Source organism: Macaca fascicularis, chromosome 4, assembly GCF_037993035.2.
Source record: "Macaca fascicularis isolate 582-1 chromosome 4, T2T-MFA8v1.1".
Taxonomy (NCBI): Eukaryota; Metazoa; Chordata; class Mammalia; order Primates; family Cercopithecidae; genus Macaca; species Macaca fascicularis.
In genome coordinates, this window is record NC_088378.1 from 142131708 (window position 1) to 142201822 (window position 70115).

The window sequence follows — 70115 nt, forward strand, 5'->3', positions numbered from 1 at the left end:
TAGGGAAGATGCTTTTTTTTATTTTTTATTTTATTTTATTTTACTTTAAGTTCTAAGGTACATGTGCACAACATGCATGTTTGTTACATAGGTATACCTGTACCACGGTGGCTTGCTGCACTCATCAACTCGTCACTTATATTAGGTATTTCTCCTAATGCTATCCCTTCCCTAACCTCCAACCCCCCACGTGCCCTGGTGTGTGATGTTCCCTGCCCTGTGTCCATGTGTTCTCATTGTTCAACTCCCACTTACGAGTGAGAACATGTGGTATTTGGTTTTCTGTCCTTGTGATAGTTTGCTGAGAATTATGGTTTCCAGCTTCATCTGTGGCCCTGCAAAGGACCTGAATTCATCCCTTTTTATGGCTGCATAGTATTCCATGGTGTATATGTGCCGCATTTTCTTAATCCAGTCTATCATTGATGGACATCTGGGTTGGTTCCAAGTCTTTGCTATTGTGAATAGTGCCACAATAAACGTACGTCTGCATGTGTCTTTATAGTAGCATGACTTATAATCCTTTGGGTTATACCCAGTAATTGAACTGCTGGGTTAAATGGTATTTCTAGTTCTAGATCCTTGAGGAATCGCCACACTGTCTTCCACAATGATTGAACTGATTTACACTCCCACTAACAGTGTAAAAGTGTTCCTATTTCTCCACATCCTCTCCAGCATCTGTTGTTTCCTGACTTTTTAACAATCACCATTCTAACTGGTGTGAGATGGTATCTCATTGTGGTTTTGATTTGTATTTCTCTGATGACCAGTGATGATGGGCATTTTTTCATGTGTCTGTTGGCTGCATAAATGTCTTCTTTTGAGAAGTATCTGTTCATATCCTTTGCCCACTTTTTGATGGGGTTGTTTGATTTTTTTCTTGTAAATTTGTTTAAGTTATTTGTAGCTTCTGGATATTAGCCCTTTGCCAGATGGGTAGATTACAAAATTTTTTCCCATTCTGTAGGTTGCCTGTACACTCTGATGATAATTTCTTTTGCTGTGCAGAAGCACTTTAGTTTAATTAGATCCCATTTGTCTATTTTGGCTTTTGTTGCCATTGCTTTTGGAGTTTTAGTCATGAAGCCTTTGACCATGCCTATGTCCTGAATGGTATTGCCTAGGTTTTCTTTTTTTTCTTTTTTTTTTTTGAGACGGAGTCTCGCTCAGTCGCCCAGGCCGGAGTGCAGTGGTGCAATCTTGGCTCACTGCGAGCTCTGCCTCCCGGGTTCGTGCCATTCTCCTGCCTCAGCCTCCCAAGTAGCTGGGACTACAGGCGCCCACTGCCATGCCCGGCTAATATTTTGCATTTTTAGTAGAGACGGGGTTTCATCGTGTCAGCCAGGATGGTGTCGATCTCCTGACCTTGTGATCCGTCTGCCTCGGCCTCCCAAAGTGCTGGGATTACAGGTGTGAACCACTGCGCCCGGCCTTGCCTAGGTTTTCTTTTAGGGTTTTTATGGTTTTAGGTCTTACATTTGAGTCTTTAATCCATCTTGAGCTAATTTTTGTATCAGGTGTAAGGAAGGGATGCAGTTTCAGCTTTCTACATATGGCTAGCCAGTTTTCCCAGCACCATTTATTAAATAGGAAATCCTTTCCCCATTGCTTGTTTTTGTCAGGTTTGTCAAAGATCAGATGGTTGTAGATGTGTGGTGTTATTTCTGAGGCCTCTGTTCTCTTCCATTGGTCTATATATCTGTTTTGGTACCACTACCATGCTGTTTTGGTTACTGTAGCCTCATAGTATAGTTTGAAGTCAGGTAGGGTGATGCCTCCAGCTTTGTTCTTTTTGCTTAGGATTGTTTTGGCAATGCAAGCTCTTTTTTTGTTCCATATGAACTTTAAAGTAGTTTTTTCCAATTCTGTGAAGAAAGTCCTTGGTAGCTTGATGGAGATGACACTGAATCTATAAATTACCTTGGGCAGTATGGCCATTTTCACGATATTGATTCTTCTTATACATGAGCATGGAATGTTCTTCCATTTGTTTGTCCTCTTTTATTTTGTTGAGCAGTGGTTTGTAGTTCTCCTTGAAGAGGTCCTTCACCCCTTGTAAGTTGGATTCCTAGGTATTTTATTTTCTTTGTAGTAATTGTGAATGGGAGTCCACTCATGATTTGGCTCTCTGTTTGTCTGTTATTGGTGTATAGGAATGCTTGTGATTTTTGCGCAATGATTTTGTATCCTGAGACTGCTGAAGTTGCTTATCAGCTTAAGGAGATTTTGGGCTGAGACGATGGGGTTTTCTAAATACACAGTCATGTCATCTGCAAACAGAGACAATTTGACTTCCTCTTTTCCTAATTGAGTACCCTTTATTTCTTTCTCTTGCCTGATTGCCCTGGCCGGAACTTCCACCACTATGTTGAATAGGAGTGGTGAGAGAGGGCATCCTTGTCTCATGCCGGTTTTCAAAGGGAATGCTTCCAGTTTTTGCCCATTCAGTATGATATTGGCTGTGGGTTTGTGATAAACAGCTCTTATTATTTTGAAATATGTCAACAATACGTAGTTTATTGAGAGTTTTTAGCATGAAGGGCTGTTGAATTTTTGTCGAAGGCCTTTTCTGCATCTATTGAGATAATCATGTGGTTTTTGTCGTTGGTTCTGTTTATGTGATGGATTACATTTATTGATTTGCATATGTTGAAGCAGCCTTGAATCCCAGGGATGAAGCTGACTTGATCGTGGTGAATGAGCTTTTTGATGTGCTGCTGGATTTGGTTTGCCAGCATTTTATTAAGGATTTTCACATCAATGTTCATCAGGAATACTGGCCTAACATTATTTTTTTTTGTTGTGTCTCTGCCAAGCTTTGGTATCAGGATGATACCACTGCTCTCTTCAGAACTGTCAGACAAGGATGTTTAGGTCGGCCGAAGCTGTCTGCTGCCTTTTGTTCTGATATGCCCTGACCACAGAGGTGAACTCTAGAGAGGCAGTAGGCCTTGCTGAGCTGCAGTGGGCTCCACCCAGTTCCAGCTTCCTGGTCTCTTTGTTTACATTGTGAGCATAAACCTGCCTACTCAAGCCTAAGGAAGGGCGGACGCCCCTCCCCCTGCCGAGCTGCAGTACCGCAGGTTGATCTTAGACTGCTGTGCTATCAGTAAGCAAGGTTCCATGGGCGTAAGACCCACCAAGCCAGGCACGGGAGGGAATCCCCTGGTCTGCCGGTTGCGAAGACCATGGGAAAAGCCCAGTATTTGGGCAGAAGTGTACTGTTTCTCCAGGTACAGTCTGTCACGGCTTCCCTTGGCTAGGAAAGGGAAATTCCCTGACCCCTTGCACTTCCCAGGTGAGGCAACGCCCCACCCTGCTTCGGCTCGCCCTCCATGGGCTGCACTCTAGCCTGGGCATCCAGGGTGCGACTTCATCTCAAAAAAAAATAAAGAAATAAATAAAATAAAACCTCCAATTAAAAGGAGAAGTTCAGCCAGGTGCAGTGGCTCACGCCTGTATCCAAGCACTTTGGGAGGTCAAGGCGGGTGGATCGCTTGAGGTCGGGAGTTCGAGACCAGCCTGACCAACATGGTGAAACCCCGTATCTACTAAAAATACAAAAAATTAGCTGAACATGGTGGTGCACGCCTGTAGTCCCAGCTACTCGGGAGGCTGAGGCAGGAGAATTGCTTAAACCCAGGGCATGCAGGTTGCAGTAAGCCGAGATCACGCCATTGCATTCCAGCTTGGGTGACAGAGTGAGACTCTGTCTCAAATAAATAAATAGGCCGGGCGTGGTGGCTGATGCCTGTAATCCCAGCACTTTGGGAGGCTGAGGCGGGCAGACCACCTGAGGTCAGGAGTTCAAGACCAGCCTGACCAACATGGTGAAACCCCATGTCTACTAAAAATACAAAAAAAAAAAAAAATTAGCCAGGTGTTGTGGCTTGTGCCTGTAATCCCAGCTACTCAGGAGGCTGAGGCAGGAGAATCGTTTGAACCTGGGAGGTGGAGGTTGCCGTGAGCCGAGATCACGCCACTGCACTCCAGCCTGGGTGACAAAGTGAAACTCCGTCTCTAAATAAATAAATAAATAAATAAATAAATAAATAAATAAATGAAATAAAAAGAGAAGTTCCACACTCGGGAGACTTGAGGCAGGAGACTCGCTTGAACCCAGGAGGTGGAGGCTGCAATGAGCCGAGACCGCGCCACTACACTCCAGCCTGGGCCACAGAGTGAGACTGTCTCAAAAAAAGAAAAAGAAAAAAATTTTCAGCAGAAGCATTGCCTGAGTAACACTGAAACTCAGAACCAGGAAACTGAAGGCGGTTACGCCACATACATCTGGGGCAATAAGTAAGCTGTTCCAGCGAGGCTTACACTGTGGGTGGAGGCCGGCAGGAAATTCACTTGCAAGTTTCTGCACAGCTGTACGGCCAGCAAGCAGGAAGAAGGTGCCTCCTGTGATACAAGATACAGACGTAGTCTCCTATCCAGGAAACAGGGACAGAGCCGCAGACCAGATAAAGATACGGCCAACATTTCTCATTAAATTTTCTCAAAGGGGCCGGGCGCGGTGGCTCAAGCCTGTAATCCCAGCACTTTGGGAGGCCGAGACGGGCGGATCACGAGGTCAAGAGATCGTGACCATCCTGGCTAACGCGGTGAAACCCCGTCTCTACTAAACAAAATACAAAAAACTAGCCGGGCGAGGTGGCGGGCGCCTGTAGTCCCAGCTACTCGAGAGGCTGAGGCAGGAGAACGGCGCAAACCCGGGAGGTGGAGCTTGCAGTGAGCTGAGATCCGGCCACTGCACTCCAGCCTGGGCGACAGAGCGAGACTCCGTCTCAAAAAAAAAAAAAAAAAAAAATTTTCTCAAAGGATTATTTACATTTTTTTCTACAAAAGTAAAATTTAAACCTGAATACATTTGATAACTATGGAATCTGAACAGTCCCGTATGCTTGTGACCTGGTTACTCTACGCTCCAGGGGTCGCCCTGATCCCAAAGCGCTTCCCGCCGCTCCCACTTCCTCTGTTTTCACCGGAAGGGCAGCCACAGTTCTCCGCTGAGAGAAGCTCGGTTGTTCTGTTTACCTCGTGAACGATTGGCTGCAGATTCCAGAGAGGAAATAGGGATCCACCCCTCAGTTGTTATGCAATCCGGGGCGGAGTCCAGGGTCCACAGCCTTTCTAAGGGTAACCTGAGCGGGAGTTGTAGCGCCTGATCTCAAATTGCCTTTCGCAAGGAAAAGGATTCCTAAAAGAGGGGTTACTCCTCCAAAGCAATAGCGTCCTTAAAATAGGGGCGCCCGGCCACCTGTAATCCCAGTACTTTGGGAGGCCGAGGCGGGGGATCACTTGAGGTCGGGAGTTCGAGACCAGCCTGACCAAAATGGAGAAACCCCGTCTCTACTAAAAATACAAAATTAGCCAGGCGTGGTGGCGCATGCTTGTAACCCCAGCTACTGTAATCCCAGCTACTGTAATCCCAGCTACTTGGGAGGCTGAGGCAGGAGAATTGCTTGAACCTGGGAGGCGGAGGTTGCGGTGAGCCGAGATGGCGCCATTGCACACTAGCCGGGGCAGCAGCAAGAGCGAAACTCTGTCTCAAAAAGAAAAATGTGTATATATATATGTATATACACACACACACATATATAATATATAAATATATAAATATATATGTATGTATCGCTTGAGCTTTCTAGGCTCAAGAGATCCTTCCAACTCAGCCTCCTGAGTAACTGGGATTACAGGTGAGCAACACCATGCCCAAATATTATATATATTTGTATTATAAATATATATAAATATATGTCATTTATTATATAAATATATATTATATTATATTATATTATATTAATATAGGCTGCCAGTGAGGACGTGAGGCACGCGACACTGAGCCACTGAGAATTTCCCCCCCGGGCAAGTCTGCGAGGCCAGGGCCCCTAGGGAAAAGAGCCTTTCCCAGATTTTAGGACTCAGAAGCCTGCAGTGGGTTGGTAGGGATCGGGGAGGATGATGAGGTTGGGATGAGGAAGTGGTACCAATAGAAAGACGAACAAAACAAAACCAAATCAAACTTTCCCCTTTCCATCCCTGTCCTCCTGTTTGCAATCCCATCTGGGTGGCTGAAGGCAGACCCCGACCAGAGCCATCCTTGCCAGCTTCTTTTGTCCTGCTCTGTGGGGAAACGAGTGAAGAAAGAAGCAGAAGGAAAGGCAAGTGAAATGGAGCCCTCTGTGAACAACCACGACTAGGGTCACACACGGCAAAATTCCTAGCCTTACTTTGGGGAGTAGCCATATTTCCATTCATAAAGGACCCACTTTATGCAAGATTCGGAGCTGGGAAATGGTCCTTCCTGCCTCAAGAATTTCAAAGACTTCCAGAGGAGGGTGTACAAAGACAGACAAGAAAGTGGCCAGTGCCCTGAAGATAGTCAGGGGATCCAGGGGATTGTGAACCCCGAATATCTGAGACAGGTCTTGGTTAATTTAGAAAGTTTATGTTGTCGAGGTTGAGGATGTTCGCGGGTGACACAGCCTCAGGAGGTTCTGATGACATGCGCCCAAGGTGGTCAGAGCACAGCTTGGTTTTATACATTTTAGGGAGACATGAGACATCAGTCAACATATGTAAGATTAACATCAGTTTGGTCTGGAAAGGCGGGACAACTTGAAGCAAAGGTTGGACAACTGCAAGTGGCGAGGGGGCTTCCAGGTCATAGGTAGATAAGAGACAAATGGTTGCTTTCTTTTGAGTTTCTTTTTTTTTTTTTTTGAGATGGAGGCTCGCTCCTGTAGCGCAGGCTGGAGTGCAGTGGTGTGATCTCAGCTCATTGCAACCTCCATCTCCCAGGTTCAAGCGATTCTCATTCCTCAGCCTCCCGAGTAGCTGGGATTACAGGAATGCACCACCATGCCTGGCTAATTTTTTGTATTTTAGTAGAGATGGTGTTTCACCATGTTGGTCAGGCTGGTCTCAAACTCCTGACCTCAGATGAGCCACCTACCTCGGCCTCCCAAAGTGCTGGGATTATAGGCATTAGCCACCGCAGCCAGCCAATTTTTGTGTTTTTAGTAGAGCTGGGGTTTCGTCATGTTGGCCAGGCTGGTTTCAAACTCCTGACCTCAGGTGATCCATCAGCTTTGGCCTCCCAAAGTGCTGGGATTACAGGCATGAGCCACAGTACCAGGCCTACATACATTTTAAGCCCTGCTTTTAGATACTATAAACATGACTCTTCTTAATCCGAGACAGATCATGAAACTAATGATATTAATATTGAATCACAGCCTGGAACAACTGATACGCAAAAATTATGGCAGGTGGGAATGCTTTCAGTATTGTGTAAGATTCAGTTCAAAGGAAACAATAATTCACATTTCTAAAATTTAATTAAAAACTTGATAATTGGCCAGGTGTAGTGGCTCACACCTGTAATCCCAGCACTTTGGGAGGTCAAGGTGGGTGGATCACCTGAGGTCGGGAGTTCGAGACCAGACTGACCAACGTGGAGAAACTCTGTCTCTACTAAAAATACAAAATTAGCCAGGCGTGGTGGTGCACGCCTGTAATCCTAGCTACTGGGGAGGCTGAGGCAGGAGAATCATTTGAACCCAGGAGGCAGAGGTTGCAGTGAGCTGAGATGGCACCATTGTACTCCAGCCTGGGCAATGAGAGCAAAACTCCATGTCAAAAAACAAACAAACAAACAAACAAACAAAACCCTGATAATTTTGACAAAACTCACAGGTAACTGATTATTGCTTGAAATGTAAATATTAAATGAAAATGATTTGCAAAGCACACATCTTGTGGATGTGTGAAAAGGTGAATGTTCTAGCATATTGTCGGTGCTCAGAATTCAGTGAAAAACTAGTAATAATCAAGAAGAATTTGAAGAACATTATGAATGAGCTTCACATAATGAAGTCTTTGAAATAATAAATCCCTGAAGTACTTTTTATCATAAAAAGAACAAAACATTGAAAAAGTGCCATTAGAATGCTAATATTACCTACTGTGTAATTAGAGTAGTCTACTGCTCAATAGAGTCTTTTTTTTTTTTTTTTTTTTTTTGAGACGGAGTCTCGCTGTGTCTCCCAGGCTGGAGTGCAGTGGCGTGATCTCGGCTCACTGCAAGCTCCGCCTCCCGGGTTCACGCCATTCTTCCACCTCAGCCTCCCAAGTAGCTGAGACTACAGGCGCCCGCCACCACGCCCGGCTAGTTTTTTTTTTTTTTTTTGTATTTTTAGTAGAGACGGGGTTTCACCATGTTAGCCAGGATAGTCTCGATCTCCTGACCTCCTGATCCACCCGCCTCGGCCTCCCAAAGTGCTGGGATTACAGGCTTGAGCCACCGCGCCCGGCCAATAGAGTCTTAAAAAAGGTTGTAAATAGTGCATATCATTGCAGTCTACATTAATGGTTACAATGGTAGGCAAATGTGTATCTACCATGATGAGACAACTTTTTTGGAAATTTATAAATCTAGGCAATCAGTCATTACCAAGAAAGCTTCAATTACGTAACAAAAATGTGTTTTTATCAGTGACTTAAATACTGAATTGCAGACTTACAAAACTGATGATTTTTGCTCATCTGAGGAACTCAAATGATATCAAGCTTACTTACTCATCAGTGCTCAAGAAAAATGGTTTTGATGTGAAACGGTTATACAATGCTACAGATGGTTCTAGTATATGTCACAGAGAAAGTTCAGGGTGCCAAAGTTTTAGAGAAGTCTCTGTATGGCCAGGCATGGTGGCTCATGCCTGTAATCCCAGCACTTTGGGAGGCCAACGCAGGCAGATCACGAGGTCAAGAGATCGAGACCATCCTGGCCAACATGGTGAAACCCCATCTCTACTAAAAATACAAAAATTAGCTGGGCGTGGTGGCATGCGCCTATAGTCCTAGCTGCTTGTGAGGCTGAGGCAGGAGAATTGCTTGAACCCGGGAGGCAGAGTTTGCAGTGAGCAGAGATTATGCCACTGCACTCCAGCCTGGTGACAGAGCGAGACTCTGTCTCAAAAAAATAAAATAAAAAATAAAAAGTCTCTGTATATTTTAAATTGGTACTATATAAGTTACTGTATTCAATGATGTCAGGATGATGCAGTAAAATGTTTAAATGAAAAATTACTTTAAATATTTGCTTCACTAACCTTTATATTACAACTACACATGAAATAAGCATTTGGAAAAATTAAAAATATTTCTAAAGATACTGGGATTGAAGTCACGAAACTAGAAAGCATATTTGGGCACTCTTTAATAGTGGAATGTCAAGAACATTAGGAAATTGTACCAAACCTTTTATATTCACTTTTTAAAATTTTTTTTGAGACGGAGTTTCGCTCTGTCGCCCAGGCTGGAGTGCAGTGGCCAGATCTCAGCTCACTGCAAGCTCCGCCTCCCGGGTTTACGCCATTCTCCTGCCTCAGGCTTCCGAGTAGCTGGGACTACAGGCGCTCGCCACCTCGCCTGGCTAGTTTTTTGTATTTTTTAGTAGAGACGGGGTTTCACCGTGTTAGCCAGGATGGTCTCGATCTCCTGACCTCGTGATCCGCCCGTCTCGGCCTCCCAAAGTGCTGGGATTACAGGCTTGAGCCACCGCGCCCGGCCTATATTCACTTTAATAGAAGTTGTGAAATGGGAGTGGTAAGTGTTTGGGACATAACCTTTTTTTCCCAGAAATTTGACATTAATAACTTACTTTTTTTTTTTTTTTTCTTTTTTCTTTTTTTTTTTTTTTTTTTGAGACGGAGTCTCACGCTGTCGCCCAGGCTGGAGTGCAGTGGCGCGATCTCGGCTCACTGCAAGCTCCGCCTCCTGGGTTCACGCCATTCTCCTGCCTCAGCCTCCTGAGTAGCTGGGACTACAGGCGCCCGCCACCGCGCCCGGCTAATTTTTTTTTGTATTTTTAGTAGAGACGGGGTTTCACTGTGGTCTCGATCTCCTGACCTTGTGATCCGCCCGCCTCGGCCTCCCAAAGTGCTGGGATTACAGGCTTGAGCCACCGCGCCCGGCCTTTTTTTTTTTTTTTTTCTTTTTGAGACAGAGTCTCGCTCTGTCGCCCAGGCTGGAGTGCAGTGGCCGGATCTCAGCTCACTGCAAGCTCCGCCTCCCGGGTTTACGCCATTCTCCTGCCTCAGCCTCCCGAGTAGCTGGCACTACAGTTGCCCGCCACCTCGCCCGGCTAGTTTTTTGTATTTTTTAGTAGAGATGGGGTTTCACCGTGTTAGTCAGGATGGTCTTGATCTCCTGACCTCGTGATCCACCCGTCTCGGCCTCCCAAAGTGCTGGGATTACAGGCTTGAGCCACCGCGCCCGGCCTAATAACTTACATTTTAACAGAGATGTCAATATTATCTTTATCCTTTCCAGAGGGAAATATTTAAAATTGCAGAAGCTGGATTAGTTGTAGAAAAATAAGAATCAGTTAATATATAAAATTAAATACATAAAGCAAAGGGGAAAATGTAGACAGTATTGTTTAAAAATATGATATACTATTTGAAAGAAAAATGTCAACTTCAAAAGAAAAAGTCAATTAGATTATCTGATAATTTATGTGATTGCAACTGTAGTTTGATGACAAAAGTAAAATATATTAAGAACTTAAAAATTTTAAATTCAGTCAACCATGAAGTATGTGTACAAAGCTTCATAGATGTAACCCATTAAATCAACACAATTTTTAAATTAATCAATACAATTAAGCCTACTTATTAAAGATGGCTTATATTAATTGATTTTTGTGGTGGAGTGAACAGAGATATTAAATAAATAAGAATTTCTAGGCCGGGCACGGTGGCTCACGCCTGTAATCCCAGCACTTTGGGAGGCCGAGGCTGGCAGATCATGAGGTCAGGAGATCGAGAACATCCTGGATAACATGGTGAAACCCCGTCTCTACTAAAAATACAAAAAATTAGCCAGGCGTGGTGGCGGGAGCGTGTAGTCCCAGCTACTCAGGAGGCTGAGGCAGGAGAATTGCTTGAACCCGGGAGACAGAGTTTGCAGTGAGCCAAGACTGCGCCACTGCACTCCAGCCTGGGTGACACAGTGAGACTGTCTCAAAAAAAAAAAAAAAAAAAAAGAATTTCAGACAGCAGTTCAAGGGCTTAAAAAATCTTTAACATAGCTGCTAAAGTGAGAGGATTTGGCACCATGAACAATATAGTTGATGTTACATACCTCATAATATACAAACAATTTAATGGGGAAATTATCAGAAGCTTATACAAGACTCTTTTGTCAAATCATGGCTAACATAGGCATATATCACTTAACCAATAATTACTACCTAAGAAATGCAAAAAAAGTTTAAAAACTCATAAATAATTTGGAAATTGTTATAACAATTTAAGAAATTATTTATACTACAACTGTGTCACTTGGTAAATAGTTTTATAATTATTTAGTTAGAAAAGAAAAATAGCATAATTGGGAAATTTTTATTTATATATTAATTTCCATTACCATACCAGTTGTCAACTATTTTGAATAGCACTCTTGATCTCACATATAGTTTGCTTGTAGCAAGTATTAATTGAATGATGTTTGACATAAATGAATGAAGATGACAGCCAGGACACCCAGGACAAGTGAAAACAGAGCTGAAGGAGTGTAAGGGTTGCAGTACTTACTGTCTTTTAGCTAAAGTATTTAGAAACAGAAAGGATAAGCGCACAGAGGAATAGCATAGCAGAAATCATGTGACTTTCTTATGTTAACCCTTCCCCTTGTCTAGACCCTATTTGTCCATATGGGCATCTCCATATAAAGACAAGACTCAGGCCGGGCGCGGTGGCTCAAGCCTGTAATCCCAGCACTTTGGGAGGCCGAGGCGGGCGGATCACAAGGTCAGGAGATCGAGACCACAGTGAAACCCCGTCTCTACTAAAAATACAAAAAATTAGCCGGGCGCGGTGGCGGGCGCCTGTAGTCCCAGCTACTCAGGAGGCTGAGGCAGGAGAATGGCGGGAACCCGGGAGGCGGAGCTTGCAGTGAGCCGAGATCGCGCCACTGCACTCCAGCCTGGGCGACAGAGCGAGACTCCGTCTCAAAAAAAAAAAAAAAAAAAAAAAAAAAAAGACAAGACTCAGAAGTTTGAATAGCTATACTTCTTTGCCTCTGTTTTCATGAAGCCGAGTCCTCTGTTCGCTGTGGTTGCCGCCACTAGCTCTACAGCTGGGCTGCCCATGTGTACGCAGATGTCATGAAAATATCAAGTTCCCTAAGCAGCTTGAACTGCGGGGAGGCTCAGAGAAGGGAGATTCCTGAGCTGCTGACTTACCGCGGGACTGACTCAGTAAGATTCCAGGCACTAGACAGAGCTAGTTAGGAAAGGAAACATTTCCTGTTTGCCTCTGCGGGGAAAAAGAAACTACTCTTCGGACAGTCGCCTGGCTCTAGCACCGGAAAGGAAAGCGAGGCGGTGCATCCCCCAGAAGAGCAGCAGGCAGGGCCACTGAGCATCCTACGGCCACCAGCGGAGCTGTCCTGCTGTCCTTGCAGGAGTGCCCTGTCTCCCAGAATCTCCTCCTGGTTCTATCCCCACCCTGCCTGAAAGAAGTGAGGAGGATGATGGGGAGAGAGCCAGACGGGCTGGGGTTGGGAGGAGTGAGTGCCCTTGATTTTTCTCTTACCCAAATTCAACTTTCATTTTAGATTTCCCTCCAACTGTTCAAAGCAAGCATCGATACTCTTAATTTCTCATACAGGACTACTTAGGGGCGGCAAAAGTCTCGTGGGACTGGTGGGGTTTCCTGTGCTTTTAATTGAAATGATTTCTTTGTGGATTCCCAAAGCTAAACTGTCCTTGGTCACACTGGAAGGATATAAAGAAAAATAAGTATGATTATTGTACCAAGTAGTGGGATTGCAGGTGAGGTTTTTCTTGTTTATTAGAAAATTCTTGGCCAGGCGCGGTGGCTCATTACTGTAATCCCAGCACTTTGGGTGGCCGAGGCGGGCAGATCACGAGGTCAGGAGATTGAGACCATCCTGGCTAACACGGTGAAACCCCGTCTCTACTAAAAATACAAAAAATTAGCCGGGCGTGGTGGTGGGCACCTGTAGTCCCAGCTACTCAGGAGGCTGAGGCAGGAGAATGGCACGAACCCCGGAGGCGGAGCTTGCAGTGAGCCAAAGTTGTGCCACTGCACTCCAGCCTGGACGACAGTGCGAGACTCTGTCTCAAGAAAAAAAAAAGAAAAGAAAATTATTTTCTTGTTTTTACAGTGATGTGCAATAAAAACAATTGGGAGAATAAAGAAGAGTTGACCTGGATTTTCATAATGCAAAGAAAATGGCACCCAAATTCCCACTACAAAGATTTACATGTATTATCCAATTCAATTCATTCAGAATTCCATGAAGTCAGTCAGTTATCCCAGCTTAACTAACAGATGTTAGGAACCAGACTTGAAAGTGCTCAGCCAGGCTCGGCGCGGTCACCCACTCCTGTAATCCCAGCACTTCGGGAGGCCAAGGTGGGTGGATCACCTGAGGTCGTGAGTTGGAGACCAGCCCGACCAACATGGATAAACCCCATCTTTACTAAAGATACAAAATCAGCCGGGGCGTGATGGCGCATGCCTTTAATCCCAGCTACTTGGGAGACTGAGGCAGGAGAATCGCTTGAACCCAGGAGGCGGAGGTTGCAGTGAGCCAAGATCACCCCATTGCACTCCAGCCTGGGAAACAAGAGCGAAACTCTGTCTCAAAAAAAAAAAAAAAAAAAAAAAAGGAAAAAAGAAAAAAGAAAGTGCTCAGCCAGGATGTCATACCAAGTCTGTGGTGGAGTGCCAAGATGTCCTCTGCGGAAAGAATTACGTGTGCTGGCTGAAACAACACCAATAAACACTTTAGGCTTTGAGTTGGACACAGTTTGGTAAATACATGTTCCACAATGTTCCAGTCTTTCAGTGTCCCATGGGATATTTGCTTCCCCATACACAGCGTAGGTAGAGGTCCTTTACATACCCTGCAGGGACGCTGATTTGCATGGGGAGGGCTGGCACACAGCCTCTACTGGGTATGAACAGTACAAGCCTCTGGAGGCTGTGCTCTGTTCAGAACTTGGAGCTGGTTGGGGCCCTCCAAGGCCCTGTGCTGACAGCTGGCCTGGGGGCTTCTCCTCACTAGGGTCTTCTCTCAGTATCTCAAGGTGGGCACAGTCTCTCCTGGGCACGCAGGCAATGGGCTGGACAAGTATCTCTTTCCTCTAAGGGCCAGTCACCAAGTATTCCCTCCAGGGGGCCGGGTTTGGAAATTCTCACTACATATAACAGCCCTTCTGTTGTCTCATATTTTCTAACTCTGGAGTGGTGGTTCCCAGTCTCTTTATCACTAAGGAAGCATAGGTGATTTCTTCCCTCCCTGTTTCAACATGGTTTAACTACCAAACAAAATCCTCTAAGTGATCGTTTGCCTTCCTTTCCTTTTCTTTTCTTTTCTTTTCTTTCTCTTTCTCTTTTTCTTTCTTTCTTTCGCGGAGTTTCGCTCTTGTTGCCCTGGCTGGAGTGCAATGGTGTGATCTCGGCTCACTGCGCAACCTCCGCCTCCTGGATTCAAGCGATTCTCCTGCCTCGGCCTCCTGAGTAGCTAGGATTACAGGCATGTGCTACCACACCCAGCTAATTTTGTATTTTTGGTAGAGACGGGGTTTCTCCATGTTGGTCAGGCTGATCTCGAACTCCCGACCTCAGGTGATCCACCCACCTTGGCTTCCCAAAGTGCTGGGATTACAGGCGTGAGCCACCGCGCCAAGCCTTCATTTGCTTCCTTATACTGTTCATCAAGATATATTTAAGATCAGCATGAAGACAAGGTTACATCATTTACAATATATGGAAGTAAGTCCCAGTCCCCATTAAGATCCTAGTCTGGGCTAGCTGACTGAGAGAGGCTGTTAAAATGTAGTAATAGGAGTAGCTGTCTCCCTTTCATTCTGCTGCTATGGCAGATTGCTTTTTTCCTCTAGGAACACTGACATCTAGAGATCTATGATTCATAGTCTTGTGGCTAGAAATGAGATGTCAAAAGAGGACAAGATCACTCAGGTTCCTCCTTTCCCTGAGTTCCCTCTCCTGGGCCAATTAAGAACAGGCACATGGAGAAAGAAACCCAGGATTATCCCATAATCACACAAAGATCTGTTCACATACGATGGCCCAAGGAGGCAGGGCCTGCCCATGAGTCACCTTTATCTACATAATGCAGCCTAACTATCCTGTTTTGCTTTTAGCTATTCAAGACTTTTCCAACCATGGAGAAGTCCTGTGGCATGGGCTGTTTTCCCAACAGTATCTTGACTGAATCACTGAGTGTCATGCCAGAGGAGTGGGACCTGGTTGACCTCTCTTCCGTGGTGTCCAGGTGCCCAGGAACCCCTATGTGGTAGTGGGATCCAGGTCTAAGAAAGCACAGCTCCTGTGTGGCCTCATAGGGAGTAGGTGCCTCACTGGGCTGGTTCTAAATTGTTCCAGGGTCAAGGCAGCAGGCATAAAGAACCTACTCTTTCATCCTTCCAACATTTTTTTGGTAATAACCCAATTCCCTGATTAAAACATCTACAGTGGTGTCTTACATTTTTCAAAGCATAACTCAAACATTTCTTCCTTGGAAAAACCTAAGTCTCCTAAAACAGGGGTTCCCAATCCCTGGGCCATGGACTGGTATCAGTCCACGGCCTGTTAGGAACTGGGCCGCCCAGCAGGAGGTGAGTGGCAGGCGACCAAGCATTAGCGCCGGAGCTCTGCCTCCTGTCAGATCAGCAGTGGCATTAGATTCTCATGGGAGTGTGAACCTTATTGTGAACTGTGCATGCGAGGGATCTAGGTTGCTCACTCCTATGAGAATCTAATGCCTGATGACCTGTCAGTGTCTCCCATCACCCTCAGATGGGACTGTCTCATTGCAGGAAAACAAGCTCAGGGCTCCTACTGACTTTACATTATGGTGAGTTGTATAATTATTTCATTATATGTTACAATGTAATAATATAAATAAAGTCCACAATAAATGTTATGTGCTTGAATCATCCCCAAACCACCCCTCCGAAAAATTGTCTTCCATGAAACCAGTCCCTTGTGCCAAAAATGTTGGGAACCACTGTCCTAGAAAACAGTTTCCTCCCTGACTTTTAGCATTTTGTACGTTTCTTTCAGCACTAACCACAATAGTTATCTTTAAGTCTGTTTATTCATTGTTACTAAATCTTAGGTTCCTTCGGTGCAGGAACTTTTCTCGCCACCTAGTCCCACCCTGGACCTCACAACATTCTGTGAACACAGGAAGGGTTCAATAAATATTTGTAAAAGATTCCTTGGAGTTTGGCTTAAAAAGATTTAAGATCTAAAACTGAGGAAGGCAGATCTTTGAGGTAAGGCAAACATAGCCTGCCGATATGGCAGGAAGTAGAAATGGGCAGACCAAGTAGAGAAGGAAAACAGTTCATCTTTCTGGGACACTGATAAGGAGTAACAGTTTCCCTTCAATTCTTTAAAAAATAGGATGTAGGAGTCCAAATTTCCATCAAATCTATAGATCGATTTTCTTTGCATCAATTGACTTCTGGTGGAGTGCGGTGGCTCATGCCTACAATCCCAGCACTTTGGGAGGCTGAGGTGGGTGGATCACCTGAGATCAGGAGTTCGAGACCAGCTGGCCAACATGGTGAAACCCCCATCTCTACTAAAAATACAAAAATTAGCTGGGCTTGGTAGCGCGTGCCTGTAATCCCAGCTACTTGGGAGGCTAAGGCAGGAGAATCACTTAAACCCAGGAGGCCAAGTTTGCGGTGAGCCAAGATCATGCCATTGTACTCTAGCCTAGGTGACAAGAGTGAAACTCAGTCTCAAAAAAAAAACAAAAACAAAAAAACAAACAAAAAAGACGTCTTTGTTGTTGCTAAAATGCAGATTCTGGGCTTACGAAGAAACTAATACTTTAGTAGGAATGCTTGAAATAAAAATACCTACCACTAACTGAAACCGAAATATCAGGTTGACCATTTTGTGTTGCTGTAATAGAATGCCACAGACTGAGTATTTTATAAAGCATAGCAGTCTATTTCATGGTTCTGGAGGACAAGAAGTCTAATATCAAGATCCCGGCATTTGGTGAGTCTTTTTGCTGTATCATCTCTTGGTAGAGGCAAGTGGGTGAGTGAGGGCAAGAGGTTGAACTTGCCTCAACCTCAAGCCCTTTTAAAATCAGTATTAATCCATTCATAAAGTTGGAACCCCCATGGCCAGCCAGTTATTAGGCTTCACTTCTCAATATGGTTGCATTGTGGATTCAGTTTCCAACACATGCTTTTTGGAGGACACATTCAAACCACAGCACAGATACTTTATTTTTTTTATTTATTTTTTTTGAGACAGAGTCTCGCTCTGTCGCCCAGGCTGGAGTGCAGTGGCCGGATCTCAGCTCACTGCAAGCTCCGCCTCCCGGGTTCACGGCCTTCTCCTGCCTCAGCCTCCCAAGTAGCTGGGACTACAGGCGCCCGCCACCTTGCCCGGCTAGTTTTTTGTATTTTTTAGTAGAGACGGGGTTTCACCGTGTTAGCCAGGATGGTCTCTATCTCCTGACCTCGTGATCCACCCGTCTCGGCCTCCCAAAGTGCTGGGATTACAGGCTTGAGCCACCGCGCCCGGCACAGATACTTTATATTAGCTTTATAAAGACTCTCCCAAGAAAACAGTGCCATATACAAGATGAGGAACTGGAGCCCAGACAGGTGAAGCCCCACTGCGTTTAACACAGGAAGAAATGGCAAAGTAAAAATTCACACCCAGGACTCCCTGGGCTTTTCACCACACATATTGCCTTCTCATTGGATATCACCTGACAGAATGAGACTCAGGTGATTACAGGGATTCACCAGGAAAAAGGGGAAAGTCGGCATGACCAGAACTAGAACACTGGCCAGTGAATGCAGTTCTGGGTGGACCATGGCATTGGAAGCCCAAGGATAGCTTGAATGTGGTTTAAAAAAAAAAAAAAAGGCACAAAATGCACAAATGAAATACAAATGATGCTCAAACACAGCTTTTATTTTACTTCAAAGTTTACTTCAGCTCAGCTTGAGAAGGTGAGGGGAATGAAGCAGATGCTGTTAAAGGGCCATAGGAGAGAAAAGGTATCTGTGGGAAGAGAATAATCTCTTTTGACTCCATGTGCTGCCTCACAGACACACTGGAGCAGGGATTGGGCCCCCAAGACCTCAGGTAGCCCTGTGCCTATGGCTTTGCTAGGTGCAGCCTACATGGCTGCTCGAATGGGTTATAGGCTGGTGCCTGAAGCTTTCCGAAGGGGGCGTTGCATGCTGCCACTGACTCCACAGTTCTGGTGTCCTGGTGGTGGTCAGGTCCTGCTCCCACCGCTCCACAATGCACTCTCCTGCGGCCTGGATCCACTAGACACTAGACATTTCCCTGGTGGGGGCTCTCTGTGGCAGCTGCACCTCACATTTCCACTTGGCATTACTCTAGTGGAGGGTCTCTGTGGGCTGGGCATGCTAGCTCAGTTCTCTTTTCCTCTTCTTATAAAGCCACCAGTCCCATTCCTGTGATAACCCATTAATCCATTAACCCATGAATGAAGGTAGAGCCTTATCATCCAATGACATCTCAAAGGCTCCACCTTTCAGTATTGCCACATTAGGGATTAAGTCTCAACATGAGTGTTGGAAGGAACATTCAAACCAAAGCAGTATGAAAACAATATTCAACTCCAAGGTATATGGTCAAGATTACAGGTGGTAAGGAATAGGCTAAATTTGCCAGAGATGTGCTGTGGAATTATCTGTCTGTATTTCTAACTATGACCTTAGCTTCCTCAACTCCATTTCACTGCAGAATATGAAAAAATAAATTGAGATCCTGGTTCTTTTTTTTTTTTAATTTTTATTTTTTGAGACAGAGTCTCACCCTGTCACTCAGGCCGGAGTGCAGTGGCACAATCTTGGCGCACAGCAACCTCTGCCTCCTGGGATGACATCATTCTCCTGCCTCAGCCTCCTGAGTAGCTGGGACTACAGGTGCCTGCCACCATGCCCAGCTAATTTTTTGTATTTTTTAGTAGAGACAGGGTTTCACAGTGTTGGTTTCGATCTCCTGACCTCGTGATCTGCCTGCCTCGGCCTCCCAAAGTGCTGGGATTATAGGTGTGAGCCGCCGTGCACTGCTCAGTTTCTTATTTTTAATAGAAAAGTAGAACAGGGAAGGCACACAGGTCAGTGTGAGGAAGGGGGTCATGGTAGACATGGAGGTGGAGTGTTTGTCTGCCTCCTCATATTATGCTAACAGGGACAAAGACAGATTCAGAGGCCCTTGCAAAAAGAGAAGCCAGAGTCCCTTAAGACACAAAGGGGAGGCGTGAAGAAATCCTGCATCTCAGTTGCACACAAGGCAGCTGTCTCAGGCTACAGAAGAAAACAGTCATGAACAAATTCAGGTCAGTTACAGTAAGTGATGACACTCTGAACAGCCCACCACACACTCAAAAATTCCAAATCAAAAAATCCCCACAACCCAGTCCTATCCCATCTGCCCCACCCTCCACCCACTTTAGACCCCCAGAATCTCACCTTTACAAGCTGTGAGAGACTCATCAGATCCCTGGGTACTGTCGCTACCTGGGGTAGAACAAAAACAAGACCTGGTTAGAGCCCACAGGAGATGTGGTGCAGGAGGAATTGTGGGGTGGGCGAGCTCCTCCACACTCCTGCCCCCTACTTACACGAAGCCTGAGAGTAGCTCCCTCCTTTTCTACCTGTTAGAAGAAAATGTCCTGTGAGGGGCCAGGGAGGAGGCAGGGCCATAAGGTCCTAGAGGAACCTCCTAGTCTTGGATCCTAGAGAAGTATCCAGAACTGTGACTGCAGACCCAGGGCAAGATTAGGAAACATGAAGAAAGCAATTGTGGGTCCTGGACCAACTGCCCTCCTGAGGTCTGTCCTCAGCACGGACCTTCCCCTGTGACCCGTGACTGCTGGGTTCAGATCCCCATCACCACAATCATCAAGGTGATAAATCTGTCCTTCATTGTCACAGGTACCACAGGCGTGGTGGCTCACGCCTGTAATCCCAGCACTTTGTGAGGCCGAGGCAGGTGGATCACGAGGTCAGGAGTTCGACACCAGCCTGGCCAACACAGTGAAACCCCATCTCTACTAAAAGTACAAAAAAAAATTAGCCGGGTGTGGTGGCATGCACATGTAGTCCCAGCTACTCAGGAGGCTGAGGCAGGAGAATCGCTTGAACCTGGGAGGCAGAGGTTACAGTGAACTGAAACCACGCCATTGCACTCCAGCCTGGGTGACAGAGCCAAGATTCCATCTCAAAAAAAAGAGTAGGTGCTGGCACACAGGGCCCGGGCTGGGTCGGCCCGTGAGTGTGGATGGTGCTTCCCAGTAATAAGGCAGGACACACTTCTACCTAGGGCTTGAAACCCCCAGTGGGACAAGAAAACTCAGACTCTACCCCTCTCCCTTCCCCACCTGAGCTCTTCCTCCTCCACATCACAGCAACAACCACAGCAACAACCATAGCTCCAAGGAGAACCAGGCCAGCAATGATGCCCACGATGGGGATGGTGGACTGGGAAGACGGCTCTGGGAAAACAGGGGAACGTAAGGGGCCCTGACCCCCAGGCCTCAGCCCTGACCCTGCAAAAGGGCTTCAGAAGGGCTCCTGCTTTCCCTAAGAGACATGACCTCCCATTCCCTTCCTTACCCCATCTCAGGGTGAGGGGCTCGGGTAGCCCCTCATGCTGCACATGGCACGTGTATCTCTGCTCCTCTCCAGAAGGTACCACCACAGCTGCCCACTTCTGGAAAGTTCCATCCCCTGCAGGCCTGGTCTCCACAAGCTCCGTGTCCTGGGTCTGGTCCTCCCCATCCCGCTGCCAGGTCACTGTGATCTCCGCAGGATAGAAGCCCAGGGCCCAGCACCTCAGGGTGGCCTCATGATCAGAGACGGGGTGGTGGGTCACGTGTGTCTTTGGGGGTTCTGAGGGGAAGAGTCAGAAAATTCACTGTGTATCTCTCATGGGACACTCCAGCAGCACCCATGTGACCATCCTGAGAAGAAAGAGGACAATTATAGTAGGAGATGAGGACAAAACCTTGACACCAGCCTGAACTTAGGGATCTGGGATAGCCTCTTATTCCTTGGAAAGTTCTAGAATCGGGGTGAGATAGCCCAAGACAGAAGGTGAAAAGGGATTTCTGGTCCTGGCCTGTGCGGATGCTGAGTGACTGAGAAAAGCTGGAGTCAGACCTCCAAAAACTCTTGGTGTGGGGCTGAGAACCAGGCACGAGAGAAACTCCCCCATGATTCCTAACACTGAGAGTCAAAGAGAACTGCTCATCAGTTCATTTGAAGAATGGACTCTCCAGCGGGACTAGATTCCTTAATTGTCCCTGACAGAAGGCTGGTCATTTAAGAGAGTCACTCTCTGGTACAGGATCTCCTGTACCTGGGGTGACAGCCCCCTCTCCTGATCCAAGGGAGGAGGGGTATTCTGGCTTCCATCCCTGCGTCTTCTACTGTTTGAGGTCTGTCAGCTGTGGGCACAGTCCTAGCCCAAGAAGGAGATGGGAGAGTAGCCCTGTGGACCCTCTTACCTGAGCGCTGCAGCGTCTCCTTCCCATTCTCCAGGTATCTGTGGAGCCACTCCACGCATGTGTCTTCCAGGTAGGCTCTCTGGTGCTCAGCCTCAGAGCCATCATTTGACTTTTGCTCGGAGATTTGAGCCGCCGTGTCCACCGCGGACCAGGAGCGCAGGTCCTCATTCAGGGTGAGATAATCCTTGCCGTCGTAGGCGAACTGTTCATACCCGCGGAGGAAGCGCCCGTCCGGCCCCAGGTCGCAGCCATGCATCCACTGGAGGGTATGAGACCCTGGCCCCGCCCGCTAGTCAGTCCCACCCACCGAGCCCCGCCCCTGTCGCCGCCAACCCGCAGGGATTTTGGCCTAAACTGAAAACGAAACCGGGTAAAGGAGCCTGGGACTCTGCCGGGTCGAGGGTCTGGGCGGGTTCCACAGCCTGGGGGTGAATCTTGGACCCTGAGACTCGAGGGAACCCACGATGTCCGTGAGGGATGGGGAGGGGTCGTGACCTGCGCCCCGGGCCGGGGTCACTCACCGGCCTCGCTCTGGTTGTAGTAGCCGCGCAGGGTCTCCAGGTTCACTCGGAAAGTCTGTGCGGTGTCCCTGGCGCTCCGTGTCTCCTGGTCCCAATACTCCGGCCCCTCCTGCTCCACCCACGGCGCCCGCGGCTCCATCCTCGGACTCGCGGCGTCGCTGTCATACCGCACGAACTGGGTGTCGTCCACGTAGCCCACGGAGATGAAGCGGGGCCCCCCGCGGCCGGGCCGGGACACGGAAGTGTGGAAATACTTCAAGGAGTGGGAGCCTGGGGGCGAGGAGGGGCTGAGACCGGTCCGGCCCTACTCCGGGCGCGGCTCCCCGAGTCCTGCGCCCCCGCCGGTCCGGCCCCTCTCTCCTCCGGGTAGAGGCCGCTTCCATCCCGACCCCGCACTCACCCGCCCAGGTCTTGGTAAGGGCCGAGAGCAGGAGAAGTAGGGTTCGTAGTGCCATGACCCCATTCTCTGAGTCGGTAGAGCCTCCTGAATCCGGGTGGGTGCGTGCGGACTTTATAGTCGGGAGTCGTGGCGACGCTGATTGGCTTCTCTAGAAACCCGACACCCATTGGGAATGAGAACTGAGTCTGCGTCATGAGTATCCAGGAAGAAGGACACGACCAGGTTACGAGAGGAAATGAAAGTGATGTGGAATCTCCAACACTGCGCCTCCCAGATCTCCACACTCTGCCCTTGGGGCCTGAGACCCTGACAACCACGCCCGAGGACATGGAACATTGTTCTGCGCTCTCACCTCCTGATCCGAGCGCTCTTTGTTACACTCTCTCTCTGAGTCCTGGCTCAGGGACTGTGTAAACTGTGTAAATCAGTGTTATTTTCGTGTGTGTGTGTTTTTTGGAGCTGGGTGTGTGTGTGTGTGTGTGTCTGTGTGTGTTGGGGGGGGTGGGGTGTCTCGCTCCGTTGACCAGGCTGGTCTCGAACTTCTGGACTAAAGGGATCCTCCCATCTGGGCCTCTCAAAGTGCTAGGATTACCGGCATAGGATTACCGGCATGAGCCACCCTGCCCGGACATTTTTTTTTTTTTTTTTTCTGAGACAGTCTCACTTTGTTGCCCAGGCTGGAGTGCAGTGGCACGATCTCGGCTCACTGCAGCCTCCGCCTCCCGGGTTCACACCATTCTCCTGCCTCAGCCTCCCGAGTAGCTGGGACTACAGGCACCCGCCACCACGCCCGGCTAATTTTTTGTATTTTTAGTAGAGACGGGGTTTCACTGTGTTAGCCAGGATGGTCTCGATCTCTTGACCTCGTGATCCACCCGCCTCAGCCTCCCAAAGTGCTGGGATTACAGGCGTCAGCCACCGCTACCCACCTACCCGGCGATTTTTTTTTTTTTTTAATATTTTGTAGAGTCGGGTTTTCGCCATGTTGCCAAGGCTAGTCTCAAACTTCTGGGTTCAAGCGATTCGTCCACGTCGGCCTCCCAAGGTACTGTGTTTACAGGCGTGAGCCTGTATTGTTAAATACTGTATTGTTTTAAATCCCAAAGTGTTGGAATTACAGGCGTGAGCCACCGCACCCAGCAATCAGCCCGCCGTTCTTAAACTTTTAGGTTTCAGTATCTCTGTGCACCCTTAGAAATTAGTGAGGACCCGGTTGGGCGCAGTGGCTGAAGCCTGTACTCCCAGCACTTTGGGAGGCCGAGGCGGGCTGATCACCTGAGGTTGGGAGTTCGAGACCAGCCTGACCAATATGGAGAAACCCCATCTCTACTAAAAATCCAAAAAATTAGCCGGGCGTGGCGGTGGCGCATGACTGTAATCCTGCCTATTTGGGAGGTAGAGGCCTGGCTATTTGGGAGGTAGAGGCAGGAGAATCGCTTGAACCCAGGAGGTGGAGGTTGCGGTGAGCCAAGATCCCGCCATTGCCCTCCAGCCTGGGTAACAAGAAAAAAGAAATTAGTGAGGACCCAAATAAATTTTGTTTCTGTGGCTTGTATCAAGTTTTATCATATATAAATTAAAACAGATTAAAACAAAATATTAAAAATATTAATTCATTTAATATATTAATAACCCATTACATGTTAATGGAAGCAACTTTTTTTTTTTTTTTTTTTTTTTTTTTTGAGTCAGTCTTGCTCTGTCCCCAGGCTGGAGTGCAGTGGAACGATCTCGGCTCACCGCAACCTCCTCCTAGGTTCAAGCGATTCTCCTGCCTCAGCCTCCCCAGTAACTGGGACTACAGGCGTGCGCCACCACGCCCAGCTGATTTTTGTGTTTTTAGTAGACACGGGGTTTCACCATGTTGGCCAGGATGGTCTTGATCTCTTGAGCGGAAATAACATTTTTTTTTTTTTTTTTTTTTTGAGACGGAGTCTCGCTCTGTCGCCCAGGCTGGAGTGCAGTGGCCGGATCTCAGCTCACTGCAAGCTCCGCCTCCCGGGTTCACGCCATTCTCCGGCCTCAGCCTCCCGAGTAGCTGGGACTACAGGCGCCCGCCACTACGCCGGCTAGTTTTTTGTATTTCTTAATAGAGACGGGGTTTCACCGTGTTAGCCAGGATGGTCTCGATCTCCTGACCTTGTGATCCGCCCGTCTTGGCCTCCCAAAGTGCTGGGATTACAGGCTTGAGCCACCGCGCCCGGCCGGAAATAACATATTTTTAATGAAAAAAAACCGCCTAACTTTTAATTTTTCCAAAATTAACAATGTATAGGCAGGGCACGGTGGCTCACGCCTGTAATCCCAGCATTTTGGTAGGCCGGGGCGGGCAGATCACGAGGTCAAGAGTTCAAGACTAACCTGGCCAACATGATGAAACCCCTTCCTACTAACAATACAAAAATTAGCTGGGTGTGGTGGTGCATGCCTGTAATTCCAGCCACTCGGGAGGCTGAGACAGGAGAATTGCTTGAACCCGGGAGGTGGTGGTTGCAGTGAGCTGAGATCACACCACTGCACTCCAGCCTGGGCGACAGAGGGAGACGTCTGGGGAAAAAAACAAGAAACAAAAAACAAAAACAAAAACAGAAACAAAAAAACAGGATCTGATTCAAGAAGTTGCCTTTAAGGTCAAACCAGCTGAGACTCGTTACAACCAAGAGAGCCGGCCAAATGACTTCAGAAAGACCTCACGCTTCATTGTAATCCCGTTTCCAAGCTAAATTGCACTCCCATCCGTGCCTTGACAGTTGACAATCTCCATGACAGTGAGTAGAAGTCCTAAAAGGACCGAAAGGAAAGCAGTATTACCGGTTTGGAGAAGTTCAATGCCTGTTCCCATAAAACATATGAATATTCCTCCCCTTCACTTTTAATGCCCAATTCCTCCATTAGAGCAATACTACATTTTAGCCCCCTCACTCCTCACTAGCCGCCTCACTAGCGGAGAAGTTGATTGGGGAGAGTTGTTCTCTCTTTAGAAGTCCTGTGCAGGAAATAAAACTTGCTCTGCTTGAGGCTCACTTTCGGTTTCATGTATTGGCTCTGCGACTCCCAATGAGGAAAGATCCCACCTTCTGCAGCTACCAAAATTTTTGGTAACAAGAAGAGTGATTATTTTTCATTTTCGTAAGTGTCGTTCTTGGAAAATTTTGCAAGCGTCATTTTGGCTCATAGCATACATTCTCTTCTTTACTAGTTTTTAAAATTTTGACTTTTATTTTAGATACAGGGAGTGGCCGGGCGCGGTGGCTCACGCCTGTAATCCCAGCACTTTTGGGAGGCTGAGGCAGATGGATCACCTGAGATCGGGAGTTTGAGACCAGCTGGATCAACATGCAGAAACCCCGTCTCTACTAAAAATACAAAAGTAGCCGGGCGTGGTGGTGCATGCCTGTAATCCCAGCTACTCAGGAGGCTGAGGCAGGAGAATCGCTTGAACCCGGGAGGCGGAGGTTGCGGTGAGCCAAGATCACGCCATTGCACTCCAACCTGAGCAACAAGAGTGAAACTGTCTCCAAAAAAAAAAAAAAAAAAAAAAAAAATAGATACAGGGGGTACATGTGCCGATTTGCTACATGGGTATGTTGTCTCATGCTGAGGTTTGGGGTATGGATCCTGTCACTCAGGTAGTGAGCATAGTACCCACAGGTAGTTTTTCAACCCATGTCCCCACCCTCTCCACTCTAGTCGTCTGCAGTGTCTGTTGTACGCATGTTTATGTCCATGTGCGCTCAGTGTTTACCTCCCAATTATAAGTGAGAAGATGCAGTATTTGGTTTTATGTTCCTGTATTAAGTCACGTAGGTTTATGGCCTCCAGCTGCATCCCAGCCATTCTCTTACTTTGATTGAAGTGTATGTTTTGAAAAATCTAGCCTTACACAAATATTGAGTTGAAAAAGGAAGGATTATTATTGCTGTTGTTTAGAGACAGGGTCTCTCTCTGTCACCCAGGCTGGAGTGCAGTGGCGCCATCATAGCTCACTGCAGCCTCGAACTCCTGGGTTCAACGGATTCTCTCACCTTAGCCTTCCCAGTAGCTGGAATAACATGTGTGAGCTACCATGCCTGGACTGGAAGGATTATTTTTAACAACTTTTCATGTAATTGTGGATATTCATATTTCACATTACACAGAAGCTGTACAAGTGGTGATTTCTTTTTTTTGAAAGCAAATAATCCATTTTAAAATTTCTTTTAATTTTATTTATTTAAAACATTTTAAAATTCCAATAGTTTTTGGGGAACAGGTGGTGTTTGTTTACATGGATAAGTTCTTTGGTGGTGATTTCTGAGATTTTGGTACATCCAGCACCCGATTAGTGTACATCGTACACAATGTGTAGTCTTTTGTCCCTCACCTCCCTGCCACCCTTCCCCCACCAGTTCCCAAAGTATCATTCTTATGTCTTTGTGTTCTCAAGCTTAGCTCCCATTTATAAGTAAGAACATGCAATGCTTGGTTTTCCATACCAGAGTTAATTCACTTAGAATAATGGTCTCCAACTTCATCCAGGTTGCTTTGAATGCCATTATTTCTTTTCTTTTTATGACTGTGTAGTATTCCATTTATATATATATATATATATATTTATTTTTATCCATTCATTGTTTATCCATTCATTGATTAATGGGCATTTGGGCTGGTTCCATATTTTTGCAATCACGGATTGTGCTGCTATCAATCTACTTGTACAAATATCTTTTTCTTTTTTTCTTTTTTTTTTTTTTTTTTGCGACGGGGTCTGGCTCTGTTGCACAGGCTACAGTACAGTGGCATTATCTCGGCTCACTGCAACCTCCACCTCCCAGGTTGACGCCATTCTCCTGCCTCAGCCTCCTGAGTAGCTGGGACTACAGGCGACCGCCACCACGCCCGGCTAATTTTGTTTTGGTATTTTTAGTAGAGACGCGGTTTCACTGTGTTAGCCAGGATGGTCTTGATCTCCTGACCTCGTGATCTGCCCGCCTCGGCCTCCCAAAGTGCTTGGATTACAGGCATGATCCACCGCACCCGGCCTCAAGTATCTTTTTCGTATAATATCTCCTTTTCCTTTGGGTAGATATCCAGTAGTGAGATTGCTGGGTCAAATGACAGATCTAGCTTTACTTCTTTAAGGAATCTCTAAGCTATTTTCCATAGTGTTTGTACTACTTTACATTCCTCCCAGCAGTATGAAAATGCTCCATTTTCACCACATTCATGCCAACATCTATTTTATTTTTTTATGGCCATTCTTGCAAGAATACGGTAGTATGGCATTGTGGCTTTGACTTACATTTCTCTGATAATTGGTGATATTGAGCATTTTTTCATGTTTGTTGGCCATTTGTATATTTCTTTTGAAGATTGTCTATTCATGTCCTTAGTGCACTTTTTGATGGGATTATTTATTTTTCTTGCTGATTTGTTTGAATTCCTTGTAGATTCTGGATATTAGTTCTTTGTCAGATTCATAGTTTGTGAATATTTTCTCCCACTCTGTAGACTGTCTGTTTACTCTGTTGATTATTTCTTTTGCTGTGCAGAAGCTTTCTAGTTTAATTAAGTCCCATCTACTTATCTTCATTTTTGTTGCATTTGCTTTTGGGTTGTTGGTCATGAACTCTTTGCCTAAACAATGTCTAGCAGAGTTTTTCTGATGTTATATTCTAGAATTTTTATGGTGTCGGTCTCAGATTTAAGTCTTTGATCCATCTTGAGTTGGTTCCTATATAAGGTGAGAGATAAGGATCCAGTTCCAATCTTCTACATGTGGCCTGACAATTATCACAGCACCATTTGTTGAATAGGGTGTCTTTTCCTTATGTTTTTGTCTGCTTTGTCAAAGATCAGTTGGCTGTATTTGGTTTCGTTTCTGGGTTCCCTATTCTATTCCACTGGTCTATGTGCCTATTTTTATACCCATACCATGCTGTTTTGGTGACTATAGCCTTGTGGTATAGTTTGAAGTCAGCTAATGTGATGCCTGCAGATTTGTTCTTTTTTGGTTAGTTTTGCTTTGGCTATGCAGGCTCTTTTTTGGTTCCATATGCATTTTAGGATTGTTTTTTTCCAATTCCGTGAAGAATGATGATGTTATTTTGATGGGAATTGCATTGAATTTATAGATTGCTTTTGGCATTATGGTCATTTTCACAATATTGATTCTACCCATCCATGAAAATGGGATGTGTTTCCATTTGTTTGTGTCATCTATGATTTCTTTCAGCAGTGTTTTGTAATTTTTTCTTGCAGAAGCCTTTCACCTCTTTGGTTAGGTATATCCTACATATTTTATTTGTTTTTGCAGCTGCTGTAAAAGGGGTTGAGTTCTTGATTTGATTCTCAGCTTGGTCACTGTTGGTGTTACTGATTTGTCTACATTGATATTTGTATCCTGAAATTTTACTGAATCCATTTATCAGATCTAGGAGCTTTTTCGATGAGTCTTTAGGGTTTTCTAGGTATATGATCATGTCATCAGTGGACAGCGATAATTTGACTTTCTCTTTTCTGATTTGGATGCCTTTTATTTCTTTCTCTAGTCTGATTGCTCTGGCTAGACCAATATCCCTGATGAACATGCAAAAATACTCAATAAAATACTAGCTAACTGAATCCAACAGCATATAAAAGATAATCTAGCATGATTGAGTTTCAAACCAGGGATGCAGGGATGGTTTAACATACACAAGTCAGTCCGGATGTGGTGGCTCATGCCTGTAATCCCAGCACTTTGAGAGGCTGAGACGTGCAGATCACTTGAGATGAGGAGTTCAAGACCAGTTTGGCCAACATGGTGAAACCCCATCTCTACTAAACCCACCCCCCAAAGCCAAAAAACAAAAAACCACAAGTCAATAAATGTGATACACCACATAAACAGATTTTAAAAACAGAAATCATATGATCATCTCAATAGATGCAGAAAAATCATTTGACAAAATCCAGCATCCCTTTATAATTAAAACTCTCAGCAAAATTGACATAGAAAGCCATCTATGACAAATCCACAGCCAACATTATATTGAATGGGGAAAAGATGAAAGCATTTTCCCTGAGAACTGGAACAAGACGAGGATCCCCACTTTCATCACTTCTATTCAGCATAGTACTGGAAGTCTTAGCAACTGGTAATTTCTTAGAGGTGAGATACAACCTGAATCCCTATCGTTAAATATTTGTATTCTGTTACATTAAAATAGATTGGTCTATCTCGCTCATTGAATGGATCTTGTACTAAGGACTAATGCAGTGGTGGGATCATAGCTCACTGCAGCCTCAACCTACCACCTCAGCCGGCCAAGTAGTTGAGACCACAGGCAGGTGACACCATACTCAGCTAATTAAAAATTTTTTTTTTTTTTTTTTTTTAGCTGGGAGTGGTGGCTCACGCCTGTAATCCCAGCACTTTGGGAGGTTGAGGCAGGTGGATCACGAGGTCAGGAGATCGAGACCATCCTGGCCAACATGATGAAACCCCATCTCTACTAAAATACAAAAAAATTAGCTGGGCGTCGTGGTGGGCGCCTGTAGACCCAGGTACTCGGGATGCTGAGGCATGAGAATGGCGTCAACCTGTGAGGCAGAGGTCGCAGTGAGCCAAGATGGCCTCCACTGCACTCCAGCCTGGGCCACAGAGCGAGACTCCATCTCAAAAAAAAAATTTTTTTTTGTACAGTCGGGGTCTCCCTATGTTGCCTAGGCTGGCCTTGTACTCTTAGACTTAAGTGATCCTCCTGCCTTGGTCTCCTAAAGTGACAAAATTATAGGTATGAACAACCGCGTCGTGCTGCTAATTTTTTTTTTTTTTTGAGACAAACTTTCACTTTGTTGCTCAGGCTGAAATGCAGAGGCGTGATCTCTGCTCACTGCAACCTCTGCCTCCTGTGTTCAAGCGATTCTTGTACCTCAGCCTCTCAATTAGCTGGGATTAGAGAGACCCACGGCCACGCCTGGCTAATTTTTTGTATTTTTAGCAGAGATGGGGTTTTTACATGTTGGCTAGGCTGGTCTTGAACACGTGGCCTCAAGTGATCTGCCTGCCTCGGTCTCCCAAATTGCTGGGATTACAGGTGTGAGCCACCATGCCCAGCCTGCTACTAATTTTTGTTTGTTGATTTTGTATCCTGCAAGTTTACTGAATTTGCTTATTAGTTCTAATAGTTTTTTGGTGGAGTCTTTAGATTTTTCCAAATGTAAGATTATATCATCTGCAAGCAAAGAGAATTTGACCTCTATTTCTTTCTCTTGTCTAATTGCTCTAAGTAGGACTTTCAATACTATGTTGAATAACAGTTGTGAAAGAAGACAACCTTGCTGTGTTTCATTCTTCTATATGTGGCTTACCAATTATGCCAGTTTCATTCTTCTATATGTGGCTTACCAATTATCCCTACACCATTTGTTGAATAGAGTGTCCTTTCCCCAGTTTATGTTTTTGTTTGCTTTGTTGAAGATCAGTTGACCATAAGTATTTGGCTTTATTTCTGGGTTCTCTATTCTGTTCCATTAGTCTGTATACCTGTTTTTATACCAGGACCATGCTGTTTTGGTGACTGTGGCCTTGTAGTATAGTTTGAGGTCGCTTGATGTAATGGCTCCACATTTGTTCTTTTTGGTTAGTATTGCTTTGGCTATGCATGGTCTTTTTTGGTTCCATATGAATTTTAGGATTAGTTTTTCTAGTTCTTTGAAGAATGACGGTGGTATTTTGATAGGGATTGCATTGAATTTTTAGATTGCTTTTCACAGTATGGTCATTTTCACAATATTGAGTCTACCCATCCATGAGCATGGGATGTGTTTCCATTTGTCTGTATCATCTATGATTAGTTTCAGCAGTGTTTTGTATTTTCCTTGTAGAGGCATTTCACTTCCTTGGTTAGGTATATTCCTAAGTATTTCATTATTTTTTTTGCAGCTATTTTAAAAGGGGTTGAGCTCTTGACTTGATTCTCAGCTTGGTCGCTCTTAGTGTAGAGCAGAGCTACTGATCTGTGTGTATTAATTTTGTTTCCTAAAATTGTGCTGAATTCATTCACCCGTTTAGGAGCCTTTTGGATGAGTCCTTAGGGTTTTCTAGGTATTCAATCATGTCGTCAACAAAAAATGACGGTTTGACTTCCTCATTATCAATTTAGATGCCCTTTATTTCTTTCTCTTGTCTGATTGCTCTGGCTAGGACTTCCAGTACTATGCTGAATGGAAGTGGTGAAAGTGGGAATCCTTGACTTGTCCCAGTTCTTAGTGGGAATGTTTTCAACTTTTCTCCATTCAGTGTAATGTTGGCTGTGGGTTTGTCATACCTGTCTTTTATTTCCTTAAGGTATATCCCTTCTATGCTGATTTTGCTAAGGGTTTTAATCATAAAGGGGTGCTGGTATTTGTGAAATAGTTTTTCTGCATCTATTGAGATGATCATGTGATTTTTGTTTTTAATACTGTTTATGTGGTTTATTACATTCATTGATTTGCATATGTTAAACCATCCCTGCATCTCTGGTAGGAAACCCATTTGATCATAGTGGATTATCATTTTGATATGCTGTTGGATTCTGTTAGCTAGTATTTTTTGAGGATTTTTGCATCTATGTTCATTAGGGATATTGGTCTGTAGTTTTTCTTTGACGTCTTTTCTTGGTTTTGGTATTAGGGTGATACTGGCTTCATAGAATGATTTAGAGAGGATTCCCCCCTTCTCCATCTTTCAGAATAGTGTCAGTCGGATTGGTACCATTTCTTTGAAAGTCTGATAGAATTCAACTGTGAATCTGTCTGGTCCTGGACTTTGTTTTGGATAACTTTTTAAAAAACCATTTCAATCTCACTGCTTGTTACTGGTCTGTTCAGGGTTTCCATTTCTTCCTGGTTTAAGTTAGGAAGGTTGTATATTTTCAGGAATTTATCCATGTCATCTAGGTTTTCTAGTTTATGTGAATAAAGGTGTTCTTAGTAGCCTTGGATGATATTTCGTATTTCTGTGGTACTGGTTGTAATATCTTCTGTTTTGTTTCCAATTGAGCTTATTTGGATCTTCTCTCTTCTTTTCTTGGTTAATCTTGCTTATTGTCTATCAGTTTTATTTTATTTCTAAATTTGTTTATAATCGCAAAGAGCCTACATTTTTTTAAATTGACAACTCAATCTATACATACAGTATTTTACCAATTATAAGTGGATCAACAATTATATTAATGATACAAACTCATGGGTATTTACATAAAACTACTGCTCTAGGTTTTGGTACCTTTTGTTCTGGCTACTTTAGTGATTAAAAGAAACATAAAGGAACTCAGCTACTTGAATTCATGAGAATTAGCTTTCAAAAAAAGCATATATGTCATCTCTTAGAATACTTAATATGTCAAACCCAGGAAAAGCAGTAATTAAATGACAAAAGGAACACTTTTAAAGAAAAGATGATAAAAATGTTAGGTTAAAATATTGTTTAAGAACTTTAGCAACGAGACTGAGAAACCAGAAAGTGTATGCATACTGGGAATTTTAAGAAAAGATCCCCGTGTTCTCCTTCACCCCATTCCAAAAGCATACTTCTGGGTTGCTACAATGTGTTCTCTGCTACAAACCATCGTTTCAAAGAAACATTGAAACAAGAATTGAAACAAACATTTAAAGAAAGAAGATGGTAATTCACATAAAAGGGTTTTAAAATATTCTTCCCAGGTAAAATAAAATAAAATAAAAGTAATATGATCTCCATCAAATTATAAAGAAATTCTATCAAAATGTTGACCAGATAAAGAATCCAGACCATTTGCCTTCACTGTCTGCCTCAGGACGTACAGCATATGTGTCACCTGCAAGAAAGGAGAAATGGGGGTAGAGTCCCCACTCTCCCCCTGTCTGTGGAGTTGGGTGGACAAGAGCCCTTTGGCTTCCCTGGGGTTTTGCCTCCTCACATAGGGAATTGAGGGAGGTGGGCTAGATGGCTTTAAGAGACTCCTCAACTAAAAGAATCAAAGTCAGCTTGAGATCCCATCTCTGAGCAGACATACAGGGTGGCAAAAGAAATAGATTAAAAAATGGGTGGATGGCGTCTTTCTCACCTTTTGATACCATCACTCAGAACTAATCTGTACTATAGTTCAAGAAAATCTTTGCCCCATACCGTTAAAGGGTATGCAATAAGGCATCTGACAATAAATGTTTGATAAAAATGTAAAAAGGCTATGTTAAGTTTGGGTGGAAAAATAATGCAACATCATGTTACTACCAGCAGTCAGGACGTCTTGTGTCTGATTTTAGGAGTCACTGATCTGGTTGGGAGAAATGCTGAGGGAGATGCATGTTCAAGCCATTCGATAGAGATCTAAGGAGTGCACACGTTCAAGAAATGGATAAACAGGTGCCCAGGAAGGCAACTTTAATGAAACTGGTTCTAAAACAAGAATGCAAGAGACCTAAATGATCCAAAGAGAGTGATGGCTTCTCATTTTCCATCACCTACAGAGAATACAAGTATCATAGTATCATTTCTTCTGGAATCTAACACACTGGCTTCATTTTCAAAATGCATCACTTTATTTTCCTAACAAGGCACCGGCACATTAAGCACGTGACAGTCACATGATTTCTTCAGTGAGCCCCAAGGCTTCCACAGCTTTCCTGGAGCCTATGGCCAGAAGAGTCCTGAGATTTCAAATACTAAAGCTTTCTCTACAGCCACAAGTTCCTTTCATGTTTGAAACCCACTGGATAATTTGTCTTCCACACAGTCTATTTCTGTTCCTAAAAGTGTTAGCTTTGCTTTCTTTTCAATGAATACTTTGACTCCAACTTGAATAACTTCTTCATCAGAATCTCCTTTTGTCTTTGTATATTCTAGAGTATAAGAAAGGCTGTTGCATCCCCTGGTTCGGACACAAACTTTTACACCTACATGCTCAGGCTTATTTTTAAGAAGTTGTTTTATCTTGTTTACTACCGAAGGTGTCAGGGTGAGGGCGGCCTGGGTGGGCTGCAGCTTCCTCTTGTTCAGAGCCTGGACAGTTGCCCAGACTAAGGAAGCCAACATCTTCATCGTCCCAGCGACCGGGTGCCTCGGGCCGGAGCTTGGCCGCCTCAGCCTCTCTCTATGGACACTGTGGGCGCATGGACGCTATTTTTGTTTGTACAATTCCCTGGAAAGACACTCTTACCCCTAGGCTTCCCAGGGCTCAGAGAAGGCCTCCCTGGCACAGGGTTCATCTGGGGAAACTGAAAAGTCTTTTAGGCTCTGTCCTCCCAGATGCTTTGAGGTCAGATACGGATAAAGAAGGACTGCCTCTCTATTTCCATCATCAGTAGACTTATCACCACTCTCTGCAACTGATAGAATTAAACACAGTGTCAGGAGAGACAGAGAATTTTAACCATTCTGATTTACTTTTCATTTATGTACCATTACTTCTAGGAATGGAAGAATAAACCCCCATTCCCCCTGGTACACGAGGTACATTCATTGTGTAGTTCCAGGGCAATATACAGAGCTGGAAAACAGTAACAGCATAATAGTCATCAAAGTGTATTCTCTGACTACAATAGCATTAACTTAGAAATTAATACAAAGATGTTTTGGAAATCCTATTATGTGGAATGAAACAATGTATTTCTATGTAATTTCTTACATTTCTATGTAAATTAATTGCTATGTAAATTAAGAGCCAAAGACAAAATTACCAGAGAAGTAAGAAGATATTTTGAATTGAATAATCAGCAAAATGACATCTCAAAACATATGGAGTGAAGCTCAAGCAGTGCTCTGAGGGAAACGTGAAGCATTAAATGCTTAAATTAGACAGGAGGAAAGACCTAAAACCACTTCCATCCTAGGAAACTAGAAACAAAAGAACACAATAATCCCGAAGTTAAGTAAAGGAAGAAAATAATAAATATAAGAGAAGAAATCAAATAAACAGAAAATAGACAGCAGTAGAGAAAACTAACAAAGGCAAAACTTTTTTTGTTGTTCTTAAATTGACAAGGCTCTATTTAGACTTATGAAGAAAAAAAGAGAGAACAAAAGTCACCAACATCAGGAATGGAAAATGTATTATCACCGCAGATCCTACAGTCATTAAAATAATAGTAACAGAATATTATGAATTTTTAAAATCTATTTCAATGCAAATGGACCAATTTATTGAAAATTAAAACAACAAAATTGAAAAAAGAAAAGCATGAAAAAGGAAAGAAAGAAAATTACAGGCTAATTTCATTTAAGACTAATGATACAGAGATCTTTAACAAAATATCACTAAGACTATCTCAGTCTACATGGTTAATTTAAAATCAAAACCAAAATCAACCAACCAACCAAACAACAAACGAAAAGAAAACCCAACACCACACTCCAGATGTATTATTATATATAAACGATGAAAAAAATTAAAAATTTTCTCCTAAGTACACTAGAACCAGAAACATAAAATATTTAGGAATAAATCTTTTTTTTATTTATTTATTTTTTTGAGACGGAGTCTCGCTGTGTCGCCCAGGCTGGAGTGCAGTGGCCGGATCTCAGCTCACTGCAAGCTCTGCCTCCCGGGTTTTTACGCCATTCTCCTGCCTCAGGCTCCCGAGTAGCCGGGACTACAGGCGCCTGCCACCTCGCCCGGCTAGTTTTTTGTATTTTTTAGTAGAGACGGGGTTTCACTGTGTTAGCCAGGATGGTCTCGAACTCCTGACCTCGTGATCCGCCCGTCTCGGCCTCCCAAAGTGCTGGGATTACAGGCTTGAGCCACCGCGCCCGGCCTATTTAGGAATAAATCTTACAAAAAAAAATGGTTTAAGATCTCTGAAATCCAAGACCCTAGAAACCAAGAAACACTGTGGAAAGTGTATAGAGGACCCAAGGAAATACATTCCCTGTTCAGGGAGAGCAAGGCTCAACATTGTTAAAATGTGATATTCTCCAAATTGATCCAGAGATTCAAAAAAATACCAAACAAAATTCTAGGAGGCTTTTTGATAGAAATTTATGAACTGATGTATAAATTTATATGAAAACATAAAAGATCTAGAATAACCTATGCAATTTATTTTTAAAAATTTAAGAAGAGAGGCTTGCCATATTGCTCCAGGCTGGCCTCTAACTTCTGGGCTCAAGGGATCCTCCTGCCTCAGTCTCCAGAGTAGCTGGGACTATCAGCATGTCATCAATATGCAGCACAACTTACGGAATTTTTAAAAAGATGAACAAAGTTAGAGCATTTATTTTCACTAAAAAAGCAGAGATAATTTATTACGTTAATAAATTTTCTAATACAATTACACTTATTAATTACTTTTAAAATTTCTGCTTCCCATCCCCGCCACCCTGGGCTTAGTGGATTTCCCAAGAAGACTGCTTCCACCAAATAAGAACCTCAGCTGGCTATTTTATATTTCTATAAAATATAGTGGTGAGAGGTGACAGCGTGCTAGCAGCCCTCGCTCGCTCTTGGCGCCTGCTCGCCTCTGCGTCCGTCCGCTCTGGCCGCGCTCGAGGAGCCCTTCAGCCCGCCGCCGCGCTGTGGGGACTCCTCTCCGGAGCTGGTCGAGGCCGGAACCGGCTCCCTCTGCTTGCGGGGAGGTGTGGAGGGAGAGGCGCTGGCGGAAGCCGGGGCTGCCCGCAGCGCTCACGGGCCGGCGAGGGTTGCGGGTGGGCGCCGGCTCCGCAGGTTCCCGGTGGGCGAAGGCTCGGCTGGCCCTTCACTCCTCAGACGCGGGAGGCTGCTGCCTGCTGGGCTTGCTTGGGGGATGAGCTCCCTCTCTGCTGCCGGAGCGCCCTGGGCTAAGTGCCACAAACTCCTGCAATGCCAGTGCCACTGAGAGGTGAAGCCAGCTGGGTTCCTTGGAGAACTTTTATGTCCAGCTAAAGGTTTGTAAATGCACCAGTCAGCACCCTGTGTTTAGCTCAAGGTTTGTAAACGCACCAATCAGTGCTCTGTGTCTAGCTAATCTAGTGGGGACTTGGAGAACTTTTATGTCCAGCTAAAGGTTTGTAAACGCACCAGTCAGCACCCTGTGTCTAGCTCAAGGTTTGTAAACGCACCAATCAGTGCTCTGTGTCTAGCTAATCTAGTGGGGACTTGGAGAACTTTTATGTCCAGCTAAAGGTTTGCAAATACACCAGTCAGCACTTTGTGTCTAGCTCAAGGTTTGTAAACGCACCTATCAGCACCCTGTGTCTAGCTCAAGGTTTGTAAAGGTACTAATCAGTGCTCTGTGTCTAGCTAATCTAGTTGGGGACTTGGAGAACTTTTGTGTCTAGCTAAAGGATGGTAAATGCACCAATCAGCAGTCTGTGTCTAGCACAAGGTTTGTAAATGCACCAATCTGTGCTCTGTGTCTAGCTAATCTAGTGGGGACTTGGAGAAGTTTTGTATCTAGCTAAAGGATTGTAAATGCACCAATCAGCACTGTGTCTATCTCAACGTTTGTAAATGGAACGATCAGCACCCTCTCAAAACGGACCAATCAGCTCTCTGTAAAATGGGCCAATCAACTCTCTGTAAAATGGACCAATCAGCAGCATGTGGGTGGGGTCAGATAAGGGAATAAAAGCAGGCTGCCTGAAGCAGTGGCACACCCGACTCATTCCTAATTGCATTGTGAAAGGTTGGTGTTTTTTTTTGTTTTGTTTTTTTTTTTTTTTTTTTTTGGGGGGGGTCCTTTTCCACGTTGTGGGAGATTTGTTCTATTTGCTCTTTACAAAAAGTATGCTGTTCACTGTTGGAGTCTGTGACATTTTTTGAGCTGTAATGTCAGTGTAAGTGTCCACGGCTTCACTCCTGAGGCCAATGAGACCAAGAACTCACCAATTCCAGACACAGTGGTATGAGGGTTGTATGTTCTCCACATTTTTGTTAACTGTTGTTTTTGTTTCTTTAAAAAAGTTATTTTTCATATATATTTTTTTTCTGAGATGGAGTTTTGGTCTTGTCCAGGGTGGAGTGCAATGGTATGATGTTGACTCACTGCAACCTCCGCATTCTGGGTTCAAGCGATTCTCCTGCCTCAGCCTCCAGAGTAGCTGGGATTACAGGCATGTACCAACACACCTGGCTAATTTTATATTTTTAGTAGAGATGGGGTTTCTCCATGTTGGTCAGGCAGGTCTTGACCTCCCAGCCTCAGGTGATCCACTTGCCTTGGCCTCCCAAAGTGCTGGGATTACAGTTGTGAGAACCTGCACTCGGCCTAAAAAAGTTATTTTTGTAACTATGTTATTGTGGTATGATTTGCATTTCTGAATTGGCTGGTGGTGTTGAGTATGTTTTCCTGTGTTACTGGCTGTTTATGTATCTTCTCTGAGGAAGTCCCTATGCAAGTCCTTTGCCCATTTTGTGATTGGGTTGTCTTTCGTTATCGAAGTGTAAATACTTCTTTTTTTATTTTTATTTTTTTTAAATTTGTGTTTATTTATTTATTTTGAGACAGAGTCTCGCTCTGCCCACCTCGGCCTCCCAAAGTGCTGGGATTATAGGCGTGAGCGGCCATGCTCTGCTCAGGTTCTCATTTTTAATAGAAAAGTAGGAGAACAGGGAAGGCACACAGGTCAGTGTGAGGAAGGGGGTCATGGTAGACACGGAGGTGGATGTTTGCCTCCTCACAGTATGCTAACAGGGACACAGACAGATTCAGAGGCCCTTGCAAAAAGAGAAGCCACAGTCCCTTAAGACACAAAGGGGAGGCGTGAAGAAATCCTGCATCTCAGTCGCACACAAGGCAGCTGTCTCAGGCTACAGAAGAAAACAGTCATGAACAAATTCAGGTCAGTCACAGTAAGTGATGACACTCTGAACAGCCCACCACACACTCAAAAATTCCAAAGCAAAAAATCCCCACAACCCAGTCCTGTCCCATCTGCCCCATCCTCCACCCACTTCAGACCCCCAGAATCTCACTTTTATAAGCTGTGAGAGACTCTTCAGATCCCTGGGTACTGTCGCTACCTGGGGTAGAACAAAAACAAGACCTGGTTAGAGCCCACAGGAGATGTGGTGCAGGAGGAATTATGGGGTGGGCGAGCTCCTCCACACTCCCGCCCCCTACTTACACAAAGCCTGAGAGTAGCTCCCTCCTTTTCTACCTGTTGGAAGAAAATGTCCTGTGAGGGGCCAGGGAGGAGGCAGGGCCACAAGGTCCTCGAGGAACCTCCTAGTCTTGGATCCCAGAGAAGTATCCAGAACTGTGACTGCAGACCCAGGGCAGGATCAGGAAACATGAAGAAAGCAATTGTGGGTCCTGGACCAACTGCCCTCCTGAGGTCTGTCCTCAGCAGGGACCTTCCCCTGTGACCTGTGACTGCTGGGCTCAGATCCCCATCACCACAATCGTCAAGGTGATAAATCTGTCCTTCATTGTCACAGGTACTTTAGAAAAAAGTAGGTGTGGCTGGGCGCGATGGCTCACGCCTGTAATCCCAGCACTTTGCGAGGCCGAGGCACGTGGATCACGAGGTCAGGAGTTCGAGACCAGCCTGGCCAACACAGTGAAACTCCATATCTACTAAAAATACAAAAAAAAATTAGCCGGGTGTGGTGGCACGCACACATAGTCCGAGCTACTCAGGAGGCTGAGGCAGGAGAATCGCTTGAACCTAGGAGGCAGAGGTTACAGTTACAGTGAACTGAAACCACGCCAATGCACTCCAGCCTGGGTGACAGAGCCAAGATTCCATCTCAAAAAAGAGAGTAGGTGCTGGCACACAGGACCCGGGCTGGGTCAGCCCGTGTGTGTGGATGGTGCTTCCCAGTAACAAGGCAGGACACACTTCTACCTAGGGCTTGAAACCCTCAGTGGGACAAGAAAACTCAGACTCTACCCCTCTCCCTTCCCCACCTGAGCTCTTCCTCCTCCACATCACAGCAGCAACCACAGCTCCAGTGACCACAGCTCCAAGGAGAACCAGGCCAGCACTGATGCCCACGATGGGGATGGAGTGTTGGGAAGGCGGCTCTGGGAAAACAGGGGAACGTAAGGGGCCCTGACCCCCAGGCCTCAGCCCTGACCCTGCAAAAGGGCTTCAGAAGGGCTCCTGCTTTCCCTAAGAGACATGACCTCCCATTCCCTTCCTTACCCCATCTCAGGGTGAGGGGCTCGGGTAGCCCCTCATGCTGCACATGGCACGTGTATCTCTGCTCCTCTCCAGAAGGCACCACCACAGCTGCCCACTTCTGGAAGGTTCCATCCCCTGCAGGCCTGGTCTCCACAAGCTCCGTGTCCTGGGTCTGGTCCTCCCCATCCCGCTGCCAGGTCACTGTGATCTCCGCAGGGTAGAAGCCCAGGGCCCAGCACCTCAGGGTGGCCTCATGATCAGAGATGGGGTGGTGGGTCACGTGTGTCTTTGGGGGTTCTGAGGGGAAGAGTCAGAAAATTCAGACACTTTGTATCTCTCATGGGACACTCCAGCAGCACCCATGTGACCATCCTGAGAAGGAAGAGGACAATTATAGTAGGAGACGAGGACAAAACCTTGACACCAGCCTGAACTCAGGGATCTGGGATAGCCTCTTATTCCTTGGAAAGTTCTAGAATTAGGGTGAGATAGCCCAGGATAGAAAGTGAAAAGGGATTTCTGGTCCTGGCCTGTGCGGATGCTGAGTGACTGAGAAAAGCTAGAGTCAGACCTCCAAAAACTCTTGGTGTGGGGCTGAGAACCAGGCACAAGAGAAACTCCCCCATGATTCCTAACACTGAGAGTCAAAGAGAACTGCTCATCAGTTCATTTGAAGAATGGACTCTCCAGTGAGACTAGATTCCTTAATTGTCCCTGAGAGAAGGCTGGTCATTTAAGAGAGTCACTCTCTGGTACAGGATCTCCTGTACCTGGGGTGACAGCCCCCTCTCCTGATCCAAGGGAGGAGGGGTATTCTGGCTTCCATCCCTGCGTCTTCTACTGTTTGAGGTCTGTCAGCTGTGGGCACAGTCCTAGCCCAAGAAGGAGATGGGAGAGTAGCCCTGTGGACCGTCTTACCCGGGCGTTGCAGCGTCTCCTTCCCATTCTCCAGGTATCTGCGGAGCCACTCCACGCATGTGTCTTCCAGGTAGGCTCTCTGGTGCTCCGCCTCACCGCCATCATTTGACTTTTGCTCGGAGATTTGAGCCGCCGTGTCCACCGCGGACCAGGAGCGCAGGTCCTCATTCAGGGTGAGATAATCCTTGCCGTCGTAGGCGAACTGTTCATACTCGCGGAGGAAGCGCCCGTAGGGCCCCAGGTCGCAGCCATACATCCACTGGAGGGTATGAGACCCTGGCCCCGCCCGCTAGTCAGTCCCGCCCGCCGAGCCCCGCCCCTGTCGCCGCCAACCCGCAGGGATTGTGGCCTAAACTGAAAATGAAACCGGGTAAAGGAGCCTGGGACTCTGCCGGGTCGAGGGTCTGGGCGGGTTCCGCAGCCTGGGGGTGAATCTCGGACCCGGAGACTCGAGGGGACCCGCGTTATCCGTGAGGGATGGGGAGGGGTCGTGACCTGCGCCCCGGGCCGGGGTCACTCACCGGCCTCGCTCTGGTTGTAGTAGCCGCGCAGGGTCTTCAGTTTCACTCGTAAAGTCTGTGCGGTGTCCCTGGCTCTGCGTGTCTCCTGGTCCCAATACTCCGGCCCCTCCTGCTCCATCCATGGCGCCCGCGGCTGCATCCTCGGATTCGCGGCATCGCTGTCGAACCGCACGAACTGGGTGTCGTCCACGTAGCCCACGAAGATGAAGCGGGGCTCCACGCAGCCGGGCCGGGACACGGCGGTGTGGAAATACTTCAAGGAGTGGGAGCCTGGGGGCGAGGAGGGGCTGAGACCGGTCCGGCCCCACTCCCGGAGGCTCCCCGAGTCCTGCGCCCCCGCCGGTCCGGCCCCTCTCTCCTCCGGGTAGAGGCCGCTTCCATCCCGACCCCGCACTCACCCGCCCAGGTCTTGGTAAGTGCTGAGAGCAGAAGTAGGCTTCCTAGTGCCATGACGCCATCCTCTGAGTCGGTAGAGCCTCCTGAATCTGGTTGGGTGCGTGGGGACTTTATAGTCAGGAGTCGTGGCGACGCTGATTGGCTTCTCTAGAAACCCGACACCCATTGGGAATGAGAACTGAGTGTGCGTCATGAGTATCCAGGAAGAAGGACACTACCAGGTCACGAGAGGAAATGAAAGTGGTGTGGAATCCCCAACGCTGCCCCAGGTCTCCACACTCTGCCCTTGGGGCCTGAGACCCTGACAGCCACGCACGAGGACCTGGAACATTGTTCTGCGCTCTCACCTCCTGACGCGAACGCTCTTTTTGAAGGGGTAGCCTGCCCCTCCACACCTGTGGGTGTTTCTCGTTAAGTGGAACAAGAGACTTGAGAAAAGAAATGAGACACAGAGACAAAGTATAGAGAAAGAAAAAGTGGGCCCAGGGGACCAGCGCTCAGCTTACAGAGGACCCACCCCGGCACCGGTCTCTGAGTTCCCTTAGTATTTATTGATAATTATCTTTGCCATCTTAAAGATAAGGGAGTGACTGGACAAAAGGATCATTGTGGGGAGGAAATCAGCAGTAAGACATATGAACAAAAATCTCTGTGACATGAATAAGTTTAAAGGAAAATGCTGTGCCTTGAGATGCATATGCAAACATCTCCATAAACCTTTTAGCAGCATTGTTTCAGCCTATCACATGGGGAGAAACCTTGGACAATACCTAGCTTTCCTAGGCAGAGGTCCCTGCGACCTTTGGCCGTGTAGGTGTCCCTGGGTAGTTGAAATTAAAAGAATGGTGTGACTTTTAACCAGCAAGCTGCCTTCAGGCACTTGTTTAACAAAGACACATCCTGCACAGCCCCAAATCCATTAAACCTTGAGTCACCACAGCACATGTCTCTTGCAAGGACAAGGTTGGGGGTAGGGTTACAGATTAACAGCATCTCAAATACAGAACAAAATGGAGTCTCTTATGTCTACTTCTTTCTATATAGACACAGTAACAGGCTGATCTCTCTTTCTTTTCCCCACACTTTGTTACACTATCTCCCTGAGTCCTGGCCCAGGGACTGTGTAAACTGTGTAAATCAGTGTTATTTTCGTGTGTGTGTGTTTTTTGGAGCTGGTGTATTGTTATGCCCAGACCGTTTATTCCCCGAAGAAGACCACCAGAGTCCAGAGTCAAAGCTAAGCAGCAAGGATCTTTATTACAGGTTCGAACCTGGAGCTCTCACTTGCTCGTGAAACGAGACGGGCAGGAGAGCTCCCCCACTGAGCTCCGAACAATGTTATATAGTCTAAGGAAAGTAGGCATAGAATCATTATACAAATTAGAGGTATGATTGGCTGGAGTTTGAACAAAGCGGTTTGGCAAACTATGATTGGTTCCCGCCATTTCTGATATTTCAGTACAACCCTTGAGGCGGAAGAGCAGTTTTACACAAAGGCAGTTAATTATATTGCATCAGGTTGCACAACCAGTTTATGGCTATCTTGCTTAAACACACCTTGTGACCTGGCTATCTTACTGAAACATTCCTTGTGACCTGGCCTCAGAAAGAAAAACATGTACTTACAGAACTTATGAAACCTCTGGTACGTGCAGAGATTAGAAAGCAGAACAAAGAGTTTAGCAACATCGGGGGGGAGAAGGGAGGGTACACATTTTTGTATCTTTGTGTCTTTTCATTTCCCCCTCCCATAAGTAACTGGATGTCCAATCTTGGATTTCCAGAGTCTTATAATGTAGCCTCACTTTCTGGGTGCAGGAGAGGCTGGTGATGGCTACGGAGGACCATTAGTTGGATGGTATCAAACCTTTCTCTGACAAATTGTAAAATTTTATTTACCACACAGGGGCCTATAGTGAATAGAAGTAGTAAAGACATTAGGGGCCTAAAAGGGGTGCCAGAAGGGAAAACATTGAAGAGCTCCACCAATTGTTAGCGGCTGTAGTGAATTGTTGCTTTTTCATTTCTAAGCTTAGTTTGTGTAGGTGTTGGACCCTTTCCTCAACTAACCCTGACTCATTTATATAGAAACAGCATTCTTCTTTGAGGAACATACAGGTACCTCCTTTCTCAGCTGTGAGTAAGTCTAAGGCTCTGCGGTTTTGAAGGGTGACCTGTGCTAGGGAGGTGAGCTGCCGCTGAAGGGAGGCTAGGGAATAGACGGAGTCTTCCATAGCAACAGAGAATTGTTGTAACAGCTTGTCGTTTTCTATCATGGAGTGTTGTAGGGCCCCTCCTGCTAACCCCGCTGCGACGACAGAGGTGGTTAAGGATATTCCGGCAATTAGTGGTAGAAAAACTGCTCGTCTATGTCGCGCAGTTTTAGTTGGGGCGGTCCCTGCCCAGCCTATGAACTCTGCCGGGGTTAGCAGTGTCAGTCGGGGAACTAGGGTAACAGGGATACACAACTGTCCGTCAGAGATGCTTTTGGACAGAGTTTTTAACAGAGTCATATTACACCAGAAGAACACACCAGGGGGAGCATATATGGGACTATTAGGGTATGTAGCCGATTGGTTACAGAGGCTGTTGCTAAATGCCGAATAACAATAGGGGTATTTCTCTTGGTATGGGTCACGGTTCAGGGCCACATCGGGTATCGTGACTATCGATGAGTTAAAACCTGTATAGTTTGTGGGAGGGGAGGATAGAGGAACAGCCGTTAATGGTGGTCTTCCTAGGGTTGCACACATAAAGCAAGAGGACAGGTCGCCTAAACCGGTGAGGTTGGCGAATGCTAGCCCTTCCCGTAATAGAGTTAGCCAGGAGAAGGGCTGCAAGTCTTGTGATAGCTTGGTTTCTTGCCTGTGGATTTGTGTATGGATTAAGGGTTGAATCTGGACTAGACTTCTCCACAGATATAAATGGCTACTGGGCCAGGTACTAGTTGATGAGTAATATACTCCCCCATGTTGTGGGGTTGTCCACCGAGAGTCCCATGGGTCTCTAATTATCCAAGTGTAAGTGACAGGAGACTCAGTTTTGTAAAAATACCACCCTTGTCGTTCTCTCCAGTATCGGACAGAGTGCGTCTTACAGTAGCTATATGGGCAACCTGCACTCTGGTGCCACCAATAATTTTTACAATTATATTCAGTTTGATCATATTCAAAACAGATCATGGGTATTGCTGGTTGGGCAATCTGGAACCTAGTGAAATTGAGGTAAACTATAGTATTACACCCTGAGGGGGGGCAGTCTGCACTAGCTAGCAGTTTACCCGCTTGGGGGGTTTCCCCGGGGTGAGTTTTGTTCTCATAGAGCCAGAACCTCCAGACATAGGGATTAGACGGCGCAGCAGTGAGGAGAGTCAGATGCATAAGGCATAAAAGCATAGGTAAGCTAGACATGGTTACGGCTATGGGGATGACGGCGCAGGGTTAGCTTTAAGGGATTGTTCTTAGCTTTGTCTACAGTCCATGTAACCGGTGCTCCAGACTGCCCGAGAGGGTCGGATGCTGGGTCCACTGGTTTGACGTGTGTGTAGTGGATCCACGAAGCGATGCCTTCTACCTTGAGAGCGGTGGGAGTAGTCAGGAGTACTTGCAGTGGTCCTTTCCACCTGGGTTGAAGAGTTTCTTGCCGGTGGCGCTTGACTAGGACCCAGTCTCCCGGCTGGAACGGATGAGGCGTCGGCGGAGGTCCTGCCTCGTACAGTTCTCGTAGTCTGGGCCAAATTTCCTGGTGAATTTTCTGTAAGGCTTGTAAGGAGAACAAGAGCTCAGAGACATTTTCAGTTTCAGGTTTGAGTAAGTCATCTTTTAGACTGGGGACCAGGGGGGGTCTGCCATACATGATTTCATATGGTGTGAGGCCCAGTCTGTAAGGGGTATTTCGGGCCCGGAACAGAGCGTAGGGGAGAAGTACTACCCAATTAGCACCAGTCTCCATGGTCAATTTAGTTAAGGTCTCCTTTAGAGTCCGATTCATCCTTTCTACCTGTCCTGAGCTTTGGGGCCTATAAGCACAATGTAATTTCCAATTTGCCCCAAGAATGGAAGCCAAATCCTGACTTACCTTAGCAACGAAGGCTGGTCCATTGTCTGACCCTATTTGGACGGGAAAGCCATACCTGGGGAGGATTTCTTCCAAAATTTTCTTTGCTACAACCTGAGCAGTTTCTCTCTTAGTTGGGAATGCTTCTGTCCATCCTGAAAAAGTATCTCAGTCTCTGACGTTACAGCTGCTCCTGCATACCGCTGGCCTTGGTGGACGTAACTGCTGCCATCAGTGAACCAGATGAGTTCTGTGTCGGGGAGCGGACGATCTTGCAGGTCCTCCTGCACCCCATGCACCTGAGCCAGTATCTCAGTGCACTCATGGGACGGGGCGTCCAAGTCTGGATTTGGCAGCAGTGAAGCAGGGTTTAAAGAGGTTGGGGGCAGAAAAGTTATTCTGAGGGGGTTTAATAGCAGTCCTTGAATAGTGGGTGAGCCGGGCGTTACTCATCCATCGGTCCGGCGGCTGCCAGAGGACGCCTTCAATGGCATGCGGGGTTATAACGCGCAACTCTTGCCCCATGATAAGTTTATCAGCGTCTCGGACCATTAGGGCGGTCGCCGCGATTATCCGGAGGCAGGGTGGCCAGCCAGCAGCTACTGAATCTAATTTTTTGACAAATAGGCAACTGGCCTCTGCCAGGGGCCTAGGTACTGTGTTAACACGGCTTTTGCAACACCCTTACTTTCATCCACGTATAAGTGGAAGGGCTTGGAGACATCAGGGAGCCCCAGCGCGGGGGCTGATAACAAGGCAGTTTTGATTTGCTGAAAGGCCAGCTCAGCCTCTTCTGTCCAATTGAAGGGCTGCCGTTCCTTTGTTGCCTGGTATAGGGGCTTGGCTAACTCAGCAAATCCGGGTATCCATAACCTACAGAACCCTGCCGACCCCAGGAATTCTCTCACTTGCCATGTTGACTGGGGTCTAGGGATGCGTAGGACTGTTTCCTTTCGGGCTTTGGTTAGCCAGCGTTGCCCCCCTTTTAATAGGTACCCCAGATAAGTTACCTCCGACTTGCAGATCTGAGCCTTTGTTGCTGAGGCTCGGTAGCCTAGCTCCCCCAGAGTCTTCAGGAGGTCCTCAGTCCCTTGCACACAAGTTTCCGGGGACCTGGCCGCTATTAAGAGATCATCAACATACTGCAAAAGAGTTATTTCAGGGTGTTGCCGCCGGTACTCACCCAGATCTTCATGAAGGGCTTCATCGAACAGGGTTGGCGAGTTCTTGAACCCTTGTGGCAGTCTGGTCCATGTTAGCTGACCGTTGATGCCCCTCTCAGGATCTGTCCATTGAAATGCAAAGAGTTCTTGACTTTTGGGAGCCAGAGGAAGGCTGAAGAAAGCGTCTTTTAGATCAAGAACGGTATACCACTGTTTTTCGGGATGTAAGGCACTCAGAAGGGTGTATGGATTTGGCACAGTGGGATGTATGTCCATGACCCTTTTATTAACTTCTCTTAAATCCTGTACTGGCCTGTAGTCCGTACTGTTGGGTTTACGAACAGGTAACAGTGGAGTATTCCAGGATGAGTGGCAAGCCTGTAGGACTCCCTGGTCTAGGAGTCGGCGGATATGGGGCGTAATTCCTTCTCTTGCCTCCAGGGGCATAGGATATTGCCGAACCCGAACCGCGTCCGTCCCTGGCTTAACTTCCACAAATATGGCAGGTCGATGTTTAGCTAGCCCTAAGCCCCCAGTTTCTGCCCACGCTTCAGGGAAACGCTGGAGCCAAGAGTCAATTTCCTGATCGGGGGGCTTTTGCTCTTGATGGAGTCGGTACTCATCTTCTAAGGTGACAGTCAGGATAGATATTGGCCTGTTTTGGGAATCAGTTATCTTGGGCCCTTCTGGCTCAAAGTGGATTTGGGCCCCCATCTTTGTCAGCAAGTCCCTCCCTAGTAGAGGGCAGGGGCTCTCTGGGATGACTAGGAAGGAATGGGAGACTTTTCCCGTTCCTAAGTCTACAGTCCTCTGGGTTGTCCAGGGGTATTTTTTAATGCCTGTGGCCCCGTGCACCCAGGATGTTTTCTTAGACATTTTTCCAATTGGTTTGGTTAGGACTGAGCGTTCCGCCCCAGTATCGACCAAGAAGCGAACTGGGGACCCCTCCACTTGCAAAGTTACCCTGGGTTCGGGGAGGGGGTCCGAACCCCGTCCTCCCTAGTCAGAGTCCTGGGTAACGAGTACGGAGGTAGGGTTAGCTGGTCTCCGTTTCTTTGGGCAGTCTTTAATCCAGTGGCCACGTTCCTTGCAATAAGCACACTGATCTTTTTCTAATCCTTGCCTAGGGCCTTGCTTTTTCTGCTTTCTGTTTTGGCCATTTCCTGCCTGGGGGAAAGCTGCTACTAAGACTTTGGTCATTTCTTTGGTTGCCTTGAACTGTTTTTCTTCTGGAGTATCCCTATTATTATAAACTCGCTGGGCCATCTGAAGGAGGTCCTGAATCTGCTTTCCCTCTAAACCTTCTAATTTCTGGAGTTTTCTTTTAATATCTGGTGTTGCCTGGTTTACAAAGGACATTACTACCGCTGCCTGATTTTCCGGTGCTTCCGGGTCCATAGGGGTAAACTGTCTGAAGGCTTCCATTAATCTCTCTAAATACACAGCGGGGCTTTCTGTCTTACCTTGTAACACAGAATATACTTTAGCCAAATTGGTGGACTTGCGAGCTGCAGCCCGGAGACCCGCCATTAGAGTCTGGCGATAAATGAGCAGTCGTCCCCTACCTTCTGCCGTGTTGTAGTCCCATCTGGGCCGGGTCAAAGGAAAAGCCGCGTTAATGAGGTCAGGATTTGCAGTTGGCTGGCCGTCATCTCCTGGAACCAGCTTTCTGGCCTCAACTTGGATTCTTTCCCGCTCCTCCGTTGTGAACAGGATTCGGAGGAGCTGTTGACAGTCATCCCAGGTCGGCTGGTGAGTAAACATGACATTGTCTAACAACGAGGTTAGATCTTTGGGATTATCTGAGAACCGAGCATTTTGGGACTTCCAATTGTATAAATCACTGGTGGAAAAAAGCCAATACATGAGACGGGAGAGCCCGGTATCATCGAGCGATCCTATTTCTCTGAGAGGCAGGGCTACAGTGGAGTCAGGGAGTCGGGAAGCTTGGTCCCGCTGTACGCGGCCTAGTGTTCGGCTGGCCGGCCCCCCCAGGTTACTTTCGCTCTCGGCTGCTTCCGCTTCTCGGTTTCCCTCTACGGAAGCACCACCCTGGGGGTCTGGGTCCTGCGGGATAAGGTGCGGATATGGTGGGGGAAATGTGGGTTCTAATGTTAGGGGGTCCTGGCTGTCCGGCAGCACAGGGGCCGAGGGAGCAGAGGGAGTCCTTTGTCTTGTAGGTCGCGTTACTAGGACCTTGCAAGGCTCAAGGATGAATGGAGTTATCCAGGGCGGTGGGTCTTCCACAAGATTTTGCCACACTAGAATATAAGGAATTTGATCAGGATGTCCTGACTGCCCTGGCAGGAAAATCTTAGTTTTTACCTTAGTAATAATAGAGAGACAGAAAGTTCCTTCAGAGGGCCACCCTACGCCGAAAGAGGGCCATTCCGAACGGCAGAAAGTAACTAGCTTTCCTTTCTTTAGCTCTACGCTTAAGTTATGCCCCCGAGCCTTCACATCCTTAAAATTGGTAACAAGGAGTGAGAGCGGCGTGCTCTGGTTGTTGCCCATCTTTGGACTGCTCCTACAAAGAGAAGGGGGGATGAAAATGAGTGTGAAGCAGAGGGGAGTATCCGACAGGTCCGGTCCTGGAAGGGGAAGAAAAGGTTTTATGTTTCGTTTTGGGCTTACACTTAACACTTAACAATAATGGACAGACAGTAATAACGATGAGCATTCGCGAGCGCGTGTCGGACTTCCGACCTGAGTCAGACGGGGCAACCAAGGATGGAGGCCCCCAGATGGGCACTGGGGAACGTCTCCCACCAGTCCCGAGTGGCAGTCTTCTAGCGCGTCCGCCAAGACAGTGCCACTTACAGAACAGACCAATACAGATTACAGATTACGGATTTCGCGAAATTTCAGGGAGACAGACAGAGACAAAGACAGAGACAGTGACAAAGCCGGCTTACCTACAGATTAAGATCCGTTGACTTGGGGGTCTGGTGGGCTTGGGGGAAATCCCGGACGAGCCCCCATTTGTTATGCCCAGACCGTTTATTCCCCGAAGAAGACCACCAGAGTCCAGAGTCAAAGCTAAGCAGCAAGGATCTTTATTACAGGTTCGAACCTGGAGCTCTCACTTGCTCGTGAAACGAGACGGGCAGGAGAGCTCCCCCACTGAGCTCCAAACAATGTTATATAGTCTAAGGAAAGTAGGCATAGAATCATTATACAAATTAGAGGTATGATTGGCTGGAGTTTGAACAAAGCGGTTTGGCAAACTATGATTGGTTCCCGCCATTTCTGATATTTCAGTACAACCCTTGAGGCGGAAGAGCAGTTTTACACAAAGGCAGTTAATTATATTGCATCAGGTTGCACAACCAGTTTATGGCTATCTTGCTTAAACACACCTTGTGACCTGGCTATCTTACTTAAACATTCCTTGTGACCTGGCTATCTTACTTAAACATTCCTTGTGACCTGGCCTCAGAAAGAAAAACATGTACTTACAGAACTTATGAAACCTCTGGTACGTGCAGAGATTAGAAAGCAGAACAAAGAGTTTAGCAACATCAGGGGGGAGAAGGGAGGGTACACATTTTTGTATCTTTGTGTCTTTTCAGTATGTGTGTCTGTGTGTGTGTGTGTGTCTGTGTGTGTTGGGGGGGTGGGGTGTCTCGCTCCGTTGACCAGGCTGGTCTCGAACTTCTGGACTAAAGCGATCCTCCCATCTCGGCCTCTCAAAGTGCTAGGATTACCGGCGTAGGATTACCAGCATGAGCCACCCTGCCCGGACTTTTTTTTTTTTTTTTTCCCTGAGACAGTCTCACTCTGTCGCCCAGGCTGGAGTGCAGTGGCACGATCTTGGCTCACTGCAATCTCCGCCTCCCGGGTTCACACCATTCTCCTGCCTCAGCCTCCCGAGTAGCTGGGACTGCAGGCGCCGGCCACCACGCCAGGCTAATTTTTTGTATTTTTAGTAGAGACGGAGTTTCACTGTGTTAGCCAGGATGGTCTCGATCTCTTGACCTCGTGATCCGCCCGCATCAGCCTCCCAGAGTGCTGGGATTACAGGCGTCAGCCACCGCGAACCGCCTACCCGGCAATTTTTTTTTATATATATTTTGTAGAGTCGGGTTTTCGCCACGTTGCCAAGGCTAGTCTCAAACTCTTGGGTTCAAGCGATTCGTCCACGTCGGCCTCCCAAGGTACTGTGTTTACAGGCGTGAGCCTGTGTTGTTAAATACTGTATTGTTTTAAATACCAAAGTGTTGGAATTACAGGCGTGAGCCACTGCCCCCAGCAATTAGCCCGCTGTTCTTAAACTTTTAGGTTTCAGTATCTCTGTGCACCCTTAGAAATTAGTGAGGACCCGGCTGTGGGCGGTGGCTCACGCCTGTACTCCCAGCACTTTGGGAGGCCAAGGCAGGCTGATCACCTGAGGTTGGGAGTTCGAGACCAGCCTGACCAATATGGAGAAACCCTATCTCTACTAAAATTCCAAAAAATTAGCCGGGCATGGTGGCGGCGCATGACTGTAATCCTGGCTATTTAGGAGGTAGAAGCCTGGCTCTTTGGGAGGCAGAGGCAGGAGAATCGCTTGAACCCAGGAGGTGGAGGTTGTGGTGAGCCAAGATCCCGCCATTGCCCTCCATCCTGGGTAACGAGAAAAAAGAAATTAGTGAGGACCCAAATAAATTTTGTTTCTGTGGCTTGTGTCAAGTTTTATCATATATAAATTAAAACAGATTAAAACAAAATATTAAAAATATTAATTCATTTAATATAATATTAATAACCCATTACATGTTAATGGAAACAACTTTTTGGGTTTTTTTTTTTTTTTTTTTTTTGAGTCAAAGTCTTGCTCTGTCACCAGGCTGGAGTGCAGTGGAACGATCTCGGCTCACCGTAACCTCCTTCTCCCGGGTTCAAGCAATTCTCCTGCCTCAGCCTCCCCAGTAAATGGGACTACAGGCGTGCACCACCATGCCCAGCTGATTTTTGTGTTTTTAGTAGACACGGGGTTTCACCATGTTGGCCAGGATGGTCTTGATCTCTTGAGCGGAAATAACATATTTTTAATGCAAAAAACCCACCTAACTTTTAATTTTTCCAAAATTAACAATGTATAGGCAGGGCACGGTGGCTCACGCCTGTAATCGCAGCATTTTGGTAGGCTGGGGAGGGCAGATCACGAGGTCAGGAGTTCAAGACTAACCTGGCCAACATGATGAAACCCCTTCTCTACTAACAATACAAAAATTAGCTGGGTGTGGTGGTGCATGCCTGTAATTCCAGCTATTCGGGAGGCTGAGACAGGAGAATTGCTTGAACCCGGGAGGTGGTGGTTGCAGTGAGCCAAGATCACACCACTGCACTCCAACCTGGGCGACAGAGTGAGACGTCTGGGGAAAAAAACAAGAAACAAAAAACAAAAACAAAAACAAAAAAACAGGATCTGATTCAGAAGTTGCCCTTGAGGTCAAACCAGCTGAGACTCGTTACAACCAAGAGAGCCAGCCAAATGACTTCAGAAAGACCTCACGCTTCATTGTAATCCCGTTTCCAAGCTAAATTGCACTCCCATCCGGGCCTTGACAGTTGACAATCTCCATGACAATGAGTAGAAGTCCTAAAAGGACCGAAAGGAAAGCAGTATTACCGGTTTGGAGAAGTTCAATGCCTGTTCCCATAAAACATATGAATGTTTTCCCCCTCACTTTTAATGCCCCCTCACTTTTAATGCCCAGCCCCTCCATTAGAGCAATACTACATTTTAGCCCCCTCACCCCTCACTAGCCGCCCCGCTAGCGGAGAAGTTGATTTGGGGAGAGTTGTTCTAGTCTTTAGAAGTCCTGTGCAGGAAATAAAACTTGCTCTGCTTGAGGCTCACTTTCGGTTTCATGTATTGGCTCTGCGACTCCCAATGAGGAAAGATCCCACCTTCTGCAGCTACCAAGATTTTTGGTAACAAGAAGAGTGATTATTTTTCATTTTCGTGTCGTTCTTGGAAAATTTTGCAAGCGTCATTTTGGCTCATAGCATACATTCTCTTATTTACTAATTTTTAAAATTTTAACTTTTATTTTAGATACAGGGGGTGGCCGGGCACGGTGGCTCACGCCTGTAATCCCAGCACTTTGGGAGGCTGAGGCAGGTGGATCACTTGAGATCGGGAGTTTGAGACCAGCTGGATCAACATGCAGAAACCCCGTCTCTACTAAAAATACAAAAGTAGTCGTGCATGGTGGTGCACGCCTGTAATCCCAGCTACTCAGGAGGCTGAGGCAGGAGAATCGCTTGAACCCGGGAGGCGGAGGTTGCGGTGAGCCGAGATCACCCCATTGCACTCCAACCTGAGCAACAAGAGTGAAACTGTCTCCAAAAAAAAAAAAAAAAAAAAAAAAATAGATACAGCGGGTACATGTGCCGATTTGTTACATGGGTATGTTGTCTGATGCTGAGGTTTGGGGTATGGATCCTGTCACTCAGGTAGTGAACATAGTACCCACAGGTAGTTTTTCAACCCATGTCCCCACCCTCTCCACTCTAGTCGTCTGCAGTGTCTGTTGTACGCATGTTTATGTCCATGTGCGCTCAGTGTTTAGCTCTCAATTATAAGTGAGAAGATGCAGTATTTGGTTTTATGTTCCTGCATTAAGTCACTTAGGTTTATGGCCTCCAGTTGCATCCTAGCCATTCTCTTACTTTGATTGAAGTGTATATTTTAAAAAATCTAGCCTTACACAAATATTGATTTGAAAAAGGAAGGATTATTATTGCTGTGTTTAGAGACAGGGTCTCTCTCTGTCACCCAGGCTGGAGTGCAGTGGCGCCATCATAGCTCACTGCAGCCTCGAACTTCTGGGCTCAAGGGATTCTCTCACCTCAGCCTTCCCAGTAGCTGGAACAACATGTGTGAGCTACCATGCCCGGACTGGGAGGATTATTTTTAACAGCTTTTCATGTAGTTGTGGATATTCATATTTCACATTACACAGAAACTGTACAAGTGGTGATTTCTTTTTTTTGAAAGCAAATAATCCATTTTAAAATTTCTTTTAATTTTATTTATTTAAAACATTTTTAAATTCCAATAGTTTTTGGGGAACAGGTGGTGTTTGTTTACATGGATAAGTTCTTTGGTGGTGATTTCTGAGATTTTGGTACATCCAGCACCCGATTAGTGTACACTGTACACAATGTGTAGTCTTTTATCCCTCACCTCCCTCCCACCCTTCCCCCACCAGTTCCCAAAGTCCATTGTATCATTCTTATGCCTTTGTGTTCTCATAGCTTAGCTCCCACTTATAAGTGAGAACATACAATGCTTGGTTTTCCATACCAGAGTGAATTCACTTAGAATAATGGTCTCCAACTTCATCCAGGTTGCTCTGAATGCCATTATTTCCTTTCTTTTTATGACTATGTAGTATTCCATTATATATATATAATATATATTATATATTATATATAATATCACATTTTGTTTATCCATTCATTGATTGATGGGCATTTGGGCTGGTTCCATATTTTTGCAATCACGAATTGTGCTGCTATCAATCTGCTTGTATGAATATCTTTTTCTTTTTTTCTTTCTTTTTTTTGAGACGGGGTCTGGCTCTGTTGCACAGGCTGCAGTACAGGGGCATTATCTCGGCTCACTGCAACCTCCATCTCCCGGGTTGACGCCATTCTCCTGCCTCAGCCTCCTGAGTAGCTGGGACTACAGGCGCCCGCTACCATGCCTGGCTAATTTCGTTTTGGTATTTTTAGTAGAGACAGGGTTTCACTGTGTTAGCCAGGATGGTCTTGATCTCCTGACCTCGTGATCTGCCCGCCTCGGCCTCCCAAAGTGCTCGGATTACAGGCGTGATCCACCGCACCTGGCCTCAAGTATCTTTTTTGTATAATGTCTCCTTTTCCTTTGGGTAGATATCCAGTAGCGAGATTGCTGGGTCAAATGACAGATCTAGCTTTAGTTCTTTAAGGAATCTCTAAGCTGTTTTCCGTAGTGTTTGTACTACTTTACATTCCTCCCAGCAGTATGAAAATGCTCCATTTTCACCACATTCACGCCAACATCTATTTTTTTTTTTTATGGCCATTCTTGCAAGAATAAGGTAGTATGGCATTGTGGCTTTGACTTACATTTCTCTGATAATTGGTGATATTGAGCATTTTTTCATGTTTGTTGGCCATTTGTATATTTCTTTTGAAGATTGTCTATTTATGTCCTTAGTGTACTTTTTGATGGGATTATTTATTTTTCTTGCTGATTTGTTTGAATTCCTTGTAGATTCTGGATATTAGTTCTTTGTCAGATTCATAGTTTGTGAATATTTTCTCCCACTCTGTAGACTGTTTACTCTGTTGATTATTTCTTTTGCTGTGCAGAATCTTTCTAGTTTAATTAAGTCCCATCTACTTATGTTCGTTTTTGTTGCATTTGCTTTTGGGTTGTTGGTCATGAACTCTTTGCCTAAAGAATGTCTAGCAGAGTTTTTCTGATGTTATATTGTAGAATTTTTATGGTGTCAGGTCTCAGATTTAAGTCTTTGATCCATCTTGAGTTGGTTTCTATATAAGGTGAGAGATAAGGATCCAGTTTCGTTCTTCTACATGTGGCCTGACAATTATCATAGCACCATTTGTTGAACGGGGTGTCCTTTCGTTATGTTTTTGTCTGCTTTGTCAAAGATCAGTTGGCTGTATTTGGTTTCATTTCTGGGTTCCCTATGCTATTCCATTGGTCTATGTGCCTATTTTTATACCCATACCATGCTGTTTTGGTGACTATAGCCTTGTGGTATAGTTTGAAGTCAGCTAATGTGATGCCTGCAGATTTGTTCTTTTTTGGTTAGTTTTGCTTTGGCTATGCAGGCTCTTTTTTGGTTCCATATGCATTTTAGGATTTTTTTTTCCAATTCCGTGAAGAATGATGATGTTAATTTGATGGGAATTGCATTGAATTTATAGATTGCTTTTGGCAGTATGGTCATTTTCACAATATTGATTCTACCCATCCATGAAAATGGGATGTGTTTCCATTTGTTTGTGTCATCTATGATTTCTTTCAGCAGTGTTTTGTAGTTTTTCTTGCAGAAGCCTTTCACCTCTTTGGTTAGGTATATCCTACATATTTTATTTGTTTTTGCAGCTGCTGTAAAAGGGATTGAGTTCTTGATTTGATTCTCAGCTTGGTCACTGTTGGTGTTACTGATTTGTCTACATTGATTTTTGTATCCTGAAATTTTACTGAATCCATTTATCAGATCTAGGAGCTTTTTCGATGAGTCTTTAGGGTTTTCTAGGTATATGATCATGTCATCAGTGGATAGCAATAATTTGACTTTCTCTTTTCTGATTTGGATGCCTTTTATTTCTTTCTCTAGTCTGATTGCTCTGGCTAGACCAATATCCCTGATGAACATGCAAAAATACTCAATAAAATACTAGCTAATTGAATCCAACAGCATATAAAAGATAATCTAGCATGATTAAGTGGGTTTCAAACCAGGGATGCAGGGATGGTTTAACATACACAAGTCAGTCCGGGTGTGGTGGCTCATGCCTGTAATCCCAGCACTTTGAGAGGCTGAGACGTGCAGATCACTTGAGATGAGGAGTTCAAGACCAGCCTGGCCAACATGGTGAAACCCCATCTCTACTAAACCCACCTCCCAAAGCCAAAAAACAAAAAACCACAAGTCAATAAATGTGATACACCACATAAACAGATTTTAAAAACAGAAATCATATGATCATCTCAATAGATGCAGAAAAATCATTTGACAAAATCCAGCATCCCTTTATGATTAAAACTCTCAGCAAAATTGACACAGAAAGCCATCTATGACAAATCCACAGCCAACATTATACTGAATGGGGAAAAGATGAAAGCATTTTCCCTGAGAACTGGAACAAGACGAGGATTCCCACTTTCATCACTTCTATTCAGCATAGTACTGGAAGTCTTAGCGAGTGATAATTTCTTAGAGGTGAGATACAACCTGAATCCCTATCATTAAATATTTGTATTCTGTTACATTAAAATAGATTGGTCTATCTCCCTCATTGAATGGATCTTGTACTAACGACTAATGTAGTGGTGGGATCATAGCTCACTGCAGCCTCAACCTACCACCTCAGCCTGCCAAGTAGTTGAGACCACAGGCAGGTGACACTATACTCAGCTAATTAAAAAATTTTTTTTTTTTTTTTTTTTTTAGCTGGGAGCGGTGGCTCACGCCTGTAATCCCAGCACTTTGGGAGGTTGAGGCAGGTGGATCACGAGGTCAGGAAATCGAGACCATCCTGGCCAACATGATGAAACCCCATCTCTACTAAAATACAAAAAAATTAGCTGGGCATCGTGGCGGGCGCCTGTAGACCCAGGTGCTTGGGATGCTGAGGCATGAGAATGGCGTCAACCGGGGAGGCGGAGGTTGCAGTGAGCCGAGATGGCCTCCACTGCACTCCAGCCTGGGCGACAGATCGAGACTCCGTCTCAAAAAAAAATTTTTTTTTTTGTATAGTCGGGGGTCTCCCTGTGTTGCCTAGGCTGGCCTTGCACTCTTAGACTCAAGTGATCCTCCTGCCTTGGTCTCCTAAAGTGACAAGATTATAGGTATGAACTACCGCGTCCTGCTGCTACTAATTTTTTTTTTTTTTTGAGACAGACTTTCACTTTGTTGCTCAGGCTGAAATGCAGAGGCGTGATCTCTGCTCACTGCAACCTCTGCCTCCTGTGTTCAAGTGATTCTTGTACCTCAGCCTCTCAATTAGCTGGGATTAGAGAGACCCACGGCCACGCCTGGCTAATTTTTTGTATTTTTAGCAGAGATGGAGTTTTTACCATGTTGGCTAGGCTGGTCTTGAACACCTGGCCTCAAGTGATCTGCCTGCCTCGGTCTCCCAAATTGCTGGGATTACAGGTGTGAGCCACCATGCCCGGCCTGCTAGTAATTTTTGTATGTTGATTTTGTATCCTGCAAGTTTTATTGAATTTGCTTATTAGTTCTAATAGTTTTTTGGTGGAGTCTTTAGATTTTTCCAAATGTAAGATTATATCATCTGCAAGCAAAGAGAATTTGACCTCTATTTCTTTCTTTTGTCTAATTGCTCTAAGTAGGACTTTCAATACTATGTTGAATAACAGTTGTGAAAGAAGGCAACCTTACTGTGTTCCTGATCTTAGAGGAAAGGCTTTCAAGTTTTCCACATTCAGTGTGATACACCTGTGGGTCTGTTGTATATGGTTTTTATTACGTTAAGCCATGTTCCTTTTATACTCAGTTTTTTGGGGGTCTTTATCATGAAGGAATGTTGAATTTTATCAAATGTTTTTTCACCATCAATCGAAATAATCATACGGTTTTTGTCTTTCATTCTGTTGATATGATGTATCACATTGATTGATTTGCATACTTTGAATCGTCCTTGCATCCCTAGGATAAATCCCACTTGGTCATGATGAACCATCTTTTTTAATGTGTTACTGATTTTGATTTGCTAGTATTTTGCTGAGGATTTCTGCATTAATATTTATCAGTGATATTAGCCTATAGTTTTCTTTTCTTTTCTTTTTGGAGACAGAGTCTTGCTCTGTCACCCAGGCTAGAGTGCAATGACATGATCTCAGTTCACTGCAACCTCCACCTTCTGGGTTCAAGCGATTCTACTGCCTCAGCCTTCCGAGTAGCTGGGACTATAGGCACACGCCACCACACCTGGCCAATTGTTGTATTTTTAGCAGAGACAGTCTTACCATGTTGGCCAGGCTAGTCTTGAACTCCTGACTTCAAGTGATCCACCTGCCTCAGCCTCCCAAAGTGTTGAGATTACAGGCATGAGCTACTGCACTCAGCCAGTTTTCTTTATTTTGATGTGCCTTTGTCTGATTATGGTATCAGGGTAATACCGGCCTCCTAGCATGAATTTGGAAGTGTTCCCTCCTCTTCTTTTTGGAGTAGTTTGACTAAGATTGGTATTAGTTTTTCTTTACATGTTTGGTAGTATTTAGCAGTGGAACCAGCGGGTCCCGGGCTTTTAGTTTGCTGGGAGACTTTTTATTATGACTTTCGTTACTTGCTATTGGTCTGTTCAGGTTTTGGATTTCTTCACTGTTCAGTCTTGGTAGGTTGTATGTGTCTAGGAATTTATCCATTTCTTCTAGGTATTTCAATTTATTGGCATATACTTACTCAGAGTAGCCATTAATGATTCTTTGAATTTCTGCAGTATCAGTTGTAATCTGTCCTTTTTAATCTTTATTTATTTGGGTCTTCTGTCTTTTTTTCTTAGTCTGGCTAAAGGTTTGTCAATATTGTTTAACTTTGCAAAAAATTAACTTGTTTCATTCATCTTTTGTATTGTTTTCTTCATTTCAAATTCATTTACTTCTCTGATCTTTATTTCTTTTCTTCTACTAATTTTGGGTTTGGTTTGCCCTTGCTTTTCTAGTTCTTTAAGATGCATTGTTAGATTGTTCATTTGAAGTTTTTTTCTTTTTTGATGTAGCCAGTTACAGCTATACACTTCCCTGTTAGCACTGCTTTTACTGTATCCCAGAAGTTTTGGTGTGTTGTGTTTCCATTATCCTTTGCTTCAAGAAATTTTTCAGTTTTCTTCTTAATGTCTTCATTGATCCACCAGTGATTCAGGAGCATGTTGTTTAATTTCCATGTGTTTGTATGGTTTCCAAAATTGCTCTTGTTATTGATTTCTAGTTTTATTCCATTTTGGCCAGGGAAAATGCTTGATATTTCAATTTTTGTGAATGTTTTAAGATTTGTTTTGTGACAAACATATAGATCCTTGAAAATGATCCATGTGCTGAGGAGAAAAATGTGTATTCTGCATCCATTGGACAGAATACTCTGTAAATATCTATTAGTTCCATTTAGTCTGTAGCGCAGATTAAGTCCAATGTTTCTTTGTTGATTTTCTGTCTAAATGATCTGTTCAGTGCTGAAACTGTGACGCTAAAGTCTCCAGCTGTTATTGTATTGAGATTGATCTCTCTGTAGCTATAATAATAATTGCTTTATATAACTGGGTGCTTCAGTGTTGGGTGTGTATCTGTTTACAATTGTTATATTCTCTTGCTGAATTGACCCTTTTATCATTATTTAGTGACCTTTTCTGTCTCTTCTTATAGTTTTTGTCTTGAAATCTATTTTGTTTGATATAGGTGTAACTACTCCTGCTCTTTTTGATTTCCATTGGCATGGAATATCTTTTTCCATTCCTTTATTTTCAGTCTATGTGTTTTTTAATAGGCAACATGCGTTTCTTGTAGGGAACAGATCATTGGGTCCTGTTATTTTATCCATTCAGTCATGTTGTCTTTTGACTGGAGAGTTTAGTCCATTAATATTCAATGTTATTATTGATAAGGGAGGACATTTTGTTATTTGTTTTCTAGTTGTTTTGTGGTCTTCTCTTCCTTCATTCTTTCCTTCATATCTTCCTTTTAGTGAAGGTGATTTTCTCTGGTGATACGATTTAATTTCTTGCTTTTTGTTTTTTGGGTATCCGTTGCATGTTTTTTAATTTGCGGTTACCATGAAGCTTACAAATAATATCTTATAACCCATTATTTTAAGCTAATAACAACTGAACACTGTTTGCATAAACAAACAGGCAAAAAGAAAACTAATAAAAACTCTATACCTTAACTTCATCCCCTGCTTCTTAACCTGTTGTTTCTATTTATATCTTATTGTACAATCTATGTCTTAAAAAGTTGTTGCAGTTATTTTTTATTGGTTCATCTTTTAGTCTTTCTACTTAAAATATGAGTAGTTTATATACCACAGTACCCTTGTTATAATAATATTCTGTTTCTTTTTTTCTGTGTACTAAACTATTACCAGTGAGTTTTGTACCTTCTGATGATTTCTTATTGGTCATTAACATCTTTTTCTTTCTGATTGAATACTCCCTTTGGCATTTCTTGTAAGACAGTTCTGGTGTTAATTAAATCCTTCAGCTTTTGTTTGTCTAGAAAAGTCTTTTTTTCTCCTTTCTGTTTGAAGGATATTTTCACTGGATATACTATTCTAGGGTAAAAGTTTTTTTCCTTCAGTACTTTAAATATGTCATGCTACTGTCTCCTGACCTGTAAAGTTTCCACTGAAAAGTCTGTTGCCAGATGTATACAAGCTCTATTGTATGCTATTTGTTCTTTTTCTCTTGTGCTTTTAGGATATTGTATTTTTATCTTTGACCGTTGGGAGTTTGCTTATTAAATGCCTTGAGGTAGTCTTCTTTGGGTTAAATCTGCTTGGTGTTCTATAACCTTCATTTACTTGGATATTTATATCTTTCTCTACGTATAACTTTCATTTACTTGGATATTTATATCTTTCTCTAGGTTTGGGAAGTTCTCTGTCATTATCCCTTTGAACAAACTTTCTACCTCTATCTCTTTTCTTTACCTCCTCTTTAAGGCCAGTAATTATTAGATTTTCCCTTTTGAGGCTATTTTCTAGATCTTGTATGCCTGTGTCATTTTTTTTTTTTTTGTCTCCTCTGTATTTTCAAATAGCCTGTCTTCCACCTCACTAAATCTTTCTTCTTTTTAAAATTAATTCTGCTATTAAAAGACTGATGCATCTTGCAGTATATCAGTTGCATTTTTCAACTGCAGAATATCTGCTTGATTTGTTTCAATTATTTCAATCTCTTTGTTAAATTTATCCGATAAACTTCCGAACTCCTCTGTGTTATCTTGAATTTCTTTGAATTTCCTCAAGTGGTTATTTTGAATTTTTTGTCTGAAAGGTCACATGTCTCTGTTTCTCCAGGATTGGTCCCTGGTGCCTTATTTAGATGGTTTGCTGAGGTCACGTTTTCCTGAATGGTGCTGATGCTTATAGATGTTCATCAGTGTCTGGGCATTAAAGAGTTAGGTATTTATTATAGTCTTTGCAGTCTGGGTTTATATGTACCTGTCCTTCCTGGGAAGGTTTTCCAGGTATTCAAAAGGACTTGGGTGTTATGATCTAAGCCATATCTGCATTAGGGGGCATCTCAAGCCCAGTAGCACTGTGGTTATTCCAAACTTGTAGAGGTATTGCCTTAGTGGTCTTGGATAAGACCAGGAAGAATTCTCTGGATTACCAGGTAGAGACTCTTGCTCTCTTCCCTTACTTTCTCCCAAACATATGGAGTCTCCTTTTCTGTGCTGGGCCACCTGGAGCTGGTGGTGAGGTGACACAAGTAGCCCTGTGGCCACCACCACTGGACTGTGCTGGATGAGACCTGAAGCCAGCATAGCACTGATTCTCACCCAAGGGTGGCTGTGACCACTACCTGGCTACTGCCTGTGTTCACTGAAGGCCCTGGGGACTCTACAATCAGCAGGTGGTGAAGCCAGACAAGTTTGTGTCCTTCCCTTTGGGATGGTGGCTTCCCCTAGGACCCAGGCAGGTCCAGAGGTGCTGTCTAGAAGCCAAGGGCTGGCATAGCAAACCTTAGAACTCCACCTGGTACTCTATTGTACCGTGGCTGAGCTGGCATTCAAACCATGAGATGCAGTCTTTCCCACTCTTCTCCCCCCTTTCCACAGGCAGAGGAGCCTCACCCTATGGCTGACATCACCACAGGCCCATGGAGAGTATTGCCAGGCTACTGCCGATGTTTTCTTAAGACTCGAGGGCTCTCAGCTTGTGATGAACGTTGCCTGGTCTGGGACTTACCATTCAGGGTAGTGGGCTCCCCTTTGGCCCAATGCAGGCCCAAAAATGCCATCCAAGATCCAAGGCCTGGAATCAGGGACCCCAAGAGCCTGCTTGGTGTTGTACCCTCCTGTGGTCAAGCTGGTACCTAAGGTGCAGGACTAAGCCTTCTTTACTTTTCCCTTCACTTTTCTGAAGCAGGAGTCTCACCCTATAGCCACCAAAGGTGGGAATGTGGTGAGTTTCACCTGAAGTCAGGAAGCCACAGAGTCTCACCCAAAGCCCATGGCATACTCTCTGGCTATTGCTGCTGGTTATTCAGGGCCCAAGGGCTCTTTAGTCAGTACATGATGGGTCCTGCCAGGACTGGCTTCTTCCCTTCAAGGTAGTGGGTTCCCTTTCAGCCCAGGGTGTGTCTAGAAATGTGATGTGGGAGCTAGGGCCTGGAGAGTGGACCGCATGATTCTGGCTGGTGCTCTATTCTAATGTGGCTGAGCTGGCATCCAAGACGCAAGAAAAAGTCCTTTTTACTCTTCTCTCTCTTCTCAAGTGGAAGGAAAGAGTCTCTCTTGGATCCATGAGCTCTGCAGCCTGGGTTTGGGGGAAGGGTGGTGCAAGCACTCCCTTAGCCCCCCTAGCTGGTGTCTCAGTAGGCCGTGTGCTCCTCCAGTCCAGTGGCTCTGAGGCCAATTCAGCACTAGGACTTGCTTAGGAGTTCCAGTCCTTGTGGCCTAAACTGACTTTCAAGTTTATTTAGAGCCCTAGAGCCCTAGAGCCTTTTAGCCCGTGATGGTGAGGCTTGGCAGAACTCAAGTTTTCTTTTGTTTTTGTTTTGTTTTGTTTTGTTTTGTTTTTTGAGATTAAGTCTCGCTCTGTCACCCAGGCTGGAGTGCAGTGGCGTGATCTTGACTTACTGCAACCTCCGCCTCACGGGTACAAGCAATTATCCTGTCTCAGCCTCCCGAGTAGCTGGGACTACAGGCATGCGCCACCATGTCTGGCTACCTTTTGTATTTTTAGTAGAGATAGGGTTTCTCCATATTGATCAGGCTGGTCTCAAAATCCTGACCTCAGGTGATCCACCTACCTCGGCCTCCCAAAGTGCCGGAATTAGAGGTGTGAGCCACTGCACCCAGCCAGAACTCAAGTTTTGACCACTGGAATGGTTGATTCACCTTTGGTTAGGGCTGGCTTAGATACTGTCTTGGTTGGCAGCATCAGCTGAATTCAACGCGGTTTTGCTTTCTGCTGTATCAGGGAACCACTGTGTTCAATGCAATGTCTCACAATTGCTGTACTCTTCCTCCTCTAACAGGTACTGTGAGTGGTTCTTGTGAAGGTGCTTTTTTTGGTGTAGATTGTTGATAAATTGGTACCTTTGCATCAGGGGGTCTGTTGGTAAAATCTTCTATTTGGCCATCTTCCTCTACCCCTCTCCCTCAAAAAATTTTTAAATTTTCCTCCTAATGTCTTCATTGACCCACCAGTTATTCAGGAGCATATTGTTTAATTTCCATGTGTTTGTGTAGTTTCCAAAATTCCTCTTGTTATTGATTTCTAGTTTTATTCCATTATGGTCAGAGGATGCTCGGTACTATTTAAATTTTTGTGAATTTAATTTTTTTTTTTTTTTAAATTGAGATGGAGTCTTGCTCTGTTGCCTAGGCTGGAGTGCAGTGGCATGATCGCGGCTCACTGCAAACTCCACTTCCTGGGTTCACGCCATTCTCCTGCCTCAGTCTCCTGAGTAGCTGGGACTACAGGCGCCCACCACCATGCCCGGCTAATTTTGTTTTTGTATTTTTAGTAGAGACGGGGTTTCACCATGTTAGCCAGGATGGTCTCGATCTCCTGACTTCATGATCTGCCTGCCTCGGCCTCCCAAAGTGCTGCGATTAGAGGCATGAGCCACCACATCCCGCCAAGAATTTTAGCAGTTTTCTTAATAGTGTCCTCAAGGGGTCAGACAACTGATTTGCCAAATGGACAAGATCAGAAGCGGGCATAGTTTCCCATTTCATGCTGGCTCTTTTACCAAGCTCAGAACGTTTTGAAGAAAAGCCATTCACAAACTTAGAATTAAAGGCTACTCAAGTAGATTTAACATCTATAGGTAATGCAGAATTTTCTTCAAACATGACCTGGATCCAAGTGTAATGATTGTAAACTACTTTATTAGGTTCGTGGGCATAGGTTTGGATATTATTTCATTTAAGGTTTTACAAAAATCCTCAAGTATTGCCTCATGGGTTTTTTTCTAAGCTTCTGGCTTTTATCATAGTCGTTGAAGGTGTTTTTGCCTAAATAGCCCCTCCCTCCACAGTGTCACACCAAGGAGGATTGTCCATCCAGTAATGGGCCTGCCCTTCACCAACAGGGATGTGAACTAACTGGTATGTGTTAGAAAAACCTAGCTGAGAAGCCGGAGTGCTGTGTTGAATTCATCAGCAAATGGGTAAGGGTCCTCAGTGACCCTGGGGAATTGCTTGGCAATGGCTCGAAGTTCAGCTTTGCTCCAAAAAAAGAAAGAAATTTTGGTTTTAGGAAATCAGTAAGTTTAACATTAAGGGGATAAGTTTATTTATTTTTTTTTTGAGACGGAGTCTTGCTCTGTCGCCCAGGCTGGAGTGCAGTGGTGCGATCTCACCTCACTGCAAGCTCCGCCTCCCGGGTTCACGCCATTCTCCTGCCTCAGCCTCCTGAGTAGCTGGGACTACAGGCGCCCGCTGCCACGCCCGGCTAAAAAATGTTTTGTATTTTTAGTAGAGACAGGGTTTCACCGTGTTAGCCAGGATGGTCTCGATCTCCTGACCTCGTGATCTGCCTACCTCGGCCTCCTAAAGTGCTGGGATTACAGGCGTGAGCCACCGCTCCCGGCCATTAAGGGAATAAGTTTTAACAGTCCAGGTTCAGGGTTAGTGGAAGTGAGGAATTGGAGGGAAAGGTAATTCAGCCAAAGGTGGATAGAGAAGAATAGAGGAAAGAGAACAGGAAATCTCCTCTGGAGAGGGAAGAATCTGGGGCCCTAGAGCCTTGTTGTCCTTTCTCAACTGTTTGTTGGTCTCAGTTAATTTTGTGATAGAATCTTAGAGGGAGGCAATTTTCGAATCCTGAATGTACTTTGAAACTTTGAAGTACCAAGTAAAGTAAGCCTCCCATTCACATTAATTTTAGGACCGTGGTCTTCTAGTTTTGTTTTAAGAAAGACAAGTTTGGGGAACTCAAAAGACCCCAAGGATGGCCATTGAAGATCCAAATTAACTTTGGTGTAGTCTACCTGTTGATTTCAAAACGTACACAATAGAGGACCTTAATTTTTTTTCTTATTTATTTTGATTTTTTAAAACAGAGATGAGCTCTTGCTATGTTGCCCAGGATGGTTTCAATCTCATGAGCTCAAGCAATCCTTCCACCTCGGCCTCCCAAGGTGCTGAAATTACAGGCATGAGCCACCAACCATAAATTTTGAACATATAGCTGACAGGAGTCCCAGAAGAGGGCCTATATTGGATGCTTTGGAATTTTGGCATCCTGTTCTGCCTCTTATTAATTTCTCAACAGCAAAAGAAAAATTCTATAATCCCTGTGAGGAAATGGTAGGGGTTGGAGCGATTTGTTTTTTAACAGTGTGCCTAGCATAGGATTTTTGTTTTTACTTGGTGGACAGGCAGCCTGTGATCTAATTGTCCGTCCTGTCATTTTTCTTGAGAGTGGTGCGCCACCTAATGGCAATTTTGTTTATTCATGTACCAGTTTATCCTGACAACAGATAATTTCTCTTTGGGGAGACTGAAGTCTGTCATTGAATGGTGACAACAGCCCAAACAGCTTCTAAAGGGTTGACATATACCCACCTTTTTAGAAAGTGAAGTTTGCTCTTAAAAGATGTTCAGAAACAGAGGCAAGAAATCAAGCAACAAACTCTGTAAAAGTCTCTTCCGGAGGTAATCCTTCTTCAGGATCACTTCTGACACCAGATTATTCAACCTAAAAAAAAAAAGACATTAGAGAAATGTCCAAATACGTTGAGTTTATTTGGGAATGAGAATGAGGATTGTAACCTGGGGTGCACTGGTGGATTGCTGTTCTGGAAATATTAGCTTAGCCAGATGTAGTGGGTTGAATGGTGGTCCCCACAAAGATATGTTTCTGTCCTAGTCCCCAGAAGCTGTGAATGTCAAATTGTTTGGAAAAAGGGTCTTTGCAGATGTAATTAAGCTAAGGATGTTGAAATGAGGAGATCCTCCTAGGTGGGCCCTAAATCCAATGACAAGTGTCTTCCTAACAGGTACACAGAAGAGAGAGTCAGGAGAGGAGAAGGTGATGTGAAGAAGGAGGCAAAGATTGGAGCAATGGGGCTACAAGCCAAGGAATGCTGATGAATGACCTACAGCTGCCAGAGCTGGAGGACTCAAGGAATGGATTTGCTCCTAGAGCCTTCAGATGGAGTGTGGCCCTGTATATTGATTTTGGAGTTTGGGCCTCCAGAACTGTGAAAGAATAATTTTCTGTTGTTTTAAGTTGCCAGCTTTGAGGGCATTTGTTGTGGCAGCTACAGGAAGTTGAAATATGGATGGTCAACTTCAACATCAACAGTGGTACATCAAATTGATATTATATACTCTTGATAAGGTATTTGGAGAATAGCACTTCACCTCATCTAAACATCCATAACCATAGTCCAACTAGCCATGATCTAAACCTTAACTAAATTCAACTTGAGGGACATTTTACAATACATCTGGTCAGTACTTCCCAAAATTGTGAAGGGCATCAAAAATTAGGAATATCTCAGGAACTATCACAGACCAGAGGAGGCCAAGGAGGCATGAAGGAGACTAAATGTAATGTGATATTCTCGATGGAATCCTGGAACACAGGAAGGACATTAGGGGAACGCTAATTAACTCCAAATAAAGTCTGCAGTTTATTATTTAGTAATAATAAGGTACGAAAATGGCTTCATTAGCTGTGACAAATGGACCATAATAATGCGAGATGTTCACACCAGGGGAAACCGACTATGGAGCGGATGGCAACTCTGTACTACCTTTGCAACTTTTATGTAAATTTAAAACTCTTCTAAAATAAAATTATTTAAAAGTAGCACTCAGGAAAGGATTAAGGAGTGGAAGAAAAAAATGATCAACTTTCCATTTTCCTGGAGTGTTGCCATGAAAAGGCTGGAGAGAGGGTTTGCAAGGAGGAGTTGGAAACCTCAGAGGCAGCTCCAGAGCCCACCTCTGTTCCGCAGAACTGGAACCCCGCGCAGTCCAGGGCTTAGAAAGCCTTTCCACTCCCTTGGACGACCCCAGCCCCACCTCACTGATACATCCTTTCTGGGTCAACAATCTCTGTCTTAGACCACCGCCCGGTCCTCTCCAGAGGGGCTCATCAGAAACCAAGCGCATAGCGGCAGCGCCCCCGTGTGGCCAAAGGACTGAAGACAGGCACTCAGCTCCCTTTTCCCTTCCCCACCTGGGACCTCCCTAGGGTCCTCTTCGGATCTCGGCCGCGGAACAGGGCTCTGTGCACATGGGGGCGACCCCGTCCCGCGACAGATGTTTTTTCCCAGTTAGTGGCGGTGGACTCTGCCCTCAAGGCAGAGGGAGGTCTGCAGGTCCTAAGACCTGGTTCCCGAGTCCGGGTGGACCCCACAGACATACTGTACGCAGCCTCTCAGTGGTTTTGGAATGAGGCCTTGGACTCTCAGTGTTTTTGGACTCTCAGTGTTTTTGGAACGAGGCCTTGGAGTCCCTGAAATTTGTTCTGCTGCTTCCAGAGAGGAAGATCCCTCCTCCCCGGAATCCACTAGTTGAGTCTCCAGCCCTAGTACGGAGGGACCCGGGAAGGACGTGGCATCGGAGTTGGAGACTATATTCGGTTACAAGGATGTCTGGGATCAGACTGGGCTAAGCATTTGCCCCCAATCCATCGGGAACCCGAGGGCGGTTCCTCTGCCACTCCCCGGACCTCCAGGACCCAGGCATCTGAACCTACACCCTATTGGATCCTAGAGGGCAGCCCCTCCCCAGCCTTGAGAGTCCAGGATTCTGGCCCCACCCGAACACTGAGAGTCCAGGACCCTGGCATCCGACCTCCTCTTCCCATTTGCAACCTAAGCAGATAGGACCTGCTGTCTATCTCCCTTAATCCTGGCCCTCTGCCACCTCCAATCCCTGATTAAAGGTTCTTGATTCTGGACTCAAATCTAATTTCTGGTCCCGTCGATTGTCCGTGACGGTCGCCCACCAGGAGACGCTCCCCAGCGCGAAACATGCTGCAGCTGAGCGACAGCGGCGGATTTTGGCTCTTTGGTCCAGACTCTCTCCCCGAAGCGCCCGGGACTCCGCCCTGGAGGCTACTCAGGGATCTGTCTTCCTCTGCGGCAGGAGGGGGCGCAAGGGGATTTCTGCCACTGAGGCTGCACTCACCACCCTGGGTAAGCTGCTCCCCACCGCTCCCCTGTGGACCTCAAAAATCACATATTGGGAAAATACCGACCTGTCGGCCCCAGACTCAACTTTAAGAAGTTCTGGTCTCTAGATTTATTCAGACCCCGTTTTTTGAGCATCTACTTTTCGTCAGGCGCTATTCTAGGCGCTTGGGTCAAATCCAAACAGGCACAAATCATGGCCCTCGAATAATTTACGTTCAGTTGAAAGACATGGCCAATAAAAGTTACTGAAGTCAACTACAGGGGTGTCCGAAAATAAAGGATGATTAAGAGAAAAGCAAAGCACAGAAGATGAAAGGAGCCGGGGGCAATTTTACGTTATTATTATCGGTGTGAGATTTCCCGAGAGGCGCCCTGCGAGGTGAGACCTGAAGCAGATGAAGGAGGGAGCCCTGGGTTACTGGGAGGAAG

At 45.4% G+C, this 70115-nt stretch overlaps 3 protein-coding genes and 1 pseudogene across 13 annotated transcripts; all 4 read right to left on the reverse strand.

Moving 5' to 3' along the window:
* Positions 1–18008: 18008 nt before the first annotated feature.
* Positions 18009–22610, reverse strand: LOC102138874 (popy class I histocompatibility antigen, alpha chain E). 7 transcript variants are annotated; one of them, NM_001419478.1, is given in 8 exon segments: positions 18009–18541; positions 19565–19612; positions 19717–19749; positions 20476–20589; positions 20711–20986; positions 21604–21879; positions 22125–22394; positions 22525–22610. In NM_001419478.1, coding segments are annotated over 8 exon segments (1095 nt in total). In that variant the 5' UTR covers positions 22580–22610; the 3' UTR covers positions 18009–18518.
* An 11451-nt stretch (positions 22611–34061) lies between these two features.
* On the reverse strand, positions 34062–34694 carry LOC102143415 (iron-sulfur cluster assembly 1 homolog, mitochondrial pseudogene; annotated as a pseudogene).
* Positions 34695–38996: 4302 nt separating this feature from the next.
* On the reverse strand, positions 38997–42475 carry LOC135970341 (popy class I histocompatibility antigen, alpha chain E). Of its 4 annotated transcripts, none has more exons than XM_065543031.2 (8): positions 42393–42475; positions 41995–42264; positions 41474–41749; positions 40577–40852; positions 40339–40455; positions 39554–39586; positions 39402–39449; positions 38997–39236 (listed from the first exon to the last, which is right to left on the reverse strand). In XM_065543031.2, the coding sequence occupies exons 1-8, from the start codon at positions 42442–42444 to the stop codon at positions 39232–39234; spliced, it is 1077 nt and encodes a 358-aa protein (XP_065399103.1). In that variant the 5' UTR covers positions 42445–42475; the 3' UTR covers positions 38997–39231. The 4 variants fall into 4 exon arrangements, with proteins under 4 accessions (XP_065399103.1, XP_065399102.1, XP_065399105.1 ...); XM_065543030.2 differs by having other exon boundaries at positions 39554–39691; XM_065543033.2 differs by lacking the exon at positions 40339–40455.
* Positions 42476–43614: 1139 nt separating this feature from the next.
* On the reverse strand, positions 43615–50751 carry LOC135970340 (uncharacterized). Of its 2 annotated transcripts, none has more exons than XM_065543029.2 (2): positions 49175–50751; positions 43615–46151 (listed from the first exon to the last, which is right to left on the reverse strand). In XM_065543029.2, the coding sequence occupies exons 1-2, from the start codon at positions 50121–50123 to the stop codon at positions 45793–45795; spliced, it is 1308 nt and encodes a 435-aa protein (XP_065399101.1). In that variant the 5' UTR covers positions 50124–50751; the 3' UTR covers positions 43615–45792. The 2 variants fall into 2 exon arrangements, with proteins under 2 accessions (XP_065399101.1, XP_065399100.1); XM_065543028.2 differs by lacking the exon at positions 43615–46151 and adding an exon at positions 46913–47731.
* Positions 50752–70115: the final 19364 nt, after the last annotated feature.

Excerpts from the sequence above, each read along its gene's own strand:
- LOC102138874 (XM_074036665.1), bottom strand. The coding sequence starts at position 22,579 with ATGGCACTACGAACCCTACTTCTCCTGCTCTCGGCCCTTACCAAGACC. Across the intron at positions 21,880-22,124 it reads CTACAACCAGAGCGAGGCCG|GGTCTCATACCCTCCAGTGG; the intron begins GTGAGTGACCCC and ends GGGCGGGGCCAG. Across the intron at positions 20,987-21,603 it reads GGAGACGCTGCAGCGCTCAG|AACCCCCAAAGACACACGTG; the intron begins GTAAGAGGGTCC and ends TCTTCCCCTCAG.
- LOC135970341 (XM_065543030.2), bottom strand. The coding sequence starts at position 42,444 with ATGGCACTAGGAAGCCTACTTCTGCTCTCAGCACTTACCAAGACCTGG. Across the intron at positions 39,692-40,338 it reads GTGGAGGAGGAAGAGCTCAG|TCACAGTTCTGGATACTTCT; the intron begins GTGGGGAAGGGA and ends CTGGGTCTGCAG. Across the intron at positions 39,450-39,553 it reads GAGCTACTCTCAGGCTTTGT|GTAGCGACAGTACCCAGGGA; the intron begins GTAAGTAGGGGG and ends GTTCTACCCCAG.
- LOC135970340 (XM_065543028.2), bottom strand. The coding sequence starts at position 50,123 with ATGGGCAACAACCAGAGCACGCCGCTCTCACTCCTTGTTACCAATTTT. Across the intron at positions 47,732-49,174 it reads GGACTACAACACGGCAGAAG|ATCCTGAGAGGGGCATCAAC; the intron begins GTAGGGGACGAC and ends TTCAATGGACAG.